The 62673-nt window shown below is 37.6% G+C and overlaps 2 protein-coding genes across 3 annotated transcripts; both read right to left on the reverse strand.

Moving 5' to 3' along the window:
* Positions 1-1822: 1822 nt before the first annotated feature.
* IL18R1 (interleukin 18 receptor 1) lies at positions 1823-20351 on the reverse strand. The gene is made up of 12 exons (XM_065741119.1): positions 20052-20351; positions 19842-19978; positions 17569-17686; positions 16362-16599; positions 9671-9848; positions 8717-8870; positions 8136-8198; positions 7686-7842; positions 7376-7509; positions 6077-6238; positions 4525-4683; positions 1823-3051 (listed from the first exon to the last, which is right to left on the reverse strand). The coding sequence occupies exons 3-12, from the start codon at positions 17615-17617 to the stop codon at positions 2651-2653; spliced, it is 1695 nt and encodes a 564-aa protein (XP_065597191.1). The 5' UTR covers positions 17618-17686; positions 19842-19978; positions 20052-20351; the 3' UTR covers positions 1823-2650.
* Positions 20352-25830: 5479 nt separating this feature from the next.
* IL1RL1 (interleukin 1 receptor like 1) lies at positions 25831-48111 on the reverse strand. 2 transcript variants are annotated; one of them, XM_065741121.1, is made up of 11 exons: positions 48025-48111; positions 45252-45322; positions 43339-43540; positions 42788-42956; positions 42539-42701; positions 40561-40629; positions 38917-39049; positions 38678-38829; positions 31877-32014; positions 31054-31212; positions 25831-27315 (listed from the first exon to the last, which is right to left on the reverse strand). In XM_065741121.1, the coding sequence occupies exons 2-11, from the start codon at positions 45316-45318 to the stop codon at positions 26969-26971; spliced, it is 1599 nt and encodes a 532-aa protein (XP_065597193.1). In that variant the 5' UTR covers positions 45319-45322; positions 48025-48111; the 3' UTR covers positions 25831-26968. The 2 variants fall into 2 exon arrangements, with proteins under 2 accessions (XP_065597193.1, XP_065597192.1); XM_065741120.1 differs by having other exon boundaries at positions 31877-32017.
* Between the last annotated feature and the right edge of the window lie 14562 nt (positions 48112-62673).

Genomic DNA, 62673 nt, shown 5'->3' on the forward strand with positions numbered 1-62673 from the left:
TTGTACGTCCTATACCCCAGCAATAGAGGCCAATAGGAAGATGAAACAATGCAACTTAAGAGATAAATCCCCCTCATGAGTTGATTACATATCTAGCAAAACTCAAAAATGAGACTACTGATATCTATCTGCACCTGTTTTCTCTGAAGTTTGGGAAATTTGGTTTATTGAACCACAGGAAGCTGTCATGAGTTGCTCAAAACTGGAACAGATTCTTGTGGAGTGTTTTTCAGTATTGTATCTTATGTAGGTTGTGGCTGTTCCAAAAAGCTTGGTAAATCCTGTTTCACACAGGCATTTTATCTAATATAGCTACTGAATCAGAAAGCCATTTAAGAAAAATCACAATCACATTTAATTTTTCACAACACTGAATACTCTTCAACTACACCACAAGCATTTCACTAGGAGGAGAACACCTGAAACATTTTATTCAACATACAAAAGATTTAATGAGGTTAAAGTTGACACTTTCATGCAAGGTAGACCACAGTCATTTCTAAGAGGTCTTTTTCAAATTCTCTGAGAGAAAATGTAATTTAAATATGTATTGGTTGTTGAGTAACCTTCTAGGCTAGACTCACACATCACTTGAAGGCTTTCAAAAAATGTGCAGATGTGGCGCTGAGGGACATGGATTAGTGGTCTTGGCGATGATGGGTTGTTGGTTGAACTAGCTGATCTGAGAGATCTTCTCCAATAATTTCAAGATTCTGTGATCTATTTTCATATTTGTCAGTCTTCACTTTCTTCCAGTTGTTATGGTCTTTCATGACATAAGTTTGAATCGACTGATTTCTGGATGTGATACTTAGAATACTGGACCATACTGCAAAAATCAGCTGCATATAAAATAACCTTGTTCTGTGCATGCAATAGGCATGTACCCAAGCATTCCCATTTTTGAGATCTCAATTTTGGGCAGACAGAAAAATTACTATTTAACTTGTTTTGTAAACATGCTACTGACAGTTTGCTTGTGCACACATCTTAAGTCATTCTGGAATATGACCTGCAAATCTTTCCTGTGTCCTCCAGTCCTTCAATCTGACATTGCAGAAGAGATAGTATTTGTCTGGAAGTTTGGATATAGACTGACATATCTGCTCTTTTACCCCTGCTTTGCAAGTTCTACCTCTCCTCCCATCTCTGTAAAGAATGTAGATGACGACAGAAGAACAGAAATTCTTAGAGGAAAAACTTATTTATGGATATGGGATTAAATGTGGTGTCCATTTATGAGGACCTCTTTTCTTTGCAGACTCAAATTTCTACAGATTTGGTGCAGACACTGATCATAGCGATACAGAGTAGAATTTATGGATAACAAACAGTCACAAACCATTTACATTTCCAGGCCCTTACACACTGTAATAATGATACTGTATAGGATAGTCTCAACTCTTCCCAACACTTATGTTCAGTCGACAAGAAGACTTCTTTGGCACCCTTTTCTTCCCTGCATTGTGCGTGGCATAAGTTAGTCAGGTAAAGGAAGGAATGGTAAAAAATGCAGATAGAGACCATGCTTTCACAGTTAGTACTGTTGAGACAAGAATCTTAAGGACTGTTGTCTTAGAACAGCTGTCTCCTTACTGATTCCAACTGCATCTTCCTCTGGAAATTATATATTCTAGAAGCCTGTCTGGATTTGGCTTTGTTTATTTATTTATTTATTTTACAGTACAAAAGAGACAATTACTGTTTGTATAGAGTAGGTCTAAGAACACTTGCTTATTCTTGCATTTTTTTCTTACTCAAAGTTCAATTTTTGCCACTTGCTACCAGATAACTGCAGAAAAAACGGAAGCCAGTGTTGTACAGAGAGGGAAATAAATTTTTATTAAATGAAAAAAATGTACAAAAATGCTAAAGAAAACACTGAAATAACCCATTGTTTCAAAACAGCTATCATGTCAGTTCACTTATGAAATTACATATATGTCATCAGGAAAACCAACTGAACTATAGTTTTTAAAAGCCTTACTAGTAGCCTAATTTCTCTACAAACTGGCAAACAGAAAGCAGGCATTTCTAAGCCTTGGTTAAAGTCAGCAATTTGGAACATAAGAGTAATAAGTACTGCTGTTAGTTTATGTATGCATAGCCTTATTTTCCCTTGTCACCTTTTACCATGGCACACTACTCAGCAGTGAATACAGTCAGTCTGACCAAATCTGTCTGACTCCTTCTGTCCCCGTCTTTCTCCATTTTCACTTGACTTATCTGCTCATTGTTGCTCAAAGGCTGTCTGCCAAACATTCCAGAGCAGGAACCATTTGGTTTTGCTTCCAAGCAAGATCCTTAGGAAATACCAAAAACCAAAACCGAAAGCACATAAATATCAGTAGTATGCAGGTTTAACCAACCTCATTCTACAAGTAGGAAAATATGAAACCTTTTGTTTATGAAATGTGGTTGGAGTAGAATCAGAGTTCAGCCCCTAGTTCAGACTGCTGAGGAAACAGCATTTGGGATATAATTTAGTATAGGAGTTAACATGATCCTAGTCACTCTTATAATTTTTACATTCTTCTCATATCTCAGATTGATTAATACTGTTTCCCAAAAGTAACTGCAGTTTATGTTTTCTATTTGAGTTTATTGAAGCTGGCAGCTTTCTGCAGCGCCTTCCATCTCTCCAGAATTCCTACATGGCTGTATTAAATTCACAGTCTTCAGTCCATGATTGAGTACCTTTTGAGCCTAGATCTAGATTCATACAGTGACTTTTGGTGTTTGACTTTGTAGGTTTTGCTGGCATTAGGTACCGAAGGTTCTTCCAAAACCTGGAATTCACAGGGAGAGATTTATCTTTTTTCCACTTCACAACTCTCTTTGATGGCAAAAGAGACAGTGATTCTGGCAAGAAATTGTAGTCACTTATAGGCATATATTCGATTAATATAATCTTCATTTTCCTTTCTACTAGAGCTTTATGCAGTCCACTCTCAAGTTCATATATGGCTCTGTCAGAAATGTAGTTCTGGCTCAGTATAATGATTAGTCTTCGGCTTTTGTCAATGAGTGAATGGATATCATCAACAACAGCTGCAAAGTAAAAATAAATTTGTTATTAAACTTAATTGAAAGGGCAGGTACTGAATTGACTTTTCCTTTGACAATTGCACGTGTACCAAAAATGTTCTTGTGACGTGGCAGCATGGAAACATCCTGTTCTTAAGAACAGATTAATATGCTTTAATAATGCAGAAAATAATTAATAATACAGTTAATGAGTTTGTGAAAATAAGTTCTCCCATGGTCAGAGCTTATTCTCTGCAGTAGATAAAAATCTACATAAAATCTCCAGTTATCTGTCTATAATCTTATGGACAGAAAATGACAGTAAATTTTTTTCTTCCTGCACAGATGTCATTAGAGTGATTCCACTCAGTCACCAAAAGCCACCTCTCTGATTATTCAATAAACACCCCCAGCTTACTCCTCCTTTTGTGTTACTGAATTCCCAAATCCACTGACAGTAATCCAAGGCTGACAAGGCTAGTGTGAGATGATAGAACAAGTTCCAACATTTTCTCCACAACCATGAGACAACGAGGTCTTCAGAGATTACAAATCTAGAAAACATGTCTCGTAGGGAAACAGAAAGCAAACTGCGGAAGTAACCAAAAGAAGAGAAAACAGAAAGAAGAAGGAGACTGGTAAGGGTACTGCAAATAAAAGGTTCCTGTAAATAGAAGGAAACAATCTGTTTTCTATATTCACAATAGATCACACCAGAGAAAATGAAATAAACTAGAACACTTCCAGAGAAGAATCAGGTTGAGCGCATGAGAAAGCCTTTTTTATAATACTCAAAAATGTCTGGGAAATCTGTGGTATTTCTCTCAGGTTTGAAAAATATGTCAGGAAAGGATACATGGGCAGAAGATCCCACCTTGACAAGAAAGGTGACTGAGCTTACTGTTTTGAGATTTTGACATGAATCTTACTCCCCAAGTAGGCCTACTAAATAGTGGAATTAAATTTTTTGCAAACATCTGTAAAAGGTTGTCTGCTCATAGGTCTTTTAAACAAACAAAATGCCATGTTCTCATGTCTATTTTCTTACCTATTTGCCATCTATTGTTTTTAAAAAAATGTTGTAAACTGACGAAACAAGGATACAAACGTATGGGTTACCTGAGAATACTTAATACCAGAAAAATAAATTTATCTGTAAATATAAGTTAATTCACAGACAACTGCCCTTAGTGAAAGCACAGAAAGAACACTGTTATGAAGCACCTTATATTCTGTGTTTTCATCCTTTGTCCATGGCCGCCTTTTCATCTGTTTATCTTGACTGCGTAATTAAAGGCATATATTTGTGTGTATATGAATTCATGAAACTACATAAAAATCTATAAAACGTCTTTGTATTTTCTTTGTGAGCAAACATAGCCTAGATAAAATGAAAAGGTAGCACTTCAGTGTAAAGAACTTTTGTTAGAATTCGTTCTTTAGCTTTGCATGACAATGATGTGTTCATTTAATGACAAGAATATTCAATTCACTTACCACCTCCAGGAGATACATCTCTCTCAAATATACATAACTTGTACCCAAAGCTTTCCTCTAATATCATTGGTAATATCCTCAAAGCAAATTCTCTCTCTTCTTTACTAGTTGAAACAGAGTCTTTCAGGTAAGATACAAAAGCGTCATATTCTTTTCCATCTGGAAAGAAATCACCAATTTTTATCTTTTTTGCAAAGATTAGAAATAAAATACCTGGCCCACCATTCTAATTTACAGAACTATTGTCTCAGTTGCAAAGCATCTAGAAGCTTCTGCTCTTTATTTATTTATTTACTTATTATTATATATTTTCAACACAAACTTTCAAAATTTTTTATTTTGATTCCATTTAGAAAATATTCAAAAATATTATAACCACTCTCTATTATATTTTTATATCAGATTAATTCAACCACTTCATGTCATACTTATGATGATAGGAAAAAGGAAGGATCTTACTAGAGACTGATATAAAAAGCACATAATGTTCTCATCAAGTTGTAAACTTAAGTTACACTGCATATTTTCACACTTAATTCTTTGTCTAATGCTTTCATATAGGTCTGTACAATGATAAAATAAGTCAGTTTATTGTTTTAATGATTTAAGAGTTATCAGTCTATGCCATTTCTGGCCACTTACCAGGCAGTAATCTATAACCATAAAACCCAAATAAGACCAATTCAGAAACTAGATCTACCACAATGACCAACCCCTGATTGAACCTTGCCACAAACAATTATCTGGATTGATACAGAACAGATAGTTTCACATCATAAATCATGCTTCTTCCTTAGCATTAATGGATAGATAAGTAATTCTCGCAGGAAATAATGATATTCACCCATTACCGAGAAATCTCAAACCACTGTAGTTTATTTAAGCTATAGTCAAGCTGATTTAGAGTCTGAGGAGTGCTAAGGATATCACTGGAATTCTCAGAAACACAATCATAGACTGAAAATTATACCGAGTTGGCTAAGTGTCCTGCTTGTTCCATCAAGTCAAGGTGACAGCAAAGCTGCCTGGTAAAACACTGGTAGTGTGCTCTCTTTATGCACATTTAGTGACAAACATGTACATACAGCTGTGACTGCTATGGACAAACAAGCATTTTAATGTCAAGCAGAAGGGCACCATTGAGGTTATAACAAATTTCTATCAATCTATCACTTTGACAACTGCACAGTGCCCCTTCTCATCATGGATAGATACCTGTATACTTCTCCACCTATGTCAACAGTTCTCCAACTTTTTGTGATGCAGACTAATACAAAATAAAGTACACTTGAATAGTGTTCAGCTATGCCCCTCCCACTGCCTGCTCCAGAGGCTGCCTCTCTGACTATTTACTTTAATACTCCAAGTGGATAACAAATCTGTTTTAGCACCTGACTATCAAACTACCTTTTATGTATTCTTTGCACTTTCTACTCACAGAACTCCTGCATTTATTTTGCCTCTTATTCAAATATGACCATTTTATAGAACCTATCAGAATCTATTTTTTAATCAATGTTCTACTGCAGCATCAACATTAGCCAAGTCATACCTCCAGCAGTGTCATCTCTTTGGCTTATGTACCTGTAGAATAGAACTAGGTCTACTCTGAATATCACACAGACCACTACCACAGCCATAGCAACGCATGGAAAAAGTACAGCAAGGATCATTCCAGTTGTAAATAGGTGCAAAGGCAGATCTCGGGTGTTTCCTGTAAAAGAGGAACCCAGGAAATGACAGCCTTAACAAAGAGTATTATATGACAAAATTACTGTAGAAAATACTCATTACATCTTAAAATCACCAAAACTGAAAAGTTTATGTGAATCCTTTCCTTCTAATATTTCAGGCACACATGCACGCCATTCGAAGAACTATAGAACATGGATTACTCTAAAAACAACAGAATTAATCTTGTGTGCACACATACCCTGGACACACATAAATGAGTTTCATATGAGATCAATACTGAGATAAAACTCCTCAAAGATGTACAATATCCCAAACTGGAGAGCTAAACTCAGTCACTGCTTCTATGATGAGTTCTTTTCAGTATCTTTATTGTTTCCAGTTATTTGCAACCCCTTTCTCAGCACATAAATAGCAGCACTTAATGTCCTCTTTAATCTTTTTTCTTTTTTTCTGTCTCTACTCACTTTCAAACTTTTTTTGTTTATTTATTTCATTTTCATCTTATTTTCAATTCCAAATATGGATTTTCAAGAATTAAATGTTTTTGAAGTACTCTGTGAAAGCACTGTCATCTCATTGTACTCTGTACTCCATTGCTGTATTATATGCTGTATATTTTAGCATTGACTAGTCTATTTGCACAGTTAACATTAAATACTTCCTCCAAATAAAGATTGGAAAGGTCTGAGAGAGATGGAAAAATGGAAGAGAATGCCCATTTGCCAGGAATCTCCAAGTTGTCTAGACAATAAATGTAAAGTATTACCATAAGGTAGAGCTCAGCTTTCCAGTGCTATAGAGTCCCTTACAAGACAGAGATCTTTGACCAGAATGTTTGAGGCATTAGATGGAATATCGAAGATTGTCCTTTCTAACAAACTACTACAAAGAGATCTGTCAACCAGAGCTCAGCTAAGCATCCTTGAGATGTACCCATGGTAGCAGTGGTCTATCCAGGAAGCCTCAGATAGCTGCTGCAATCCCCACTGCCACAGATCAAAGCAAGAGTCACAAAGCAGAACGGGACAAGGCCTTCACAAGCATGCACGTGTATCTAGACTGACGTTCTGAAGTCAGTTCCCTGTCACCATTGCCAAGAAGGCTGACATGAATAATAACTAAAAATGAGAGGCACGATTCATGGATTATACTGTACCTTTCTTCAGTTTCACTACTTTTATGTGCGTTATTTCATCAGCTTGCAGTTTGCAGGTGAAATTGTAATGCAAGTCCTCATCTCTTACTTTTTTTATTCGCAGAAGCCTTGTGATATAAAACTTGTTTCCCAAGCTGCAATAAGGAATGATGTTAGCAACACTATCTGCATAGAAATCTACAATAAGTTGAGAGACAGATTTTGAGGAAAAGGTAGCAGAAGAACCTCAGGCATTTTAATTAACATGCAGTCCACAAGATGTAGAAATGTTTCACATATGACAGAAGATCAGTATTTTCTGGAAACCTACTGTGTTTTTTTTAATTCTTCTTCACATATTGGAGGGTCAGCCTCGGGAATACCTGAACATTTCTTTGGAAACGTATCATTAAACCACCAGTACAGGTTGACATCTTCTTGTATATAATAACCCAAGAAACCTGTGCAGTTGAGTGTCTCTTCATTACCTAAATGAAGCATAACATAAGAAGATCTAATCACAAGTAGCGTTCACATTTACAGTGCAGCAAAATCACTTTTATAGGTCAGATATCCAGGTTGTTGTTCTCCTTTCTGGACTTAGTAGCCATTGCACAATGTTTTATACATATTCCATCTGCACAGGAGCTGCTTTGGCAACCATGTATAAAGTGCTGTTGCACTCCATTGCAGAGTGAGGATATTATGTCTGATTAACTCATAAATATAAAAACTAAAACTATAAATAACTACCATAAAAATACTTGTACCAATTGGATACCTATTTCTGTTTGAATTTCTTCATTGTGTCCAACTATCTCCAAAGTTACAGTCTCTGGTGCATCTAAAAGAAAAACAAATAAGTATTTCTACTGAAGTAACTGCTTTCTTAGATTCTACAACAGTAAAAGTGACACATGTTTCTAGAACTAATTACAAAGATTCCATTTAATTCAAAGAGAAAAAATCTCGACCCATCATTATTGAACAGTTAAAAAACAATATTTTCAATACATATAGAGGAGATAGCTTACAATGGTTGGAAGGGTCCTTTTCCCAAAATTTGTCTTAGTAAATTTATATGACTTACAGCAATTAAAGAATAAAAAAGCCACCTAAAACTGCAGCGAAAACTTACTAAATAAATTTTCCAATAATAATACGTGAGCTTCTGCTTTTTTATTTTTTAATAATTGCAAGATATATCAGATAGCCAGATCTGATCACATCAGAATATTTATCAAATAAGAATTATAACTAAGAGGTGATGAATGACATCCAACCACAAATGCACATAGTAGGGGACATTTTCCACAGTGAGGTGAACAGAAAACATGCTTCAGTTTCAGAATGTTTTCTTACTTTCTTCTACTACCAGCCTAATTGTATTGGTGCTGTGGTATATCTTTCCTTCGTGACTGATGGAAATTTTGCACGTATATATACCAGAGTGCTGAACTGTCAAGGTTTTAAAATCCAGTTCCCGTTCCCTTATATTTTCATAGTTCTTACAGTCCTGCATCAATAAAGCAAGAAAATATTCTGTATGAAACATACATTCAAAACCTTAAAAAAGACAAAAATGATCTTCAGAATAAAGCATCACCATGACTCTTGGACTACCCCAATTGCATTTACCCAACCCAAAGGATTTGGGGGCCCAATTTCCAATTACAGTCATTTAAAAGCAACACCTGAAAATCCAACTCATTTAAAGTTGAGAGCACTGTCTGTATTATCTTTCATTATGAATGGTCAAAGTGGTGAGTAAGGAGAGGGTGGATGAAACCTACTCAGGGTGCTTAATCTAATGGCTGAGTACACCAACACTCATCATTTACATGTGCTTCACCTGTTGTCTATGTACAAGCAAAACTGGTCCGAAGACCAGATTTTCTAAAGTGAACAGAACGAATCTGCTACACATTCTATAGAACATGTTCAGAAACACTAACAATTTTACAGTTTCTCATTAATTTTACAAGCATGTGACAACTGTAAAACAAGTACCTTGGCAATTCCTTTAGCGCCAAGATTGCATCTACATCAGGAAAGTAGATAAATAGGCTAACAGACATGCACATAAAATCTTTTATCCTTCTAAAATACTAGTAATTTCTGATTACTGATATTTTTTTCTAACAAACAGAAGACTAGGGAGAAGCTTTCTCCTGTGTGTCCCTCTAAAGGCTTTGTTCTCCAATAATTGGAAAAATTAAAGCATTATTGGGTTTTTGATAGTTTTAAAAATCTCTGCAATTCATTTTTCCTGCAATTAAATGTTTTCCGTCTGTAGTCAATGATTTGAGTGATTACCTTATACCATGTTATGCTGTCATTTTCATTGACAGACAGATCACTGCATTTCAATGAATGACCAGTTCCAGCATTTTGAATTTCAGTTGTTAAATGATTTTGATTGAAACAGCTGCTTTTATTTCTTTCAAGTACATTCAAGGTCCACTTTTGAATTGTGAAATTTTGTTTTCCATTGCTGAAAAAAAGATTTGCAAAACTGGTTTTAAGAGCTTTTTACAAAGGAATGCAGTTTAGAGAGCTACATAATAATGTTACTCTACTAGGTAAAAAAATCATGTACTATGAACATATTATTTACATTCTGTTTATTACCTTTTGGTACCAAATGTGTTATTTTCCGCAATAAAAGAGGTTACCTAAACTAAATTACTTATCATAAAACATTTGACAATAAAATTATGCCTATAAAAGTAACAAAATTGTGACAAGAATTCAAATATCTGTGGTGTCATACAAAGTTACACATAAAAATAAAATAGTAAAAGTATCTTGAATGAGTTAATGATCTTGCAGGTTTAATTTCCTATGCTTTGACAAGGTTTAAAGCAGCAACTGATAAATCCACGTTATAAAAATATTAAAATAGGTCACTGTTTCTGTTCACAAAGTCACATGTTTCAGTCTTTGATACTGTGCAGATATATTTCCAACATTTTGGCGACTTTCTAAACTACGCAAGTCTCATGAATTACTGAGAAACTTACAGATTTAAGCATGTCTGAAAAAGAAGGCACTCTGGAAAAGATTAATCTCATTTTCACACAGACTTCACAGATCAGAGCTCTACAGTTAGCTGGCCACCAAACGTGGATAGAATAGTCAGCAATGCTCTCTTCTAAAGCAATTAATCATATCTCATATCAACAAGGGAATGTATATTCTGCAAAAATGCTTCTTCCAAATCTCTGGAAGCTGACCATGACCATTCAAATATTTACTATCTTGTACTTGCATATTACTCAAAAGATTATAGCTGGATATGTCTAAATACATGGCAATCAATGGAAAAGAAGCTGGAGGAGTTTGGGCTTAAATATGGCAAAATTAGCTTCACTTTGGCAAAGTCTGGGTCTAAGAGAAAGCTATTGTTCTACTCTAAGTTGATATGTGAGAATTTGCAATTAATGCCAACAGCTAAGATCTCATTTGTATTGAATAAGAAAGACCTGACATAGTAAAAGTATCAGCCACAGAGCACTTCCCTCTGGTGTCAGATCCATCTTTGTAAATTTGTTGAATCTCCCTCCCTCCGAGAAAAGAGAAAGGAATTGCTCTCAGCAGAACTGACACAAGAAAGGAAAGGTTTCACTGAAAATGGATGAGGGACAAAAAGGTTGAAATGGAGGAACCAGCCTGAAAAGTGGATCAGCTTTTACGTTTTACTTGACTGATATGCCCCCTACAATTACAAGTGTCAGAAGAGCTATTAAGACATTTTATGATGAATTCAACTCAAATATTTGGTGTACTTTTTCCCCTATGAGCTCCGTAACAACTGTATTTCACTCTCCCTCTTCACATGTAAGATCTCCCTCTTCACATGTAAGATCTTTTTCAGCATACAGATTCTCATTCCTTCCCTTACTTTCATTATTCATAGATTCAGTCAATCACAACTAAGTGATTTAGTTTCTCAAACAGTTAACTATGATTTCATAAATAGAAAAACCCTATTTCCATTTCCATCATAGATGTATTCACAAAGGGTGGGGTCCTTCTCACCTATTCTTCAACATCTCATCTGCAGATTTAGATCAGAACTCGTTGCAGTCAGTAGTGGGATCACACTCATTACCCTTTCAGAGTGCAGTTTCCATGACCAATTTTACATGTTTATTTTTGGACAAGACAATTTGCATCCCAGAAAGATCTCTTTCCATAAAAATAAAGGTACATAAATAAATGTCTCTACAGTATATAGCTAAACTGTAGAGACAAATATTAGTATCAGTGAATTTAATCAAGCATGTGTGCTTTTTTAGGCATCATGCTAGTATCTGAATACTGCTGGAGAAGAAATTATGGATTTAGTCATAATTACATAATCTAGCCACTTCTGGTTGTAGTACATAGATTCAACAAAGGGAAGAAAAGGATCAACAAAACTACATGTTCTCCTTAGCACTGTTACTCCACAGAGAATTTCTTCTATAATATTCAGTGAAATCACATCAGAAAATATGAGGATTTCACGTTGAGCAGTTCAACATTGCAATTTTGGGTGCCACAACACAAAAAGGATATAAAACTATTAGGGAACATCCAAAGGAGGGCAATGAAAATGATGAAGGGTCTAGAGGGCAAGAAATGAGGAGTGACTGGGGTCCCAGCTAGGGGTTAAGGGAAGGCTCTGAAGCAGAGGGTGGTGAGCATGGAACGGGCTGCACAGGGCACTGGGCACATCCCTAAGTGCTGGAGTTCAAGGAGCATTCAGACAGTGCACTCAGACATAGCGTTCAAATGTTGGGTGGTCCTGTGTAGGGATAGTAGTTGGACTCCATGATCCCTGTGGGTCCCTTCCAACTCCAGATATTCTATGATTCTGTGATATTCTAGCTGATATGCCCAATTCTGACAGGAGGCAACTTCCTGGAAGCTACAAAACCATACCCATGACAAACTAGAAATAAATCATTTTACACAGTTTCTAGTTGTCTGCAACATACATGACTGTCAACAGTAAAAATAAATTAAGTAATACTGTTTAAACTCTTCATGACTGAGCTGTTTTATTTCTATCATTTGTGATTCTTTTGTGATAGTTTTTGGGCTTACAAATTGATTTCTGGCTTAACTTTCTATCTCACCCACCAAACCCACAAAGAAGGAACAAAAACCAGCTTGACTCAGGAGAGCATACAGGGAAGTGAAAGCCCTTAGGGCATATAATCCAAGTTTACCATCAAGACTGCATACATACCCAGATCTAAGCTATTTCAGTAAAACAAGCCAGTGTTATCTCAGTATTTCAATTTACAAAACAAAACTAACACTCAGCCTTCAATACAGTATTATCTCAACATGCATGCATTCCCACTGTTTTGAACAGCTCTAAACACCTTAAAAAATAGCAGTATTAAGAACTTAATACATAATCATGTGTTTGTCGTGAATTTCCACAATCTCATTTTTCAGGAACCCCTCATTTCAATGTCACTACTACAAAGCCACAAGATGACCTGTTTTTTTGTTTGTTTGTTTTTTTTCCTTTCAGGTGATGTACGTTAATTCCTGAAATTACATCCTTAGTCTACTTTACTAACAAATGTGCAAACACATCACAATATACAGCTTTGGCATATACTCTATGTCTCAGCAGAACACTTCTGTTTAACTGGAAAACTTCTGATTACTCTTTAAGTCTCCACTCTTTAAATAAGTGGATAAGGCAATATACATGCAGCGTTACAACACTTTCACCTCTCTCTCCTTGCACATTGTCAGTTGCAACAGAGCAGGAAACAATTAATTGCAAAATATGTAAGCAGTGTTGAAAACCTGCAGTGAATTGGATTGACATTTTGGTCAATAAAACTGTCTACTTATGCAGCTAAAAAACCATTTCCCATGTACCTTATAAATTCTCATATCTAAATTTTTTATTTGAAAGTAAAACAGATAAGCAAAAATATGCTTAGCTTGTTCAAGAAGCGTTTAGATTCTTCTCTGTTCAAGAAGCGTTTAGATGAGGTGCTAAAGGACTTAATTTAGTAGTTGGGTAGAGATAGTGATAGGAGGATGGTTGGACTAGATGATCTTATAGGTCCTTTCCAACCTTATGAACTTATGAACTTATGAACTTATGTTTACTTTTAAATCACAATTTTAGCCTGATATAAATGTTTGGAAACAAATTTCATTCTATCAATCTTACCAAATCTTAATTCAGTATCCCACAGTAATCCACTGTTTTTCTATGTCAATTAATTACTGAAAGTCCTCTTTCACTGTAGAAAACTGATTCTGCAAAGTCTGCTTTAACTGCTTAATATGTTTGTCAATAGTGAGAGCCATCAGAAAAACTAATCTCAGGATACAATGGAAGTCTTATTTAAAAAAAAAACAAAAACAACACCTTATGTCTATTGTTCCAATGCCCTTCATTCTAATCCTAACAAAAACAATGAATATCTGTACAGGTCTAACATGAAGAAATTATAAATAAATAAATTAATTAATTAAAATTGTTTCAGGCTGATCGAAATACTTCCTTTTAATTCAGAAGTCTTTTCATAAATGAAAACGCTTTCTTTCAAAACACATTTTTCAAAAGGTAGTATCATAATATGAGTTCTAGAAAATGAAAAAGGGTTGCACAACAAAATCAAAACTTTCAATTGCAAATGAATACTTCGATAAAATAAAAAACTTTCTTCTGAGTTTCTTGCTTAGATAAATCAGTAAGTCACAACATTCAATCAAGAATCCCTTTTGTGTTTTTGAACAGAATCATGTTAACAAACTCTATCCTAATAATTTTATTTAGGATCTTTTCCCATACCTCCATCCCTTACACCCCTTACATGTATTCATTTTATAAAATTCATGTAATGTTTACTATCATTACTTCAAGTTCTCAAAGCTTTTACAGCTGTGTTATTACAGATTTCCTCTAATGCCCTTATTATGAAAATCTCCTCTGATAACACCGTGGTTCAGGTATGCTGCTCACTCCATGACAAAGTAAGCCAGAGCATGTATTTTATAGCATTATTTAGGTGCTGTCACTAGAGCAAGCTGTTAGATTTAATAACATTTTTAGCCCCACATTTAGTGGATGACTGCTCAAGGCCATTAATATAGTAATTAAATTTTGTGGCAAGTTCAGATTTTATATGAAAAATATAGATTTATCAACAAGCCAGGTATTATATAACCCCTATGTACCACAACTGAGCAGTTTGCTTTTTACCTTGGCTAATTTAGACATATCTATGTACTCAGTAGTATGCTAGATCTGTACTACTTCAAATAACCGAGCCGGATTAGCATTGTCATCACCCCTAAGGCCAATTCTCTTCAGTCTGGGTTCAACATACACTAGGAAAATATTTCTCAAACTTAATTGCAGAAAGAGAAGCCTGCCATTAAAAGGAAATCGTTTAAAAACAAAAGAAACATTCATATGTATCTCTGCTCTACTTACAGACTTTCCATCTACAATATTAAGCATTTCAGATACAGTGACTCAATAAAACAATAGCAATATGTGGAAAAGTATCATAGAATAGAATCACAGAATCACAAAATGGCCTGGGTTGTAAAGGATGTCAAAGATATTCTAGTTTCAACCCCCCAGCCATGTGCAGAACCACCAACCACTAGACCAGGCTGCCCAGAGCCACATCCAGCCTTGCCTTGAATGCCTCCAGGGACGGCGCATCCACAACCTCTCTGGGCAACCTGTTCCAGTGCATCACCACCCTGAGTGAAGAACTTCCTTCCAACACCTAACCTGAATCTTCCATCTTAGTTTCAAACCGTTTCCCCTTGTCCTATCACTATCAACCCATATAAACAGTCACTCCCCTTCCTGTTTATACACTCCCTTCAAGTACTGGAAGTGTAATGTGAATTATTCATCTTTTATGTCAACTTGAACTTTAAATAGGTAACAAGTTAACAATTGAAATCAAATTATATTATGCTGTTAAATTTCTGTCGGCAACACTGCTGGAGAAATGTGGACAGCATTTCACAATATTTGCAGCCCTATAACTAAACAGCAACCTTTATGAACCAGGAAAGAACCTTAAAAATATTACCTCAACAACAGCACAGATCATTACATACAAAATTATTTATTCAAAATGAATTACTACTTCAATTGTAAATCCTAAAGTACAGTTGTGGTGCAGATTTGTCTTAAGGACTCCATACAACCAATCTTTTCCTTCAGTCATTTCTCACAGTCTGATAAGGAATATCACAATCACTTGAGGCCACACCTTATTTCCTCTTTTGAACTGTGATGTTCTATGATGGTAAGAAATTAAATCCAGTTATTTTATTTATTCTGTGAACAGCTCCAGGTATACAAGGCTTTGCACAGAAACCATATTTCAACTATGCCACTGTTACTTTATTCCACTTGTTTTAATCCGTAGACATAGCATGAGCTCCACTCCAGGCCATAAGAACAGGTTTAGTGTAGAAGACAAGCAAATTACAGAACTGAAGAATGGTTTTGGTTAGAATGGACCATAAAGATGATCCAATCATTCTGTTGTGGACAGGCTTGCCATCCACTAGATGAGGTTGCTCAAAGCCCCATGTGACCTGGCCTTAAACAGCTTCAAAGACAGGAAAGCCACCACTTACTTCTCTGAGCAATCTGTTCCATTGTCTTACTACCCTCATAGTGAAGAATTGCTTCCCAAACCATTTCCTTTTTCTTGGCAGTTGACAGGACTCCCTGTCCCTCTTTATGCTTAGGGAATTAGCCATAGAACAGCAAAAAAATACTACCTTCTTTATCCAATATTTGAAAGGTCGTGTCTGTCTACAGCTATTTGTACATATTATGGGTCTTTCTGGGTGGTTATTGAGAAATTGTGACACCACAATTAATGTAGTTCCCTGCACTTCCTTTGTATAGATACCACAAACAAGACAAAGCTAGACAAAGAAATTACCACACATAGATAATGACAAAGGCAGGATGTTTGTCCACTTGCTGTGTACCCACCTTTGAGTGACAAAGTAATTCCCAGAGTCACCAAGTTCAACTGGCCAGAACTCCAGAAAATTCATTTGGGATAAAATTCTGTGTGTTTCCTTTATTTGCTTCTGCCTTCCAGCACTTTCTCTGTACCAGTTTACTGTGTATTCTTTCCAAGAATGTTGTCGCTTTGACTCAGGGAAACAAAGGAAAAAATACTCCCCTTCTAGTACATCAATGGAGGCACGAAGAGGACACAGTTTCTCTTCAGAGAAAAAGGGAAAAAAGTTAAATACTCTTTCAGAAAATGACATCAGTTTGGTTTTAAAGTAATCTGCTGTGTGGCATGTCTTTTATAAAATGACTTTTTTTTATCTGTAGATTGACAGTATTATTTGTTCCAACAAAATCTATTTCTGAGAACTCAGTAGTCCAGCTTTTCCTTCTATCTCCCTGAACCAAATCTAGAAGACATGGAAGGATAAAAAAATGGACATTTCCCTAAAATTTTTTCATGAGGATCGAAAATGGGCACAGACACTGGCCTCACTCTATGATAAAGTAACTGCCAGAAATGGAAAATTTCTTCACATATGTTTTGACTTGACAAAGATGATTAATCCTCAGAACTGATCAACTGCCATAAGAGCAATGAGTCTGTGAATTAAGACATATGTTTTCTTCTTAATTAATACTCAACCTTTACACAATGAAGATTTCTTGAAAAGTTCATATCTTTAGAAAATTTCTCTTGAAGCAAGATTCCCTATGAAAAATTTAGTCTTAAAGTCTGCTTTTCTAATCAAATTTTACAAATGCATCTTTGCATGTGAAAGTCATATGAAATACAGAAAAGGAACCCTGGTCTAGCACAAATAGTCAAAAATAAAATAAGATTTCAGCCCCTATTTGTCCTAGAGATTATCTTTCTCTAGCAGCTTTTCAGACTACACTTCTGAAAAGCACAGAGTCAGGATTATTCTCCTCTTTGCTGTAGCTCTCCATACACCCATGTTCCTGTTCAATCAATCTTTATCTCTAGTGTATTTCTTTCATAACTGTGTTACTTTAGGTGAAATTTCCTAAGTCTGGAGCAGGGCTGAAACTGTAAAAATTTAAGATAACGTTTTTAAATATGAAGTACAAAAACTTCACACTCCGAAAAACTGTCAAGATGTCCTATATTTGCAAATATTTTGAAGATTCTACTGTTGAAATGAGGATTTATACTTACCTGTGGCTGTTTCAGTGATAAAAATTAACAAAATAAACATGACAGTCATTTCCTTGAGTTATTTCTCACTTTTTCTCTGGAAAAATGAAACTGAGTTCTTCTTGGTCACACTGAAAGCCTAAGGAAAATAAACTCTCAGTTCATCACAAGTGCAATGAAACAGACCTCTTTGAGCATAGTGAGCAGCATAATTAATGCCAGTTATTTAAGAGGGTCTTTCAAATGGAAAGTTACTCCTTTTTACCATAACAGGTATTTTCATGTATCAGGTAACATATCTAGGTTTCCTTTGTCAAGTTTTATTTCAAATTCAGAAAGCAATGACGGGCTTCCTTCCTCCATTTTCATGATCATTAAATGTCCTTAGTATTCCTGATTAAACTGACTATCTTAGAAGCATCTAGACTTGGATTCCAATCCAGTACAGAGGGTTGTTTTTCCTTCAAAGAGTAATGGTATTTGCAAGACAGAATATTACAGAAACACAGCTAATAGATTCCCTTATTTTTCAGGAGAATAGCACAATGATAGATCAGGCATCCTGGTGTCTAGCCTGCTAGAAAACAGTGAGGTCTACAATTTTGTCTTACATTTTTATCTATTGAACAGGTACATACCAGCTGAAAGCACTAATGTTTTCATCTAGGGGCAAAGAAGGTCAGAGCCAGTCCTAAGACCATGTTTCAGTTCTGCTAACAAGGCAGAAAGCACAGATGGTGAGTTCAACCTATACAAATGTCCTTAGTTAACAACTGGAACATGCATGTAAAAATATGACATGTACTCAAGGGAGATTTTTCACACACAGCTATCAAAAGCAATCTCTTTGAACATACCATTTATTTGTCTTTTCAACCTAAAACTTCTGCAATTTCAGAAGATACATTATAAGACACCTGCCTGAAATTTACACGAGAAACTTTCTGTGTTACAATCTAGAAGGATGCAGTAGATTATTGCATTTCAAATAATATTCCAGAATGACATCAAGATATGTAGTTGCTCTCCCCACAGCTCATCACAAGGGTGCCATCATTCCATAAATAACTGTAAGAAAATGAACAGATTTCACATCCCTTTTTTTTCAGACTGACTGGTAGGCAGATCCCAATTTGGAAAGCGGCTAAAAGAAGTTGGGTGCTGAATACTGCAACAAGCAACTTTAAGGGGCCATAAACCTGGTTTTGGTTCCCTTCTATACATGGAGATTCAAACTATTATATTTTATTGGGAAAAAAGAAGTGTCTATTTTTATTTCTTGAATTTTCATTTTTCATCCTTTCACATCTAGAACAAATGCGATTGTCACAGACAATGAAACCATGATCCACTACATTAAGACAAAATTACATATCATCAGATTTTAATTCTAAATCCCATCCTTTGTTGGCACAGCACATCAGCACAAAATGGATGTTTTGATGAATGCACAGTATAGCCCTTGATTCTTGGAAATGGGATTAAAGAGCAAAGTCTGATCCAAGCTACTTAGTAATAACCAGGCTTTAGATACTTGACTACAGATAACAAATACACAGTCTTAGTCTTCATCTCATTCTGCTGTTGGACCTGATGAGTTTGCACAGACTAGCAGTATTTATATTTGAGCTATATTGTTGTCAGTACTCTTCAGTGAGACACCAGGGAAGAAAAATAATGAAATAATTTAAGTGAAATTAAAGTACAATAAATATTCTTCAAGGAACAGAATAAGGTCTTAAATTTCCTGAAAAAAAAAAAAGAAAAAAAAAAAAACGGGAAGATAATATAAAGACAATGCTTCTGTCTCTGAAGGAGTACAACAATATTCAGTGGGCAAAATGCTGAGGCAATAGCAGAGAATGAGAGATTCAAAGACAAAAAATAACAAACAAACAAAAAAAAAACCCCACAAAGTAGTCTGTAAGGTGTAAAGCAGCAGCAGCTTCAAGCACGTTTTTCAAATTTCCCACATGCCTAAAGCTACAGTTGGACTTAAATTATAAAAACAGTTCTTAAAATCATTGTGCCATTTTGAATACAATAAAATCTTAAAGCAAACTTGAGCATTTAAAATTCTGCAAACTGCATTAACTCTCTGTAATGAAGTAGATTGGCAGATACATAGAGATGCTTTGATAAACACTCCTGGATATCTGAATTTAGACCCAAAGAATTCCAACTTCTTTAAAACAAAACAAAATAAACAACAGCTACAACAAAACAGATCCTTCTGAACCTCAGACTACTTGAACAAACATTTTGAGGACAAATGAGGAAGTCGCTAACCTTACCTCTTTCAGGATGGCTTTCTGGGGACTGTCAGTCTCTTTCACACATGCCCATACAGTGCCACTATTCACGTAGGATTCATGAAGCAAAAAGGATATAGCACACAGTTGTCTGAACCTTGGTAGTTCTACACACCATTCTGCCAGGAGAAAAAGATACTTGTTAAAAGAAAAGTCCACCTTCTTTTCCAAACAAGATAAGTGTTTACTCACGCTGCAGGTTGATGGTGGATGCAGAAGCAACCTTCCAAGCGGCAGACACTGATGGACTTTACCCAGAAACCTGAATCCAGCACTGAATCAGAGCAGTCTTTCAGTGAGTCAATACAAAAACAGCCCAGACTGAGAAACCTCCCGAAAAACCAAGAGCGGAATTATCACTTTTGTTTTTTTTTTTTTAAACTGCTCAGCACAGGGAGGAGAATGGAAAAGGCAGAAGTGAGATTTTCACTTTCACTTGCATTGCTCGGAAAAGTAACAGCAAATTCTTAACATTAATTTTTCTAAAGGAAGCGTTCAAGAGGCAGAGCCAGTGCGCCAGGAGCCCGCACAGCACCGCCCCTTCCTGCGTGGGGCAGCGGAGCCCAGCAGGGAAGTGGGCACCTCTCGTTGGATTGTAAGGCAGTGGCCTGGGTAGGGGCTGTGGGTTGGGGTTTCCTGGTTTGGAGAGGGTTCTTGGCTACCAGCTGCTGTGAGGTGAAACCTGTGGTGGGCCCCGCCTGCAAATGGTGCAAGATGAGCTGTGTCAGGAGAGAGGGGATTCCCTCTTACAGCCTCTGCAGGAGGGGAGGGCATAAAGTGATGGGTTGTGTTGTTGTTTTGGATGGAAACATGCCTTCTTCTGCTCTTCTGTTGAAGGCTTGTGGCAGGACTCTTCTGAGAACTGTGATGAAAGTAGGATGGAGCTTCAGGAAAGTTCATATTAGGCTAAAAATAGCAGCTTCTATCTCATGCTACAACTTCCGTAGCCCCTCAGTGGGACTCTGAGGATGAGGGTGTGCAAAGAGATAAACAATAAAGATGATATGATGCAGAAAGATATAAAAAACCACGAAGCCTCACAAATTACAATCTGCAGGAAGAAGAGAAATGTGCTCAGATACAAGATTCTCCTAATTTCAGCCCTGTTTTTTCTGTGCCAGTGTCCCCTTTGGGGATGGAATGATGCAAGTTTTCAAGACACAAAACATCTCATAATTCCATTTCTCTGAAAGGAGCGTTCACTCCTAAGCAAGCCTCATGCCAACAGCTGACTGGTTTTAGGCCAAATGCTCATTTATTGGAGCTGTGGTTCCATCAAGGATTTCTGAGAGCCATGATTCCTGTTTAACTTCTGTTCCTGTGTAATAAATGCCTGCCACTGTTTATTCCACACCAATAGTTTGTCTGATAGCTATTGAGTAATGACTCAATCTACTTCTAAATGAAGTCATTTTAGTAACAGCAGAAACTAATTAATCCCATCAGGATTTCCTTTGGTTTTCATATCACACTGTTCATCTTCAGAAATCTGTCGGGTGACAGCCCCCATATTTTTATTTTTATTTCTTTTTAACCTGGACAATATAGAACTTCCCAGTAATGACAGAAGTTGTCACTGTGAAAATGAAAGGAACAAGTTACATCAAACAGGGAGGGATTCCACATAGCTGGTATTTTGCAGGTTTTGCTGCTGAGGTGAAGCTGAGAAACCCTGGAGAGTTTTACTCTCTCATCTCATTTGTTTTCCTCATCAGGGATTAATACAGTGCATATATAAACACAATCAGACTGTTAGACAATGTAAATTGGAACTTTAGGAAAGCCTGACCTACTGTTAACTACTTTTCAATGTGTGCACAATATTTCACAGTGTTTATTCTTAAGACTCAGTGCTTGATTTTAAAACCTAAAATGCATACTGTAACGATTTTATATTTTACAGCATATGCTGATAACGATTTTACACAAGACTGAAAGCAATTTAACATACAACAAACTGGTTAAGCTAAATGTCATCAGCTATTTAGTTTGACAGGATAAGACTTGATACTGACAGTTCAGATACTTCTGCTTTATTCACTTTTTACAATAATATTTTCCATGAGTCGTTCTGTGAGAACATTTCATTTGCTTTCATTTGCCTTTGAAATGCTCTGAAGTTTTAGAACTTTCAGCTGCATTGTGCAAAGCTGTTTCAGCTAATGTCATAGCTAGCTCTGAGATATGTGAATGTACACAGAATCAAGTTTACCGTTTTTCAATACCATTTTTAATGGAGAAGTAATAGGTTTGTAATAGAGAAGTAACTCAGCTGTGAAAATAACAACAACTCAGTGTGGCATGATGAAAATGCCATGATGAAAATGGAAGTTCATGCTGATATTGAAAATAGATCTTTCTGTGAAGCTTCACCAACCAGTCAGCCCTAGCTGATTACCCTTTTCCATCCACCACATATTACAGAGGTGCTAACTTAAGCTGTGAAACCGATTCTTTGATAAAGGGCAGCACATCCAGCTCTTGTAACCACAGACTAAGACAGTTTTCTAACTGGTAGCATTTTAAAATTTACTTCTGCCATCTCTGCATATGAGTTACCTTAATTCCTAGCTGACATTAAGTTATATTTCAACTTCTTTTTTATCATTACCTATCCCTGATGTCAAAATGTAGGTTCCCAACTGCTAGCATGTCTGTAGGAGCCTCAGAAGTTTTTCAGAAGTTTTAGAATATGCTGGTTGTTATATTTTTCAAGCTTCCACAGTTTTCATGGACAGCATTTGACTATCTATCAGCGAAAACTGTCTCCTAATATCTAATTGAAATTTCCCATGTTCTAAGTTATCACTTGGTTTTTGTTTGTTTGTTTGTTTGTTATTTGTTTTTTATCCCATTCCAATGATCCTTTGAGAAGATCTGTCTCAATCCATTTTCTCTACCTTTCAAACAGACTCCTATAAACAGAAATATGAACTCTTGTCCTCTCCCTCAACTCCGCATGCTCTTGGTGGTGTTTCCCTGCCCTTGCTCCAGTGTGTCAGCAGTTGGCCTTCTTTTTCACAAAGCACACTACTGACTCAAACTCACCTCAGTTTCCACCAGGACCTACAGTCTCTACAGCAAAAGCTGCTTTTGAGCTGATCTATAGGTTGGGTTGTTGAAAGGATTTTTCCAACACATGAAGCACTTAGCATGTGCCTAGGGTTGAACCTTGTTGATTTCACTGCCCTGTTGTAATGCAAAATAGCAGCCCTGCTCTCCAGTGGGTCAATAATCAATGTTCCATTTCCAAGGTCATTTATGAGGATACTCAAGAGTATTAGTACTAACATTAGGTCCCAAAGAATGTCACTAGTATTTTAATGTGAGCTGAAGTTTTTGTGCTGATCACAACCTCTTTATCAAGTTTAAACTTTCATCCCACTGTTTTTTTCACTCACTGTCCACTTCTCTGTACATCACAAAATAAGATTGTGTAAAAGACCTTGTTCAATTCAGGACAGGCAGCATCCGCTGTTCTCCCATTGCTCACACTGTGTCCAGAGATGCATGTTATCCCCTTTGTAAATCCATACTTTCATTTCTTTGTTGTCTTCTGCTTTGAATATTTTGAAAAGAATGTTGCTTCAAAAACTTCCGGAGACTGAGATCTGTAAAGATTAGAAATAGTTTTACAGAATAGCTCTATTTCTGACATTCTAAAGGATCAGAGACATGCAGTTCTACATACATAATTTTTCAGCAGAATTTATCAATTTTACATACATGAAGAATCATAGAATGGCTTGGGTTGGAAGAGATCTCAAAGGTAATCTACTTCCAACCTCCTGCTGTGGGCAAGGTTACAAACCACTAACTCAGGCACTAGATTGGGTTGTCCAGGGCCTCATCCATTCTGGTCTTGAATATCTCCAGGGACAGGGCATCCACAACTTCTCTGGGCAGCCTGTTCCAGTGCCTCACTACTCCTTCAGTGAAAAATTTCCCTATTTCACTCCCCGTAAAAAATATTATCATCCAAATATAGTTTTGTCTGCACACTTCCCACAAAGGACGAATGCATATTAAACACATATGTACTACATTCTAATTGCTTTCTGCAGATCACAAAACGGCAGAGTCATAGAATGGCTGAGGCTGGCAGGGACTTCTGGATCCATATGGTCCAACCCCTACTCAAGCAAGGCCAGCCAGAACAGAGTCCCCTTGACTTGTCCAAACTGAATTATCTCCAGAAACAAAATTTCCACATAAACCATAAGAAGGTCACCCTATGCCGGTGCTCAGTCACCACATAGTCATCATAGTGTATATTGACAGGAGCTGGATATCATACCATGGAAGTTACCTGGATCTTCACCTCTGATATCAAGAAGTCAGCTAAGTCAAAGCTCATTCCTGTCTCTTACGTGTCACGTGCCAAGAAGACGCTTCTGTTCCTTTAAAACATAAGAAGGTCAGCATGGAATTCTCAGTGTCAGATTCTGACCTGATGTGGGTATGAGGAGATTATGTATGTACACCCTGAAAGTTTCACTGTGTTTATTTCTTTAACAGTATTTAATTGTCATCTAGTTGGCCACAATCTTTTGGTAGCTGTTTGTCCACTAGATGTCATACTGACTCTTCTCTATTAATAAATGAAAGCAAGTTGTTTTCCTGATTCACTTTTTTTCAGTGATACCAGGAACAGGGGAGCACAGAGCAGAAGTTAAAGGGCATTATATGTCTAGATGAAAGTTCTATTTCTACAACAAATTCATTTTTTGCTCTTTAGTTTAAGCTTTGAGCATCCAAAGTTTTATGAGCTTTTTATAGAGGTATAAGAGATAGGGCACACTTTCTTTTCATCATTCCAGATTGCCTGATGTAGTTTCATTGTATCCAAGGCAAAATGCCAATTTAGATACTTTATAAGTTGCATGTGTTGTAAAAGTATACCACAATACTACAACTGTGATAATAGTTGTAGAAATGTGTTAATTTGAGTGTGTATCTCTGATTTTTCCAATAACCACCAAGGAATATAAAAAGAAGTGACAAAGCCTGCACTTCTCTGCCATTACCAAAGTTGCATTCTCATCCCAAGGCTCAGTAAAAGAACTTCACTACTCTCAGAGTTCACCCCATTTCCTTCTTTGTTTAGTTTAGACTTTATTTAGATTTCTTGGTCACTTCTGGTATTATTTCCTTACATTTTCTCTTTGTTAGCCATAAGGTTTGATGGAAAAGGATTGCTACCACAAGTGCCAACTACTGGGTTTGTTTTTTATACCATCCTACTCACATACCTGGTGTATGGAAGTCAATAAGATATCCCCAGATTTCAGACCAATCCAGTTCTTTGTTGTCACCCTGAGTTTCCCCATTGTACCTTCTCTTCTACACCTTCTCAGCTTCAAAATTCACCAAGGCTTTTTGTTTTCAAAATATCCAGTTACCATTATTCCTTCCTTCTCGCTTATCATCCTTCCTTCCTTGTGCTCAGAACACACATACTATTAAAACTTAATCTTGTCTTAGCCTTGAAAGGGAGTATATTGTCTTCATCAGAAGTTGCTGTGAAAAATTTTCATAGTGAAAAGCAACTGTCCTTCCTGCCTTTATACTTGTCTTAGTACTAGTATTCTTTCTATAGGAACAAGTGGTACTGTAAGAACCATTAAAACCTTGACTGAGTGTAATAAACCAAGTCTCTTTTGTGGGAACAAATCCATTCTCTGGAGCTTCCAAAGAGACAGTGACGTGTATCTAGGGATATTATCTTTTATATATATACTATCCCTTATCTTTAGGGATGGAACCTAGTTCTTGAGTGTGATCTAATGAAAGAGTAATAAAATACATCATTAAATGTTTTACAGTTGTGGTGGAGAGAATAATCAATACATGAACACTTGAAAATATAATAAAACAATGAAAAACTGTTTTGTTTCCCATTGAATTTTTAATGTTATGTTGAAAAAATATCTACACGTATTTAATATATTGTTTTCCCACTTCTCAATAACAATCTACATTGTACAAAAAAAAGGATGTGGTAGCATTAGGCATTCAGCATCTAATTTTCACTTTTCAAGACCATCTCTATAGTTAAGTGAAGCTCAAAACCAGGTCTTCTCTGACTGTAAAAAAATATATCTGCATTTAAGAAGCTAAAAAGATTAAATTTCCCAAGGATATGTACACTAAAACATGCTTTGTTCATACATTTATGAGCTCAGAAGAGATTTCATTCTGACATTTGCATCTCAGTGTATTCTTTGTCAGAACAAAGTATAACAAGAAACAAGACGAAAGCAGGGGAAAAAAGGGGGATACTGGCAACTATAAAATTGCAGTGAGTCTCTCTCTATCTGTAGCTTAAATGAATGCTATCAATGTAAAAAAAAACAATAATCACAGCATGGTTTATGATACTTAATAGATCTAAAATACTACTACTTATAAGAATTTAAATATAATTAGCAGCTTTCAAAACAAAATCACTTTCTAATAGATCTATAAAATAATTTCCCCTTTTGCGAGTTTCACTTTTGTGTATAAATATATTAATTATATATTGGTTGATCAGTATTTATATATTCTCCTTAACAATGCATTTCTAAAAAATGCTGTATTCACATTAGTCTCAAAAGAGCATTTACTGAAGCATCTGTGATAAGGAAAGATTAAATTTCACGATATGAGTAATACTATTGAATCAAAAAGGAGCTCATGGTGGATAAAGTGAAGAAAATTACATTATACTTTCCAGTCAAACAGTGCAGAAGGCACTTATGCTTGAACTGTATTAGAAAGATAAAGTAAATCTGCAGAATATTCAGAATGAAAACATTCAGTAATATGTGTAAGTATATATAAGAAGAGCATAAGCAGATTCTGTTTCCTGTGATGTGCAAAATTTTGTACTCTGCCTGGAATTATTGATTTACAGAATTCTCTTAACCTCAAAAAGCTTCCCTCAGCCCCTAGACCTGCTCCATCCATTTACCTTATCATTACTCAACTGAATGGCTGAAAGAAGTGGGGAAAAAATGCAGACAGATGTCCAGACTGTGAAGTACTGTACCTACTGATAGCAAAAAGAGAATCATACACTGATGGTTCAACTTGATGAAGTACCAGCATTTTCTTGGGCAGACTGTTCACCCAGAATTAGCTGAGTCTGAGGACTTGAATGTCACTGGCATATGATACCTCACATGTTTCCAGAACTTAGAATTGGATGACTGTGGGTGCACAGTGTGCTGCTCTTTCCATTTGACGGTACCTTGCCGCTTGATGATGTACCTAAGAGATTCCTGAAGATTCTCATAAGCCCCCATCTTCTCCATTTCCAGTAGGATCACCTTTGTATTGTTTTGAATGAGAGCATTGTATAAAGCAATATGTTGATCATATGCAAGTTCTGGACAGTTAATCAGCTGCTGTGTGAGAAGGATGATCAGCCGTCTGCTCTTCTGTATCCTCTTCTCAATTGCATTAGCTTTATCTAACAATACACACACACACACACAAAAAAAAAAGCAAAAAACAACAAGACTATGAAAATTCCTTCATAGACTCTTTTTTACAGGCACTTCAATTCTTTTATTTTGTAATTAGAAATAACCTTTGTGTCACTTCAGTCAGGTACGGCTTATTCATTAGAAAGAACGTTTCCTTTCAGGTGTTTTCTTTAGTTGAAATCTTAATATTTGCACTGTGAGGAACTTCTTATTCAACAGTTCCAGTTCAGTAGATATGGCTTGCACTGTATTTGTGCTTGAACAATAATTTCCATGAAAGAAAGTATATTCTTTATGTTTAGTCCTTTACAGTATGATCCTTCAATACTTACCCATGAAAACTAATCTTTTGGAGACATTTGGGTGACTTACATCCAAGAAGCTAATTTTCCTGCAGAGGGAGTGCTAATACACCTGAGCTATAGCATTTATATGCAAGCTTGTACACTGGGCTGACATCCACTCATTCATGCACCAGCATGACTAAAGGTGTTTTTCTTTCCCTCTGTGATGTTAGGGACAACTCATCAATCACAATTAGGACTGTGCTGTGTGGGTGTTGTACTTAAAAACCTCAAGAGCTGGCATGCCATGGGAGAAAGTTCTACATAAGGAAGGGTAAAGAAGATAATTCCATGAATTTCTGTAATCTATTTATTGATGATGAGAGCGTTCTCTGCTAACAATTTGCCTTTCTTTGAGGTTCACTGTTTCTAATTCCTTTCATTTTCTTCTTTTTTTTTTCATTAGATTTCCCTAATGCTAGAACCCTAATAATAGCTTATTTGTAAGGTGAGAAAAACTAAGATCAGCAGCTAATTTATATATTTAGTTTCTATACCTGCAAGGTTTTAAAAAGATATATATCAGTTTTGAGGTGCAGTCCACTGAGCTCAAGACTGAAAGATGATGGAACTTGGGGAGGTATTTAGTTCTGCATTTGGATTTCTTTTGCTTCATTTAAAGCAATGTTGAGAATGGTACTGCATGCTGCAAATATTTTAACTATAGAAATCATTATAACCTATTTTGTGAGTATCAGAAGTTTATGTGAATTCAGAAAGTAGGAAGAAGCAGTGTGAAATTAAAAGAAAAAAGAAAAAAAAGAAAAAAAAAGAAAAAAAAAGAAAAACATCAGCTATTACAAATAGAAAATTCAGCATCTGAAGACCACAGACTGCTGGGACAGTACACTAGTCTAAGTGTCATATAAACCTGCCCTGTTCTTAAGGTCTTTTCCAGTCAATTGCCAGTGGTCACTGCTGATGATAAGACACTTTGCTGCACAAAACATTCATCCAGTGAAGTATGTTCATTCTTATGTTACTTCTCATGTTTCTGTCTATCAATGATACAGCATCTCTGGCAGTATTTAGTAAGATTTTGTGGCAAGGAAAGTGGCTGAAAAGACAATGACACCATGAAAAGAATGGTGCAGAAGGTAAAGTTGGTTAAACCTCTTGATTTTCTGCAGACTTGTGCTTGTACCTCCCTTGGAAACTGTTAAAATGTAGAAAATTCCCTTAATCTGTAAGACTAGGAAACAAAAAGAATGTAAATTAAGGAAAGACCGTGGGACAGCTGCTATACAGCGTTGTTTATCACTTGAATCATTCCTTTGTATTGGTCTTCATTACTGGAATAGCACAAAAATAAAGCTCTTCCCTGGAACCAAGAGTCATAAACAATTATTTAATTCCATTTCATATCCTCACCTTTTTTTTTTCTGGAAATATACATAATTTTACTGGGAAAAAATAATATGATTCACCAAATTGTATGATACATTTTCAGGAAGGATCACAGTAATTCCAAGTGGCATTTCCTTTAAATAATCCTGATTTACTCTGTGGTTAACATATTTTAATTATAAGGTTTGGGATTTGGAAATCTGGTAACAAAAGGCTCATGATCTGAATGTAAACAAGAATGGGAAGTATTTGGTAAAGTACACCCGTCTGAAATCAGAGAACTTCTAAACGTTCTCCGCAACTGACTGATTCTGAACAGCTTTTCCACACAACTGGAAACATTTTGAGGCATGAAAGTGGACACAAAAGGCAACTGCAGAAGGCAGGGAATGTAAGCATGAAAAGGAAAAGGGCAATGGTCAGTGCCATCCAGGGAGGGTTGCTCATGTTTGCTGCTTTGATGGCTGTGAGTGAACTTGGTTTGGCAATTTACTCCTTTAATGCTCTCCCTTAATCAAGTCAAGAAGGACAAGACCTGTCTTGGTCCAGAGCTCACATGTTGATAGTCAGAAGCACCAGGCCCCCTATCCACCTGTACTAGGACTGAAGAGAAGTAAGGGAGATCTCTGTGATGCCAAACAGCAAGACCCCTCGGGCTCATGTTGGGATATCTATGCATTTGTACTTAACAATGTAAAAAAATAAAAATTATTCATCCTTTTCATTGTTGTCAAAATTAGTTTAATTGATGTAATTGAAACTAACTTTATGGTACTTGCAATTCTGTAATTGTTAAGAAATTTTAAATTTCAACATGATAAAATAACTGATAAAATAAAATGGGGGAAAAAAGCTACTTATTGTCCTAGGCTGCCTTGTTGAGTCTTCATAATACTTCAGTTACAAGCATCCATTCATACATTTGCAGAATGAAAATGTCTGGAGCCCACTAGTCCCACAGTTTGTACTTCATTTGCATGCTTTGCTCTATTTTCTCCAGAAAAATTTGAGAGTAGTGTCCCATAAGAAAGTATTGCCCTGTAATCAGCTGAACAGATGGCATATTGTTTTTCCATTGGCATCTTTGTGAGTTTCATTATTCTGGATCATAGTGACTAAGTATAGTCAACAACTCTTGCAGCTGTCTGCATTCTTGTTGCAGTGGCTTTTCTCAAAGCCAGGCAGAACTTCTGTCACTCTCCAGAGAAGAACATCAATGATCAATGATCTTGGCTCAGCTTTGGGCAGATCAGTCACACATGTCCCAGTGTAGATGGTTTTGGAAATGTGTAACTCAAAATGTGCTATCTTTAGCTTCATGCCTCTTTTCTGATAAAAGGAGAACATCTGGTCCATAGGACACCAGAGCATAAGACAGACACATCAGCTCTGGCGGAAGTAGATAGCACCCAGATTACAGCTAATGAGAAAGATAACATACAGTTGTCCACATGAAAACTGACACATTAATTAAACAAGATTCCATTTCAGAAAACAAGGAACTAGAAATAAAGAACACAGAATGTCTCTTGAATTAGCACTGGGAATTGTATGAAGTGAAAGTAGGTCATCTTAGTATACAAAAGCTGAACTTCCTGTAAATTTAGCACCATTGCCACAGGTTGAAAAACCATGAGTGATAACATCAAGGTTAATTGATCAACTTAATGTGTAGTTTTCTTCTCTTCAGTGTCTTGTAGACCATGCATGGTTTGTCCAGATAGTGGCAATGCAGACTTGTGCTATCCAAAGAGCAGTTATACATCTGAAAGTCACTCTGGGTCACATTTCCTGAATCACCCGAGAAGGTGATAAACAACTCTTGCCCCACCCTATAGCTTGCTTTTCTTCGAATTTCAACAAGCACAAACTGCCCTTGTGTCAGCCTGCCTGACACATCAGACACAGCAGTTGCTGAGATGAACAACCCACCCAGGCATGTAACGGGACCTTCTTCCCTCCTCCCACCCAAGGGTCTAGAAACACAACTTGCAATAATTAATGCAGTGGTTTATCTAATTTGAAACTTACCTTCTCCAGGATATGTATCTCTTCCATAAATGCATAATGTATAGCCACATTTATTTTCCAGAATATCTGGCATAATTTGGTAAACAAAATATTCTACAAAATTAGCTTCACTGGCATGGCTTCTAGGGTAAATAACATATGCATCATATATCTTCCCATCTGCAAGGCAGAACAAGAGGAAAGTATAAAGTTAACTTGAATTAGAGCTGTCTATTGCAAAAGCTAGAAAAGAAAGGAGGAGGAGGAGAAAAAGAAGAGAAGAATGTCTTTGAAATAGATCTAAGTAGATCTTCCTGCTAATGATCATGATTACTAAATCATTATGAATTGAATACATGTTTGGAAATTAGTGACCGCACAAGTTTTTCCTTGCTCAACTGTTATGTCCTATGCAGTCACCAATTTGGAGAATCAGACCTTTGCACTGTAGAAGATATATCTCAAAGCATGTAGAGTAAGGATTCAATGAAGTAGAGATGAGTCTCATCATTTGTTATTTCAGTGGTATAATAGTCTCTTTAATTAGATTTTCAACATCATTCAGTGTTTCATGGCAAACAATTCTGTATGTATTTGTTTTTAAAGTGAAAACCATAAAAAATTCCTATAGACCATAAAAAGTTCCTACAGAACTAAGGCAAATGGTGAATGCAAAGCTCTGCCAGAGTTGTTTGTCCCCTCTTATACAATGATTGCAGAAGTCATGAAAAAGGAAAGCACTGGGCTCAATTGGCCATATGAGTTAGTAAATAGCTATCAAATTTATCTGTTTCCATATGATTTGTCTTTTCCTTTTAAACTTCTTTGTCCAATGCTTACTCACCATCCTTGACTGAATAGGCCTGAAACAAGTCTCGATACAGCAGGACAATATCAACTCTGAAGGACTGATACAGTAAAACAGAGACTGCTACTGACACTAGCAGAATTAGAAATCCAGCAATCATGAGGATGTCAGGATCTGCTGGAAAAAAAACAACAACAACAAAAACAAACACTAAAATGAAGGGTTAATTTCCGCTTTAGCTTCCCTTATCTCCTGCAGTGGCTTTAAGGAGCTCACCCTGATAAAACTTCTTCCTTCCCCAAATGGTGTACCCAGTACAGAGGCCTGTTGCATCCCTAAAGTAGAAGCATATTATGCGATATATACTCAATATTGACGAGTTGAACCTAAGCATTCTAAATACCACAGCCGGCAGTAATGTTTTTGTTTTGTAACATGACCAACAACAAAGTTAAAGCATTTTTCAAGGCAACTGAGCCCAAGCCTGACAATAGAAAGTGTCCGCACAAGGTCAAGCAGAGGCTTGAGCATAGTTGCACAGTGTACAAAGAGACATGTGCAAATAATAAAATCTGCAAGACAAGATCAAAGTATGCAAAACAAACAGGAAAATAGAGTGAATCTGGACATAAAATTAAGATAAACTACACCAGAAGAGGAAGAGGCTCCTTTGAGGTACAAGGAGCATAAGGCATCAATTACAAATAAGGAAAACTGGGAAGAAAGGAGTCACCCTCTGCAGTTCCAGCTTCCTTCATGGATGAGCTCTTGAATCTGAACACCTCAGTCTCAGAGATAAAGATTATCAAGGACAGTCATCATCAGCTCTGTGCTATCATATGCTTACAGTTTAGGATAAGATTGTGATTGTCACCCTCTGTGGAAGAGCTGCATTTCTACAGCAGCCCAGAGAGCTATCTTCCTATATTTGCCCATTTCTCCTCTTGTTCTGTGGTATACATAGCAGAAGTCAATCTAGATATGCATAGCCTCCAGATGTCATCTAGTTCTGCTGCAGCAAGAGATGATGTGAGGCAGAGGCAAGGTCATTTTGTACTCTCTCCAGCCTAGAAAACAAAGCTGAAGAAATTTTTGCCCTGTGTTCTGTACATAATGAAATCACCAAGATTTCAGTGTTGAAAACACTATGAATTCCAAATAACCAAGTTTGAAATTAATATACCAAAGAATTTATGTAGCAGTTACACATACAAGATGCATTATTCCTTTGGATGGAAGATTAAATTACTTTACAAAAGAAATCTGCCCCAAAGCAAATGAAAGATACCTGATTAGATTCCTCTTGATTTAAACATGTAAATTCAGAGCTGTTCCATGAACAGTTTTTCTCTGACTGATAAACCAGTTAAGAGAGTTCCACTTGTAGACTACCTTATTTATCTGCTTATATCCAGTCCATCATGATAATTCATCATCCTATGGTGATAGTAAAAAAATTGCTCTGGGGACTTTTCTGTTTATTCAGATCATTTAATTGATTTAGATTAATAAAACATGTAGCCCCAGAAGAGTCAGAGTGGCTGATGGAGTTTAATCCTGAAGAAATGCACACAAAAAAAACCAGGCTGTGCATCACATCTGCATAAAGGTGCCCAGCTGTATATTTATTTTAGTACAGTATAGCTAACATAGCAATTTCCTGATGTGGTATCCTGCTTCTGATTATTATGGGAAACATGTATCCCTTCAGCATAATGATGGAGTTTTATGAATGCTTCACAACATCTCAGCTGATGGAAGGTGATGACTTCAATCAAGAAGCAGTTCTACAGCTTCTCTTGGACTTGTCCTCAGTGAATTAAATAAGATAAAATATTTGACAGTGAAGAGCCTGTTGTATTGAGATTTACAGGTTCCTGAGTTTTGCAAGAGATTGTAAAATCATAAAGGTTGGAAGATCTCTAAGATCATCTAGTCCAACCATCTACCTTCCACTAATATTGTCCACTAAACCACATCCCCAAGTACCACATCTACTCGTTTCTTGAACATCTCCAGGAAAAGTGATGAATAAGTCAGTGCACTGAGGAGGACATAACCTTAAAGCATTAGACCCTGAGAAATGACACTGAAAAGCTAGATAAATAAAAAGCTTACAAGTATATTTACCACTTCACCTGGTAGGAAGGAGACAACTCCAACAGTGTTTTCACACTGTCTATTTCTTTCTTTCCCATTTAAAGGGAGAAAGAAGCATCCTGCCACGGACGAAGAATATGTCACCAGAACTAAGAGATCAGAAAAAAGACATTCCAATACGATCAAAGTAGGCAAAATACCTAATCAGTTCCCTTCATAGCAAAGTTGACTATTCTGTAGCATTGTCTGTGTCACATAATACCCACAAAGAAACTTTGTTCATGTTCAAATGTATGATTTGATCCATAAAATAAAAAAAAAAACTTCCATGACCTTGTGAAAATTATCCAAGGGACAGAGACAGTCATTTTTTTCTGACTGTTTTTGTTGTTGACACTGGGCTTGCCACAACCTTACAAATGCTGTTCTAACATGTCAAGCACAGAAAGCAAACAGAAAAGGAACGGGTTCCAACAAAAACTTCTGCAACTATGAACCTAAAAGGAGCTGTTTACATTTGGTTTTGCACTGATTAGACCAATTCTGAAAAAAAAAAAAAAAAGAAAAAAGAAAAAAGATAAATTTCCTGTGCTTTTAAAACTTGCATTGCTTCAGATGAAAACCTCCACTGGGGTCTTCCTGGAAGAGCAGGTTCAGTTCCCAGTACGGCTGACTCAGCCTCTCATTTCTCTGGAATAGATCAGATCATTTAGCATGACGGGGACAATGGCCAGAAGCAACTTTTGGAGGCCTTGAACAAGGCTGACCAGATCCTGCTGTTCCATTTAACTTCAGTGCAATGTTTAGTGGCAAAGAGTTCCTGAGTTGATTGCCATTTAGTACTGTTTATTTAAATTCAAGTGCAATGAGAACACAGAACTCTCAGCTCACAGGAAACAATATTTGAGAGGCTAGAGAAAACAACCCAGGAAAGAAAATTTGTAAGTTTCTCCTGACAGACAAAGAGAGAACTGCACTTCTCTGTAAGTTTTTTAGCTTCTAAATGGTATACACTTCCAGACAGTAAAGGTATAGATCTGGGTCTGGAATTCCTGCCCGCATCAGTCTACTGAAGATGAGCTATAACGCACAGCAATAGATAACTTTGAGGAAGAAGAGATCTGCTGTGCTGTGCTGAGATGGATTAGAATGGCTGGAATTTGGGGCATACTACAGAGCAGAGTGTTCACTCCAGAGCAGCTCACGGTCCCCCAGGTACTTTTCACTTTCTAGCAAATGAGAACTGAAATAAGACAATGCTTGCTGGTCAGACCTATGAAGTGCAATCATCTAGGCCTGGGTGAAGATGAGTAACTAGAATCTGGTGGTAGTTTAGATATTAATAAAAGGAATGGCACTTGGGAGATATTCTGACAGCCCCTGTATCTCTGAGAAGGCAAATAAAGGTGATGCTGAAGAGAGGTTCCTGTTCCTGTCTGCTCTGCTGGTAGGAGTTAATACTTCCAATATTCTTCCACTTGCCATGGCCTCACTATCAGAAGTCTTTGCTTGTTGTCTGATGTCCAGCAAGACTTGCTACATCCTTACCAGGAAAAGAGGAAGAAAATGAAATGGAAAACAGTCACGAACACCTTATGCTTTCCAGAGACTAATACCATGTAAGACATTATGCAGAAGATCTCTGAGCTCACGAGATGATGCGTCTTGTGGCAGAGAGGGAATGTCAAATATGGGATGATCACCATCTCTGGAATTAAACATGGAAGCATAGTACAGAAAGAGATGGAGGAAATAAACCAGCCTGTATCATAGGCTAATTCTTTAAGTTTGCCTCCAGAAGTATTACAAAACATAAGAAATGTTTTTTGAAAAAATGTTGGTGAAAGAGTCAAAAGATACCAAGCAGCCTCAGGCAAAGAGAAAAGAGAGAAAATAGCAAAGAAGGAAGGGTTTAATACTGACTAGAGATGATCAAAGGTTATGGAGGGACTGGGTGAAAAAAAATAACAGAGAAAGCACCTCCTCAGCAGAAGAAGCAGCAGCCTCTCAACGTAGCAGCAGAAGCTGAAATATACAGGGGTGTCAGCAATGCCTAATGGAAGCAAGGACACAGTTGCATCAAAATCCATAGCCAAATCCTCACTAAAGTTCTGTTGAAACAGAATTTATGTGATTTCCCTGTGCCCAAAAGATACAGTGTCCATAGTCTGAATACCACCAAATCACATCAGGCAAAGCTGACTGCACTGAGTTACTCCTGATAACCGAAGTACTTTTTGGTCATGCTGCTAATTTCCAAAGAATCATAGAAACATAAAACAACTAAGGTTGGAAAAAATCACAAAGATCATCAAGATTTCTCTCAGCAGTATTTATCTCCCATGTAAAAACACATGTGAAAAAAAATGTATTCTTGGAACATACTCTTTTTCACCATATTTCACTTCTCTTCACACATACATATGAACATATACATTAAGTGCATAGCATACATCCTGAACTGGAAAGCACACATTTTTCCCTGTGCTTTGCCAGTGATGTTCTTTCCTGGCAATATTAAGGAATGTTTTTGTTTGCCATAGAGATAAAAGCAAACAGCTCTCACCAACCTTGGCTGTGACAGAAACTCTTCACTCCTCTCTGGCAATTTTTAATTCTTACGTGGATGATGATGGTTAGCAAAGCAAACTGTCAAAAATAGTTATTAAGATACTACTAACAATGAGCTAGTACTTAAAGTGATTGATTATATGACACAGAATATTAGATTTTATTCCTAGCTTCCTTGGAAAATGTCTGTGTGAGCCCAATCATTCATTCAGCATGTTTTTGATGACTGTAAGACCAATGAGACCCAAATAGAGTAGCTCTGATACAGTTGCCTACAGCATCTTTGCATCTTCCTCTAAACATTTATCTAGTTCATAAAATCCCCCCAGATGTGATTAATTTCAGTAGGAAACAGAACAACATCTATGGATCTCTTGCTTCCTATCACAGATTTGTGCTACAGAGAATAACAATGCAACCCATACTAAATGCTTTGGGGAAAAAAATCAGAATACAAAGCAGGAAGGTGTAAAAAGCACACTGATGGGACAGCAGCTAGGTTATGAGTTACACTGTGGGGGAAAAAAGGGAACAACCACAGACGTATATTTAAAACAAAACAAAACAAAACAAAAAATCGGTTGTTCTTTTTTTTTTAATTAAAAGCAAAAAGAAACAAAAAAGAAGAGTACACATTTTTATTACACATTTACAAGATGCGAGACACAAGGAATCCCTGCAGCATTTTTATTTTACTCAGAGGCAAGCTATTGTTGTTTTAGCACAAATATTGCTGATCTGTGAGAGGAGCAAATAAAGACAACTAAAGCAGAGCGCTGCCATTTCTGGATTTAGCCTTGCTCACACCAACAGTGACGAGCAGCACAAGCAGGCATCTTGACAATAGCAGCAACAGGGAGAAGGGGATAGACATCCACACAACACAGGCAGCAACAAAGAGCTTTCCTGACATTTACTGAGGACCTACGGATAAAAACAAAATAAGATTTGTCTGAAGTAGAAGTCAGGTTTAATGAATCACTTCATGAACACAATATATCAAATATATCCTTTCCTTCATACAGACTTCTCTCACCTATATTGCAATATGGGGTCAATAAATGGTTTACATGCCTGCCCTACAGCTAACAGGAAACAGGAAGTGTTACTTAGTTTCCTTCCCTCTCTTTGCAAGAACATTCCCACCCATAATTCATCAGAGTGCTGATGTGCTCTCAGCTTCCTGAGAGGTGCTAAGATCTCACTTGGCAACATGCAACCAAAACATTCCCTCTCACACTTCTCTGGGGAATTTTGGGATGTCTTCTTCAGTGATGCCCCTTCCTCTTCTATAATCCACCTACATCCCTTCTAATCTCGGCTACAGCAAGGAAATATGTCTCTGCTTGAAGACATAATCTTGTAGGCAGTTATGAACAGTGAAAAATACAAGATGTGTGGCTATGCAAATCCTGCAATCACAGTAAACTTTAGTTTACTCTTTCCACCATCCTCTCCTGGAAAACAAATCCCTATTTAAAGGCTTTGTGATTTCCTCTCAAGGCCTTTGATGGCTCGGCACACCTAAAGGGATAACAGAGGAAACCACTGACCACTATTTCTGTCAGAAGAATCAAATTCTGTGGTGCAGCAACAGTGTTTTTTCAGAATCTGACCATCCCCATCAAAGGATTCCTATAACAGACAAGAACCATCTCAGACCCCACCATTTACTGAAATTATTTTTTTTCCTCTGGCAGAAATAATAGAACAATGAATTTAAAAATGAAGCCAAGAGAAAGCCTTCAAAACGTTGCCCACTTGTGTGGGACACAGTGGGCACAGTGATTCTAAAATGGAATGAGCAGGAATATCCTAGAATCAGGACATGCTTGTCACAGTGCACTGTCTTGCTCTTCATATTTATTCTCTTGTAAAAGTTTGCCCTCTCCCAGCAGGATGCCACCCCCAAGGCTGAATTTACCCCAAGGCCTGTCACAGAGGAATGAAGCCACAAGAGTTTTGTCTCTGACTTGAATATGAAGGGAGAAAGCAGTCTGTTTTTCCTTTTTTCTGGAAGAAACTTTCCTACTACTGAAAAATAATAAATAAAATGAAAGAAATAAAAGAAAAGTAGAATGAAATAAATGGGAAAAATAATCACCAAAATATTTCTAAAAGTCTGAAGAATGCAAGAGACAAAATGAAAAATATATATATCCTTACATTTTTCTTTGAGTCGTAATGTCACCGTGGTCCTTGTATTTCCCATTTCATTCATTGCTACACATGAGAAATTTGACTGCAAATCCACATGTTCTATTTCACTAATGTACAAAGTTGCCTCTCCATAGTATTCATGGTGTTGTCCTTCAAAACTAACAGCAAGAGAAAGAGTGGTACTGGTTGCTGTTAAGAATAATTTGCATAGAAATAAAAGATTATTACATATTATATGTACTTACTAATTAATTTCTTGATGAATTTTTCCTTCATCTGCATGTTCTACTGGTTTATCATTCACATCCCATGTGATAACACCTATAGGCTGTTCCTTAATCCCCAGCCGGGCCTGACATTTCAGTGAGAAAGCAGCACCTAAACAAGATAGATGAAAAATAAGAATAAAATTATTTTCCTCTTAACATGTTTTTCTACAAATCTTCATATCCCTTTTGAGTTTTGCCTTAGCAATTTAGGTATTTTCTGACTTCATGAACAGAAAATTATTCACTTGAAATGAAATACTAAAAGGATATTTTAACAAAATATTTAATATATTAAAAAAGACTACAAAATAAATTATTTTGATATAATGTTCTGAAGGGAAAATAGACTTTGCTTGTGATGCTTAACCCATGTAATCAGCTATTGAGGAATATGGAAAAGAAATATTGTCTTAAATATAGACATATATGGAAATAGCATAATATAACTTTCAATATATAGTATTTATCATAAATATTGTTTGCAGATTCTTATCTTGGATTTTATTCAAGCTGGAAAAGCTAGGAAGAAAAAACAGGGTAAAATTAAAACAGGAAATGTCTTCATATGCTTTTGTTATCGGGAAAATATTTATTCCAGAAATAAGAGTCACTGTTGCACTCAATTAAATGGAATTAAAATACTTTAAAGATTTCCACATTCGTCTGTATCAAAACAGGCCTTAGATTAAGGTTAAAAAAGTCTTATGACTTACATCCTGAAATGGTATTAGGGTGTGTGGAGAAATCTCTTCAATTCTGCAAGCAGAAGACAATAGAACTGGTACAGTGTTTTCCAAACACTAAGTACATTTGCACTGTGCATTCTGAGATTAATTACTGTCCCAAAATGGTAGGGCATTAAAGACTAGCTATCTTATTAAGGAGCAAGGCTCCTGGCATACTAATTCTGAGTGACAATGAAACTGAAGGAATGAAGAAAAAGAATGGGAATGTGTTTCCACGTGAAAGGTGTTTGGGCCCAGGGGTCTGGTGCTATAAATTACAAGGAGTCAATCTGAACCACTGAGATCATCCGAAGTCCTAGACGAAAGGAAGCTAGGTGCATGTTCAAGAACAGAAAGGGCTGCCCAGCCCTCTATTTACTGCTTCATTCTCTGTTCATTCATTCCAACCAGTTTCTTGCATGCAGAGCAATCTGCCCAGCGCTAGCCAGCACAGGCAGGACCAGCAACCAGTCCCTTGCTCTCCTTCTTTTATCAACAGAGATACAGCTGCTGCATTCAGATCTGAATCACAAGCAAGAAGTATTTCTAGTCCATGCTTCCCTCTTAAGGTTATTATAAGACAGTTTCTAAGGATTTAGTTTAAAGCCCGCTTTGAAGTAGATGGAAGCTGTCACACTTTCAGCTGATGTGTGATAATTGACCATATTATAAATCCTAGTTTATCCCTGTGAAAGTAGAACAGGTTATTCAAACTTTTAAATTGCTGCTTAATTTATAATTAACCTGTCGTTTAGATATAGCTTCATACTGCTATGCCTGGGATGAATTAAATCTGGTAAAAATTGAATGTAATGAACCTTCACCCTGAAGCTGCAGATGTTTGTCAGGTCACCACAAAATGCTGTTTTAAAAACAATTCAGAGTCTTTACTTACCAAGCTCCACTTCCTTTACTTCTTCATCTTTTGGAAATAAAATTTCAACAGGTAGAGATGAGTATTTTGCTTCAGAGATTAAGGAGAGAAAGGAAGCATGAATTAGAAAATTGTGAAAACACATTTTATGAAGTAATGAAATTACATTATTTTGCTATGACAATGAACATCCCTTGCCATTAGCTTTCAGAAGAAACTTTTCCATCAATATATTTATATTTCATCTCTGGCAATTATTGATATGGGCAGGTTCAAGAAACACTGAAACACTTGGCTTGACTTAAGTGTCCATTCCCTTTGTTGCATCTTTCCTTGCCATTCAGACAATCTCTCATTTCCCACTCAAAACACATTGCTTACTATCCTTCCCATCAACCTTTTCCTTCTCTAGGCACTTCTGTAAATCCTATATTTCCCTGTGAAATATGCAGGAATTTATTTAACTCCCTTTTCCTAGTCTGCTATAAAACCCATTCTCTTTAACTATCCTAACTGTGTCTAATTTTCATTAGCTGGATCTTGAAAGGAAAAGAAAAAAAAAAAACAGAGAAAGACAATAATTTCCTAGCTAGCTGATAGTGCTAAGATTCTAGCTGCCAGCATGCAAGCACAGAGTGTCCTCTGGATCAGTGTGGATTTGCAGACCAACAGGAACACACATAAGCCAATATTAGCAACACCTAAGAGTTTATTCATACAACAAACTTATTTTAAAGGCTAATAAAATCTCAAAGAAGTTGTTGTTAGGTATTCTGAGTGGTAAAAGCTGGAGCAGACTCACAACACCCATCTGAGTTTTCACATGATATGTTGCAATCCTTTATTTCTGACCTGATTAAAAAATAATCAAATTAGCTTTGAAATGAAGTAATCTGCCTGGATGCAAGAAAGAGAACTGTAATTTTTGACAGCTGTGCGCCAAGTAAATAAGAGCTATTTACATCATAACACAGACTGAACAGAATTCTTGTCTGGTTAGAAAAGTTCTGATGAAAGTACATTCAAAGAAAAATGAAATGTGAAGCAGAGATTGCCATGTAGATCAACAGGGTATTTACTAAAATAAAAACAGAGGAGGAAAGGCATGATGCCTCCTAAGCTACCTCTTCCCTCAAATCTCTCTTCTGATCAGCTCAGAATAATGAGAATATACTTTTCTACTGAGGATCAGGGCAAAAATTGTAATTGAGGCTCCACAGAGCTGGGCACTTTCCCACAGAGAAGTATTCTGATGTCAGACTGTGAATGAACTTTTTTTAAAAGAAAGCAAGAAAACAAATGAACAAACTTTTTCTATTGACCTAATTGCACAACTGAAGAACATTCTGAGGACTGGTAAGTCGATACAGTCCAGACCTGATGATTACTGGCACGCTTTTACCCTAACTAACACCAAAAGAAAAGACCACCCTGAGGACATTGAATCCCAGAAGCAGCCCTAAATCCAAATGTCACAGCTATGTTGACCACTTTGACTTAAAAAAAAAGGTTACAGTGATCAATGAGCTCCATTTATTTACTGTCTGTGTTCAACAGCCATCTTGTCTCAGTCAACAGAAATCTAAAAGTTTTTAACCAAGATGAACTAGCGGGTGTTGAGTTGCATGCCATCTGCACATCAGCAATCCAAGTGATTACCAGAAGATCATACAGGCCCTCCCTTCTCCAAAGCAATAGAAAATGAATTTTTGTAGCATGCTGTGAGCCCCTTCACCTATAAAATACATGCTATCAGTCAGCCCTACCAACCACAATATGCAACCAGGGTCATCAGAAACTATTGCTGAAAGCCTGAATGTGATTGATTCTAAATGTTGCTCTATTTGGATCCCCACCCACAAAATTCACGTAAAAACACTGATCTGAAGTTTCATTAAAATACAACTAGCTAACAGAAAAGATTTTTCTCTTTAATGTACAGAAGAAGATTCCTTTTCTTTAAGGAGAAATAAATCTTTGTTATCTTAGCAAGTCTTACCTTCACTTATGAAGATCCTTGTAGCTGATACATTGAACACATTTCCTCTGTGAGTATAAGTAAATTGACAAGTATAATAACCGTCATCCTCCTTTTTCATGTTTTCAATGAAAATATAAGGACCAGTCATAAAATATCTCTTTCCCTGTAGAGGTCTGCAATCCTAGAAAATAAAGCTCTCTTTAGCTGGTTGCAAAGAGCTCCCACAGTAATCTGATCTACAGCTGGTGTCATCATTGTTTTATTTACCTTATACCACTGGATGATAGTAGCATTCTCATAATTCTTAAATGTAGGGCAAGAAATTTTTCCTTTTCTAGTTTCATTTGCATAAAGTATCCGGCTTGGGAAACACATTCCTTTCTTGCGTGGATGTACCTGCACGCTCATTTTGTGCTCCTTTTTACCCCTATCTGGACTTTAAAAATTGAATAAAGATGGTTCAATGACAACTTTATTATATGGACTAAAATAAATACTTGTAGTAGATATATATATGTGAAATATATTATATAAATAAATAAATATATAAAAATATATAAAGTAAATATATATGTGTATATATATATATGTATGCATATACATCAGTTAAATGCTGTTTTAAAGGACTCATATATATATATATGTATGTACATATATATATAAAATATAAAAATAGCAATTGCAGAATGAAAGTTAAATAAATTGGAGTGCACCATGAAAAATGACATCAATGCACAGATAGCAATTAAAATGCATTTTTAAAATACATATGTTTTTTTCTTAGCTCTTAGTTTTTCACTTTTCAGTATGGAACTTACTAATTTATAACACAAGTGTAGTTTCCAGAATCCTGTAAAGAAGTTGGCAGAAACAAAAGAAATATTTCTTTTGAAAATATTTTTGATCCCTCTTCTTCTTCAGGAATTATTTTCTTCGTGTCTGTGCGATACCAGCTGACATTTGCAGATAAACCATTTCGGGGACACTTTACAACTAAAGCCTCACCTTCGATTGCATCATCTGCAAATGACCAAAAGATAAAAATCTCAGGTGAGTTAAGCCTCAGCCACAGAAGACAGAAAAGAACTTGGCATTTCTGGATCAGTACGCCTGTCATGTGCCTCTAACTACCATCCTCAAGCTTTCAGAAATAATGTGAAGCTAATTGATTCCTGGCATGTTTGTTTTGTTTTGTTGTTTTGTGGGGTTTTTTTTCCCAAGGAGATTTTGCTGTTCTCAATGCATAAAAAGGGAATATCAAGACATCATCTTATTTTTTTATTATTATTATTTTTAATGAAAGAAAAGAACTACTGGTAGGAGGAAGGGGGTAGATAAGATTGTTATAAAGGAAATCCAGAACATTTGGGGGTGGGGGGGGTGGGGTGGAGAGGGGGGAACAAAGCAAAGCAAAAAACTGAAAGGAAGGATCTGATGGAAGGTTAAAAAGACATCAGAAGTAATGAGAGAAATAAATGACTTAGAAAATCAAATAAAAACACAAAAGGAAAAGAAAGGATGGAGTTGAGGGTTTTTTTTAGCAAAATAAAATAAAAGTGTGTGTAATAGTGAAACTGATATGAAGAAACTTGAGGCAATTTTGACAGACATTTAAGTGTTGTGGTACCTAAGCAGCAAACTGGCTGCTGGAAATAGAAACTCCAGTCTTGCAGTCAAATCACATTTTGGAGAAGATTAAAAAAGAGAAAACTGATGGAGATGAAAACTGGACTGTTCAGCACAGGAGTTACAAAAGTTAAAGGAATAAGAAAATAAGACCAGGTAACAAAGTAGCCAATTGAAACCAAGAATCTCCATCAAAAATGATATTTGAGGAGGATATTGCCACTGCCTGGCTTTAGATATGTGACACGCAGATCAGGTGGTGAGTCTCTTGGCATGGCTAATACTTGTCTTCTGCTTTTTTATGAAGATCCTTATGATATAGCCTTACAGACCAATCTAAATTACACACATCAGGTAAGAGTATGTATGAACTCATCATTCTAACAGAATTCCACCCATGAGTCCTGCATTGCTCCTCCAAAGGACCAACACAATGGAAATACAGTACTCTTCAAGTAAAAAGAGAGGAGGAAAAGGAACGCAGTCAAGATGAGAGACTTCATCTAAACTCAGCAATGTCAATGAAAATCATCTTGGTGAATTCTTCAGCAGAATTTAGCCTCTTAATGAATCTATTTTGTTTGTAAACCTTAGCATTCATTCTACAAATTTGAGAATACAGGGAAATATTTAGAGATAATATCTTTCTACATTTCTCAGACAACACAGCTCAGTTGGAGACTAGAACTACATGAGTCCTGTAAAATGCAGTGTCACTGGTAGGAAATGATTGCAGGGTCAGCACAGCTGCTGCAACAAAGTGCATATGTGAACCACACTGCTCAGTGCAATTTAAGTGTGCTTTCACTTAGGGATTTTGTGCAGCTGAAGCCATGAACAGAAGCTACTCCCAAATCCTCTCAAAGAGGCTTTTCCTTCTGTTTGCAGAGATGCCAAGAGCAGAAGTAGAACCTGGTATTAATGTCTGAGAAATGGACAGCATTCAATGCATTTTAATACAAGGAAAAACAACAACACGGAGCTAACTTCTAAGCTGTGATTTATGGCTTGAGATAAACTAGAAAATTTTAGTTAAAAAAGAAAAAAATCAGGAATAGGTTACTGAATAAAATTAATCAGAAAGCATATTTTAAATGTAACTTACATATTTCTGATATCATGGAAACTGGGACGAAGATAGATAGGAAGATCAAATGTACATACACCATCATATTTCTAAGTGAAAAACAGAAAAAAAAAGATTATCAGAACTTGCTACTGATGTTCATCTAAGAGCAGATAATAGCATCATGCAGTGATAAGCTGAGTCATGTGGGCTGCTCTGTACAGAATGTGTGCATGGGTACATGGCAGCCCTTCTGCAGTGTTGAGATGAGGCTCTTTGTTCCACAGTCAATGCAAGAACTGATTCACCATTAAAATTAATGCTATGACTTCATTTGATTTAAGGGTGGGGAAATTTCTCTGCCATGGTGTGGCTTAGATAGTAGCCTCTTCTCTCTTGGTTGTTTCTGTCTGTTTTGTTTTTAAGGAAGGTAAATGTATTATGGCATTCTCTTCACTGTCAAGAGTGAAAAATTATACCTTAATCTAGAAAAGAACATGCCCTGCATTTGAAAATACACACCTCAGCTGTGAATTAAGCTTTCATCCATTCTAATGTGTGCTTGCATACCACCTTCTTTATTTTGGAAACTAGAAGAGGAGATCTCGTCAGTGACAGCTCCTCACAGGTAAGCGCTTAGCAGCAAGAATAGAATCAGATGAGCACCATCAACAGTGCAAATCCAAATGAGAAAGTGAAAAAATGGTCTGGAAAGGTAGGTAAAGAAATATACATTGTTCTGATGTTTTTATTTGTGTCTAATTGACATGTACCTGCTGTACCTAGCACCTGAGAGTATGGCTCAGACATAGTCCAGCAAATTCCTGTATCAAAGACACCAGCTATTGATTTACAGACATTAGTTTGGATGTATTCTGTGAATATCTCAGAAGACAGTAGATAAGCAATCCAGATATATTAAGGATTAATAAACACTTTTTTTACCATCAGCAGAGCCTTCTCCTGAATGCTATCTTTACCTGCAGATTACAGGGCATTAACTGTTGCCATCAGAGGAGGAAGGAGTGATCCCACAGAGCTATAGATAGAAGATAAATTGTCAAGAGGAAGCAAGATAGAAGTGAATTATTTGTACAGCAGATAGCAAGCACAGGAGGAGCTGTGAAAAAATAGGCAAAAAATGTGCAGGCAGGATAAGTACTGCCGTCACACTTGCTCCAAGGAATTTTTATTTCCGTGCCAAAGATTTCCAGACTAAACAAACATCGACAGGCCTACATCTGTGTCAAGTATGAAATTCAGAACGAACTCAAATTTGAGCTTTCAGAAATATCATTTGCTTTGCACTGATTCGGAAATCTTCTTTTATAAGGTTTAATAAACATCCTGGTTTTTATTCTTAACTCTAATAAAACTTAGTGGAAAAGCACGAGTGTTTCATTGTACGTGTTTGCAGGTTTCATGGAAAATGTGAAGTTTAGACCTGGAAAATTCAGCACCCCAGCAAGGCTGCTGACATAGGAAGTGAGTGACCACTCAAGATCTCCAAGAAACAATCTGTTTGAGTGTCTGCTCTTTTCCATTAGAGCTGGGAGTAAAACACCGCATACAAACATGTGCAAGCTACCGACTTCTTTAATCTTAAGGAAATATTAGGCCATTTTCAAAGATACTTGGAATTACTTTTCCACATAACAAACATCAGCAGCTTTGTTCTGGAAGGAATTAGTGACTTGGCACAGAAGACAGTTCAGTGTGATCTGGGCCTTTGGACCCAGGATACAGAGAAAATTAGCACACAGGAAAGCTCACAGCAACAGCGAAGCAAAGCATTTAGAGCAGTAGTTTTTGTTTTAAGAATTTATTTCTCACACTAGCAATGAGCAAACTAGACTGAGTTCCATGTATCCTGATTATTATAAGCCAAGATCAGGATTTATTAAGCAAATAAATATATGCCAATAATTCTGTTAATACTGAGAATAACCAAAAAGCTCCTAAGGACCCACTTTTAAAGGAAGATGAAGAACCACCTTGCTGTGTTAGAGGTAGCAATCTGTCAGGCTTAGCTCCTTGCTTCTCCAAGGGAACTGCGCTTGAAACATTTCATGATTTTTTTTCCAAAATTGTGTTTGCCAACAAACTGTTTGTAGTGCTGTTAACCTAAGTCAATGGTCATTACAGAAGTAGCATGTCTTGCATACCAAGAAAAGCTGAAAATGCTTTTGCAATTTCTAATTTAGTAAGTTTGACGTACTTTACAACATAGAAATACCATGAAATAGCGATTGTGTGAGATGATAAATTCAAAGAGACTTCCCTCATTCACTCTTTGAGAGATATTTCATCTCTCATCAAACCAGAGAACATATGCTGACTGAAAATGAGCCACTAGAATAACAACAGTAACTCTGAAAGTATTCCGGAACAGTCACAACAGTCAATACCTACAATAATTACAGGTATGAGTGTAAAATTTGGGAAATTCAGTATTAAAATACAGCAATGTTTGAATCATATATACCATATTTTTACAAAAGATTTTGAAGAAATGAATTACGTAAATATACTAAATTGCATAGCAACTCTTTTCTGTTTTTTAATAGCTAACAAAATTATCTGCCAGAAAACTAAGACAAACCCATTTCTAAATACACTTCATTAAAGATAAGCCTTTTGGTCCAAAAATCCTTTTTCTATTACATCAACATATTCTATATTTGAATCTAATATTTTTTCTTGAGGTAAAGAGGCACATAAGTGAAATGAAATAAAGTTTCTTACAAAATTCTAGACCCAGTTTCCAGCAGCATCTGTTATTGTTGGCTGAATGATGAAATATTTGACCTACCCTCTGGAAATTCACGCAGTAGAGAAGTGCTTTGCTCTAGACTGAATCCTTTGCTTGTACCAGATAACTGGGAATGCTTTTGAACTGGCTTCTGCGAGGCATATCTGGAGGAGCAGAATTTATAGCAGCATTTGAGACACCTCCCACTGAATGGAACAGAACATGTGAATGGCTGTAGTAGCCCTCATTGCATATCAGAGAGGGGATCTCCTAGTGCCTATCGATCAGGTGTCTTTTTACCAAGGGCATAGTTTTTCCAGAATCACAAACTATACCATTTCATCATGACTGTACTGCAATAAGCCTGCTGACTAATTCCCGGCTTTCTCACACGCCTGGGGAGAGCAAAGCAGGAGCCCTCAGCCGGCAGAGGGTGCTTTGGAACAGGTTTTGCCTGAAAACAAGTGGCAGCTTTGCTGGAGCAGCGCTCTTGCAGAACAGCGGGGGCACCGGGAATGGTTTTTAGCGTTAGACACTGCTACACTGAGGTTAAACTGATAAAAGAAGGCTGCTGAGAAACCAGATGTCTACACCAACAGATAGATTTGGTCTCTGAGGGAAAGAAGGTCAAAATTGCAGAGATGTTTGCTTGAAAATTCAGGAGCAGCTCTGGAAAGAGAAACAGGACTGGAAGATGTCTCTACAGGGGTGACAGTGGCCCAGTGCACTGTGCCAGCTATGAACAGGTGTATAGGGGCTGTATGGGCCACCAAATATCAGGAAGACTTTTTAAGAGCTCTGTGAAGGACTGCTCAGCAGCCTTCCAAGCATCAGCACCAAACCTGTGCCAACCACAAAACTATAAGAGTTGGAAGGGACCTCTGGAGATCATTGAGTCCAACCATCAAAAGTCCCCAGCAGTGCCTTTCATGTGTGGCAGTCAGTCCACAGAGGCAATCTCTGCTCTGAAAAAGCAAAATTCCTGAGGATGAATCAGCTTCATACATCTTAGTACTCTTCCTGGAAACACTGAGAATCAACACTTTGTTCTTCCTTGACAGAGCTGCTGATACTGTTAGCTACTTCCAGTGTTTCTGGGAACCTGCTATGAGTTGAAGTCACTGCAATCAGCACACAATAAACTCTCAGCAATATGTGAAGCAGTAGTAATTACATGCCAGAAGGCAAAAAACCTGTGTTTTCCCCAGCTCTTGGTTCATCCCTTCCTTTGAAGTGGTCTGGAGGGGTTGTACTTTCCCTATAACATAGAAAATGCAGTGTCATACGAACACCCTGCCACACGTGATGAAATTTCACATTTCTATGGTCAACCATTCAGCTCAAATAGTACCTTGAAACGCTGGTGACAATTCCCTGCTAAGGTTCATGAAGTTTCTCATTTCCTGAAACTACTCTCTAGAGACAGGCAAGAAGTGTGGGGTACACCATCTACATTCAATTGTAGATTCAAGACTTCACATCTCCTCATGCTGCCCAGCCAGCAAGGAGCATAGAACCATAGAACCGTTAAGAACATCTAGTTCAGCAGTCAGCCCATCCTCACCACACTCACTAACTGTGTCCTTCAGCGCCACATCCACAAGTTCTTGAACATCTCCAGGGACAGTGATTACACCACCTCCCTGGACAGCCTGTGCCACTGCCTCTCCGCTCCTTCTGAGAATAAATGTTTGCTAATACCCAGCCTGAACCTCCCATGGCACAACTTGAGGCCATTACTTCTTGTCCTATCGCTGTTTCCTGGATGGCTGACCCCCATCCCTCCACAACCTTTCACATAATTTTACAGAATGATAAGGTCTCCTGAACAGTCCTCTTCTCCAGGCTGAACAATCCCAATTCCGTCTGCCACTCCTCATAAGACTTGTGGTTGAGACTCTTCACTATCTTCATTGCCAGAACAGCTGACCCAAACTGGGCAAAGGGGGCAGTTGGTCACTTGGGAGGTGACTGTTGCTGATCAGAGACCGGCTGGACATCAGTCAGCTTGTGGTAAGCAACTATGTTGTGCATCACTTGTTTTATTTTGTTTTGTTTTGCTTTCCTTCTTATTAAACTATCTTTATCTCAGTGACGCTTATGGGTTCTTTCAAAGGCTGAGATGTCTGCCAGGTCAAATTACTACATCCAACCTCTTAAAAAATTCCTATTTGATAAGTATATGAAAAAGAGTGCTTACAGAATAATGGCAAGAAGTTTCTTTGACGAGTTAGCTGCATCATACTCCCTTAGTAGGCTGTATGAATAACTGTCCAATGAGTAAGAGAGCAATCAGTCTTCCAAGAAAACAAATCAAGAAGTAATGGGATTAAACTGAAGCAGGAAATAATTAGGCAAGACAGCAGGAAAATAAATAACAAGAAAGGTAGTAAAGCTCTGGAGTAGCTTGCTGAGAATCCAGTGGAGACGTCACCAGTGGAAGATCTTACAAAAAGAAAATTCTGGGACTGGTAACAAGATGTTGTATATAGCCCACAGGTCTCTACCAGCTCTAGTAGTCAATGCCCCAGAAACGCAGATGGCCATGATCCAAAGACTGTTTTTTTGCTGCATGAACTTAACTCAGTTGTGCAGGAAAATTATTCCTGAGCTATGAAAAGTTCACAATCTAAAACCACACCACATAAGAAAAGTAAGAATACAATTGAATGTATGTTCTTGAGACGAGTAGGAACAGTTCGGAGCTCAAGAGTTCAAAAGGAAAAAAACTCTGACATGAGAAAGATAAAATACTGAGATAAAAGCGGAGATAGGTAAACAGCAACTCAGCAACTCATCATTTGCCCTGTGCCAAGGATGAGTGCTTAGCTGAGCAGCTTCTTAGTTGTATTTCTGTCCCTATTTGCCAGGAAATAATAGCGGTTCACTTCATTTGCACCTTGCTAGCAGACCGTCAGTGCACACTGTAGAGGATACCTGGACAGAAGTGACACTAGCAGAGAAAGTTACACTACACGCAGCTCTTGAAACCAATCCAAGAAGCCCCAGTGGAGTCAACAAATGGCTGAACAATGGCTGAGAATGGGTAACGGGGTCTGTGATCAAACCATAACACTTCATCTCTGCTGCTCCTCCATTGCCACTCTCCACCCTGTTCCATGTGGGGTCCCTCCCACAATGATAACCTTCCTGAACTGAACTATGTGGACTTCCCACAGGCTACAGTTCTCCCAGCACTTCCCCAACACAGCTCCATACAGCCCTCCTGCCCCACCATGGACTTATCTCTTCTGGGGCCTAGATTGTGTATTAAAGTTCAAAGGATACAAAATGCAGGTGAGAATATCTTGAAGGAGGCAATTGTCCAAGAATTAAATGTACCCTTTTTAATGTTGACATGTATTTGCTGTTCGCACACTGATAAGTTACTTGAAAAGTCCTTCTATCACCTGTAGTTTTGAGAAGATCTCAACTATGGTAGTTACATTTGTCAGGCCAAGGATGAAATTATTCAAACAAAAATCTTAACAACACCAAAATCTCAGTACCTTAAAAACAGATTCCCTTTCCAACAAAGTTCTCAATTTCTCTGCTGCATGCTTTGCCCTAAAGGGAAAGCAGTTGAGCTGCAATCCTAAGGAGGCTGGGTACAGCAAAGTCAGAATGAAAATAGCATCAGGATTGCTATAGAGAGACCACAAAGGCAACTGAAGAGAGGGCTGTTCTAGTATATCTGTTGCTTTTATGGAAATAAAAATACTTCACTGATCCCCTAGGATCTTTCATTCCCACTGGAGGTCCTGTCAAGCTGCCATGGATGCCAGACAGGACAGAGATAAAAGTGAGACTGAGCAGACAAACATCTTTGGGCAAGAAACCAACCCAAAGCTTATCTACAAAAGAAAATTCAACATTCTGTGTCCAAATAGTTTTAGAAAATATATGCAAAGCAGAGACAATATGTGCACAAGTGAACTATTTCAATTTTAAGTTAATGATCTATAGATGCGAGAGGTCATTGCTGAGTATAACAGCAACAGCTAACCTCTTGTGCAGCGCTCATTCTATTATTTCCCATTATTGAAATCAAACAGTATTCATATATTGTTGTTCATGTCTGACTACTTCCCTGAGAACAAGGAGTTTTTCTACTATTTCTTAGGAAAAAGCTTCTATAAATACCTAACGTTCTTGAAATAATAACTTGGATGGGAAAGACATAATTCTTGCTAATTTACAATACTAAGACAAAATGAGATTCTCTGAAAAGTCGTTCAAGATAATTTGCTGACAAAGGGTATAGTTTATAATGACTTCATACTAAACAGCCTTTTTTGTTCCTCATTGTATATGAATTACTGGAAGTGAATGCGTCACCGATAAAAGAGGGTCACAACATACTGACAGCATTTAGGAGCTGTGGTTTAGTCTTAATAATCATTTTTACTATTTATAATATCACTATTTAATAAAACATTTTGTCTATTGGTTATGAACTGAGTTTAAGAAGAGCATTTTTCATGAGAATTAGTTCACTGGGTTTACCATCAGGTCTGACAGCAACATGGAGTTAGCAATCTCTAAAATTTCTAAGTATTTCTGGAAAGAAAATTTAATTTTTATTATTATTTTTACAAATGAAGCAGCCAGCTATTCACCCAAGGGTCTGGACATCCTCTGCTACAGTTCTGAAATGCAGCTCTACTCTTTAGACCACCTATCAACAAAGAAAGGGCTCCAAGTGGTAAAATCTTCTCTGGCCCTCAACAGCTACATATGTGGAAATTAGTATAGAATATGTCAGTAATTTGGCCAGTTATCGTAGAAGTGGATGTACCTGGTTTGGTCAGTTGCAAGATATTTAGGAAATCTCTTTCACAATGAAAATAGGTGTTCCCTAGCTTTGTTATGCTTGATGTTGTTGGCCACTGATGTACATAAAGCTGTATCATTGCAGAAACACACAGAAACTGAATAGCTTTCAGTAACTGAGAAGGATATCTTGGTGTAATTTTGGATTTATTCTGAGAACAGTGTGATGTTCAGCAGTTGCCAACAGAGCAAACAGATCGCCAGGAGTTATTAGGAAAAAAAAAAAAAAGAGAGAGAGAACAAAACAGGAAATGTTATTATACTGATGCAACATATCCTTATCTCGTGCACTGGATGTAATTTTAGTCACCAATGAATGAAAGGATATAACAGCAAAGAAGTTCCCAAAAAGGGCAGTAAGGACATTAGAGGTACAGAGCACTTGTGCTGCAGGAGTCAAGCAAATTGACTGGCACCTTTCAAATATGAAAAGAGAGGACTTTTTTATGAGGTAAAATTACATGGGGAATGATTTTTCGGTACATCACATGGTAAAATAAATACGAAAAAGATCAGGCACATCACTAAAGCAGTGAACACTCAAATAAAAAAATAAAAAAAAATATAAGAAACTACTTGCCAGGTGAAGTTGTCTAAAAAGATGATGGAATGGGTTCAGAAGGTACAACATGAATTTAAGCAGGAAAGATGCACTGGCCACAACTTAAGATGCTGTTGGAGAAGTTACTTCTAACTGAGAATGTCCCTCCTACCTGACTGACCCTGGTAAGGACCACCAGGATGCATCATCCTCTCCTTAGCCTGTTTTTGACAGACTGTGGTTTTGGGCAGCAGCAGGATACAGACCTAGATATGTTTTGTCTGTGTGAGCTGCTATGACAGTTCTTATTTTCTTATATTAATAGGGAAACATAAGAAACAAAAGGGAGGCAATTTAAATCCCCAGCAGTTTTCCTTCCCTGAGTCCTGGATGTCCTACAGAGCCTTGAGAAATTTTCTTGTAAGATCTCAAGCTGTGCTTTTTGAAAAAGCTCATTTTGTTCCTCTTTGTTCTTGTCTTGAAGCAGAAAACATGCTTGAGTAAGGATCCATTATGAGTATTGAAAATAAATGCAAGGTAACAAGTTTTTGCCTTTCTAAGGAAAATAATCTATTTTTTTTTAGGCAAACAGACAGCGTTCTGTTCCAAATCTCAGTTTCCCTGAAGCGTCAAAGCCTTTTCAGGAAGCAGAATTTCCAGCACAGTCATATTTGGTGTTTCCTGCTGTCACATTAAGTAACACAGCACTGAGTTATGCTGAAGCTTCAAGTGTGCTAGATGTAGAACCATAGAATCAATAAGGTTGAAGAACACCACTAAGATCATCTAGTCCAACCGTCAAACCCACAGGTACTGGAGGCTGTGGGTGTCCTGCTCAGTGGCAGGTAAGCTACCCTTCTGGAGCCACGCTTGCCTGTTACAGGCATTGCCTCATTGACCATCATGACCATCATTCCATTTTTTGCTTTTTTTAAAAAACTGATCCCTCAGCATTATGTGAGTGCAATAGGAAATCAAATTTTCTTTGTGTTCAAATTGCTGTTGAAATGTAGAAAAAATGCTGTTCTGTAGAGGAAACATCTGGACTGTAGACACATTACACAGCTTGTCAGCTGCAGACTCCGTTTGCTTTAAAGCTGGACATTTGGGAAAAAAAAAGATATATGCAAAATCAGATCCTTTGGGTAATTCTGGACCTTTTCATCTTTGAGGAAATGACTCCTTGGTGACCAACATAAACAATATTCCAACATCCTTATCCTTACAGATGAACAATTGAAACAAGCTGGCATAAAATGGGGAAAATTCAAGTCTGTTTTCTAATTTCCTATTGAGCACATGTTGTCTTTTTTAGGGTATACAAACATCACAGAATCACAGAATTGTAGGGGTTGGAAGGGACCTCTAGAGATCATGGAGTCCAACCCCCTGCCAAAGCAGCTCCCTAGCCCAGGTTGCACAGGTAGGCATCCAGGTGGGTCTGGAACGTCTCCAGAGAAGGAGACTCCACCACCTCTCTGTGAAGCCTGTGCCAGTGCACCATCACCCTCACTGTGAAGGAGTTCCCATGCATGTTTGTGTGGAACTTCCTATGCTTCAGTTTGTGACCATTTCCCCTCGTTCTTTTGCCACACACTGCTGAGAAGAGTCCAGCCTCCCGCTCCTCAGATATTTATAGACATTGATCCAATCCCTTCTGAGTCTTCTTTTTCCAAGGCTGAACAGACCCAGGTCTCTTAGCCATTCCTCATAAGGAAGGTGTCCCACGCCCTTTATCATCTGTGTAGCCCTCTGCTGGACTCTTCCAAGGAGATTCCAGTCTTTTTTGTACTGGGGAGCTCAGAACTGGATACAGTACTCCAGGTGAGGCCTCACCAGGGCAGAGTAGAGGGAGAGGATCACCCCTCTCAACCTACTGGCCATGCTCTTTGTAATGCACCCCAGGATCCCACTGGCCTTCGTAGCCACCAGGGCACACTGCTGGCTCATGGCCAGCCTATCATCCACCAGGACACTCAAGTCCCTCTCCTCATAGCTCCTCTCCAGCAGGTGATCCCCAACCTGTACTGGTGCACGTAGTTATTCCTCTCTAGGTTCAAGACTCTACACTTGCTCATTAAATCATATCTGCTTCCTTTCTTCCCAGCTCTCCAGCCTGTATAGGTCTTGATGAATGGCAGCACAGACTTCTGGTGTGTCAGCCATTCCTCCCAGCTTTGCTTCATCAGCAAAGTTGCTGAGGGTGGACTCTATCCCCTCATCAAGGTAATTGATGAAGATGCTGAACAGGACCAGACCCAGCACCAATCCCTGAGCAACACCACCAAACACAGGCCTCCAAATGAACTCTTCACCACTGATCACAGCCCTCTGAGCTCTGCCAGTCAGCCAGTTTTCAACCCACTTCACTGTCCACTCAACTATTCCATACCTCCTCAACTTTGTTGTAAGGACTCTGAGGGAGACAGTGTCAAATGCCTTGCTGAAATCAAGTTAGACTACATCCACTGCTCTCCCCTTATCCACCCAGCCAGTAATGACATCATAGAAGGCCACGAGGTTGGTCGAGCACAATTTCCCCTGATGAGCCCATGCTGACTATTCCTGAAAACTCTCTTTTCTTCCAACTGCCTGGAGACAGCATCCAGAACTGTTCCATCACTTTTCCAGGGATGGAGGTAAAACTGACTGGCCTGTAGGTACCTGGATCCTCCTTCTTGCCCTTTCTGAAGACCGGAGTGGCATCCTAGTGCAGAATCATAAGAAATAAAAATGGAATACACATTAAAAAAAAAAAGGATTAAAAATTCACATAGGTTGTTCAGCAAAAATCTGTCCTGCAAAGATGACAAACCACAGTATGTAAAACCTTCACGTACTTTCACTGAGTCAGTGAAACACATACTGGACTCCCTAGCAACCACCAGCCACCCTGCATGGTTCCTTCTGAAAACTGTGCATGGGCAATGGCTACAGCTGGTCTGTGTATAAAAGATTAGCTCAGTAGTGATCCTAAGACTCTTGTGACTTTCACAAATTGTCTGATGTCCTCAGGTGACATGACGTGTGTCCAGTACATAACACATTAATCAGAGATTTGGACACTGAGTGAGGGTACTTGCTCACCAACTCCTTATTGCCTCAGAAGCCTTGTTGCCTGCACCACTATGGATGTGATAGGACAGATGGGACATATGGAGATAGCTGGGTCAGACACTGCACAAACAGATATTAGTAAGACTTGTTGTTTTCTTATTTTCAGTAACTTGCAAATGAGTAGGAGACATTTCTTTCCAGATATTGTTTCCATTAGCCATGAAAGGGCTTTCTTATATTATTACTATTCTTTCATAGAATCATAGAATAATTAAGGTTGGAAGAGACCATTAAGATCATCTAGTCTAACCAACAGCCCACCATATGTCCACTGACCACATCCAACAGTGCCACACTCACATGGTTCTTCAATGCCTCCAGGGACAGTGACTCCACCACATCCCTGGGCAGCCTGTGCCACTGCCTCACCGCTTTTTCTGAGAAGAAATGTTTCCTAATACTCAGTCTTTTTGGTGCTTTGCAAAGGATTGAGTAATTCTGCTGTCCCCAGATTTCAAGTCCTGTCAATATAGACATGGCCACAACTTGTCAATCATTCAGACTCCATCCATCATGTATTTCTAGGTGAATAGTGCCTGAACTGAGATTTAGAAAATAAGACTGATCTACACCTCAGGCAAAAACCCTGTACATCTAGCATCCAGCATTCAAGATCTTATTCAAGATCTCTTCTGTGTTTAAGACAGGCACCCTACACTCTCAGAATCCCATCCTGTGGTCTGAACAATGATTTCTCTCCAACATAACAACTTAGACTAAGAACAATCCTCAATTCCCAGATAAGTCATTCATTCAAAATACTTATCTAGAAACTAGATCAAAGCTTCCAACTTCTGCAGAGGCTTCTAACTCACTGGTTTAGCTCAGCAACCTAACCACTGAAATGGGGATACTACGTATTGTGGATTATAAATCATGTGGAAATAAGACAGCAGCCAAGAGTGAAATTTATTCCAACCTAGTTCATATAGAACATATTTATATGAAATGTGTCCTTCAAGGTTCTGACTCATCTTAAACAGACTGACATTCCACCATTTGCTTTTAACAAGAAAAACTTCACTACCAGGTAGAAGATGGCCCAGCTACCTTAGTAGAAGTAGAAAGCATACCAAGAGCTTTTGAGAGAGACCATTCTCCTCCAAGGCAAGAGAGTTTTTGCCTTTTTTTTTTTTCAAGCAAGTTCTCTAACCACAGTGCTAGTATGGGAATGAAGAAATGAGTAAGGGTGCACTGCCAGCATCTGTTCTCAGAAATTACAATCAACTAATATATTGACCAGAAGTGGAAGCAGGCATCTCCCATTATGAGGCTGCTCCAAAAGTAATGCTTCCTGTGTTATTATGTTGCCCCAAAATGCCAGAGGTGGAGGTTGGTGGTATGGCAGTAGAGGCCAGACCTTCCAGACAATTATCTATTACATGTTGTTGCTATGCACAGATGGCAGCAGAGGGGTGGTCTAACACAGTGGCACCTGACATGGAAGTGCAGCTGAAGCAAAGGTTTTGAATTCCTCCATGCAGAAAAGATGACACCCACTGATATTCATCAACACTTGCTGAATATTTATGGAAACTAAACAGTGGATGTGAGCACAGTGAGGGGTGGGTGGTGCATTTCAGCAGTAGTGACAATGATAGTGGGTCACCTCCATTGTTGCAGATTTTAACATGCACAGCATACAGGCTGTTGTTCATCACTGTGAAAATGCATAGCTAATTGTGGTGACTATGTTAAAAAATAGTGCTTTTTAGCTAACAATTTTCTTTATCAAATTGTCTTTATGTGTTCTTTGTAACTGCTGTAGTTTCCACTGAGAAAAAAATAGGAGGTATTACTTTCAGAGAACACTATGTATTTCCCTATTCAGTCAGCAGTGGCCCTTTTAGGAAGAAGAGCTCCCTCTGAAGGTCTTAGGGCTCTTCACCTTCTGCTACTGACCAGGTACACATATTAAACCATCCTTTTCCCTTTGGTGTCTACATCTATAAATTCAAGCAAAGATGTTGGCCATAGATATTCGTATGTCTAATTCATATCACAGAAGTAGTCCTACATTCACACAAATTAATTTATCTTAATTAGTTCAGAAAACCCGAAGTCTTCTATGATGAGCTCTCTCCACAGCCTCTTCTCCTGCTACCATCACAAAGCTTATCTACACATTAAAGTCAGCATAAAGTTTCTATCAGGTTGGTTTTCTACTTCAGCAAAACCTCAGCATCAGATCTGACTTCTGGATATCCACAGAGTATGAACTCTTAATAGTTCAGCAGAAATGGCATTTTATCATTCAAGATGTAACCAGAAGATTTGTTTAATCTATCTTCACATCACCAGCAAAGTAGTCTTTTTTTCCTATGAATTCATAAGCTGAAGGATGGAAAAGAAACAGCTTAAAAGTAGTCATAAATAAAACAGTCATATATAGTCATAAATATAAATATTCTGTGGTTGATATATCAATGAAAGCCCATGCAAACATTGTGGAACTCAACATGGCCAAAAACAAGGGCCTGCACATGGATTGCATCCTGCAGGAAGGATGGGACAATTTTTTTATCAGGAATTGTTATAACAGGACAAGGGGGAACAATTTAATACTAAAAGGTGGTAGGTTTAGATTAGGAAGAAGTTCTTTACTCAAATGGCAGTTGAGTCAGTGGCACAGGCTGCCCAGAGAAACTGTGGATGCCCCACCCCTGGAGGCACTCAAGGCCAGGTTGAGTGGGGCCCTGGGCAGCCTGAGCTGCTGGGGGCAACCCTGGCCAAAGCAGGGGTTGGACCTGGGTGTGCTTTGAGGTCCCTTCCAACCCAAACCATTCTGGGACTCAGTGAAGGGAAACTATCTGAAAATCAGTCATGATGTTATATATTCTTTGAAAGAATAGCTCAGAGGTACTGAAGTATTTGAGCAACTATTCTCATTAAAAATATTCTGTTCCATTTGTGATGTCCTTCTGGAGAAGGTGTTTATGAAGCTTCTGAAAATACTATATTACTTACATGATGATGAGAATCACACTATAACTCTGATGAGAAAAATATCTACATCAGAAGAAAATTAGTCTGTTTAATAAATTCTTTCAATCTAGATGGAAACTACATACACTTAGCAACAGAAACAGCACGTAAGAAGGTCATGACAACAGAAGGCTAACACATCAAACCAGCATAGAAGATACTCTGTACACTAATCATACCTAAACCTTGACCTCAAATATACTTTCCAAGAAACAGTCATAAGGAAAGCAAGTCCACGTCTTTTATCTTCAGATTTCAGAAGAAGCTTCCAAATGCATTACTGTTTAATAAATATTCTTTTGCAGCAAGTATGAAGAGGAATTAAAGTAGGCATAATAAAACCTGAGACTGCACACTTCAGGGTGGCCATATCTTTCAGTTGTTTCCTTTCAGTCAGCCAGTTAATCTGCAGCCCATCTGTCACCCCATCTTATTTTCCATTAACTTCACCTCTAATTTCTCAGTGGAAATTCCATTTGTCTTCAAATTAAAACAACTAATTCTGTGGGGGTTTTTTTGTTGGGTTTTTTTTTTTTTGGAAGTGGAGGTGGGAGGGTGAGAAGGAGGAGGAAGGGGCCTTCTTGAATTGGAGAAGAGAAAGCCTAGAATGGAAATCCTACCATTAAATAGCATCTGCATATTTTGTTATAGTCAATTTCACCTACTTTCATAGCTAAAAAGGTGGAATTTAAGGTTAAAAGGTTAAATTTGTCATTACTGTTCAAAGAGAAGTTTAATTCTAAATAAAGTGTTATAATTTCATTTATATCTAGCCCATGCATTTCTCTGCAATATGCCAACAGAAAAGTCTATGAGGTCCCAAATCCATTTTTTCCCCTTTCTTTATATAGGTCAGAGCTAACTGAATTCACTGTAGGTCAGTGTACTCACTTGAATTCAAATATTACTATCTCTTATTTTTCCATTTTGATCATTTGAGACAAAAAAAAAAAATCTGGAAACAGCCAAAATCTTGTAACTGAAATCAAGGAAAATTAATGGGAAGAAACACCTAGAAGAATCAGTCAGAACATAATACCCAATAGAAAGCAGGAAGAGCATCACCTGCAAAAAGAGGAAATATTTATATTCCAGTAACAGAGAATAGAATAGTGGTGACAAAAGAACCTGCTCTAGTCAAATATTTCTGGTTGGTTTTCACCAACAGATTTCCATTTGATGCTCCATTAAAGATTGACAAGAAAAAAATTACTGCTACTAGCACTGGAAAACTCACATTTTGAACCAACAAATAGCTAGTTTGGGTGAATGAAAAGGCAAAAGGACAAATTCTTAGCAGGACTAGAAGCAACTGCAGAGTCTGTTGATGCAGTGTTATGGATAATGACAACAAACTTTGCTGACAGAATGGAAAGCAACAGACCAATTTTGGAGAGTCTACTATTCATACAAAATGAACCCGTAACTGTCATTTATGGAATTAAATCATTAATAAATTACATTTTAAAAGGACGTGAAAGAATGCTCATCAACAGTGGTGTTTGCAAATTCTGATGGAATCACCAAGCAAGTTTCATCGTCATTGTGCTTTTATACTTTCTTTCATAGGAGTATGTGAACAGCTATGCTGGTTTACACCATCTAGCTCATTATTTTTCTGCAGTGATGACTATTAGGAAAAACTAATAGTAAGATAAGGGACAGCATATAGCATAACACCTCCACAGGAATCTCCTAACCTACAGCTGCTTGCAGCACGAGAAATTCCCTGAGCCCATTAATTTTCTTCCGTTTATTTACTTTCTGTTGGATTTCTCTTCTGGCTTCCCAAGAAACTCATAGAACCTTCCTACCACTCCAGCATCCTCTGGCAAGAGAGTGATAGGGCTGTTTTCTTTTTCATGAAATCCATCTTCTCTTTAATGGACTGGTTGACCAGCACTGCACTTGTACTGAAGCTTGGTGTGTAGTAAGACAAGAAAAGATGTGTTTTTTGCAATAAATACTTATCAAAAGCTGGTGTCTTAGAACATCACTATGGGATATGACCTTTTTCATTCAACCTCTTGACTCAGGCAACTAAAAGACTATCAGATTCAACACATGGAAAAATTCCCCAAACCCAAGCATGTGCCTAGATAAGAGATATTTCAGACTATGTGTTCCTGGCTCAGTGTTTTAATGTGCAGAACTCGAGTGCTACAAACAGCACAATCACAGGATCACAAATCACTACCCACCTGTTAAACCCTGACAAACCCATGCACCAGGGCCAATGCTTCTCATGCCAACCTAACCATCCACTCTTGCTTTCCTTGCATTTCATTTTGATAAATAAATTAACAGGATAAATAGATAAATGGATGGACAGATGAATGGCTTTATAGATATATAATTTCAGGACTTCGATGGAGCTGGAGATAAAATCCTTGTAATCTGAATTAAGCTACAAACATGTACACTTCATGTTGACACTTTTGATGAGATGATAGAAAACTGAAGTACAATGAGAACCCAGAATGCATTTCCTTTCTCCTTTCTTTTTGTCCTTTCCCTTCTCCTTTCCTTTCTTCCACTCAACATTCAGAGTCAGCCCAGAAGCCTAGTGAAGGGCTGCTGCAGAGATAACAGATTTTCAGCAGTTCTTTCTACTGTTGAAGAGAGAGTAAGATACTTAGTCAGCTGTTGGCCTGACTCTGCAGAGCATTACTCATGCTCTTCTCCAGCACTTGTTTTCTGTCTTTTCTTCCCAGCAAAAGGAGCCTGCCCTTGTCCTGAAGAATGTCAGCTGGAGCTATTGCAGCAAGCTCCCTTCAGCAGCCACAAGGCCCCAGCCCAAAGAACACACAGTCTTGCACCATCTGGAACCAAACCCCATTACATATCAAAAGTCTGTGTTTTTTTCCCTCCTCAAATCATTTGGGATCATCTGTTGATGGATACATCCCACACTTTTATGGAGCTAAAGATTTTCAGTGTATATCACAAATAAAAGCTTCTGCAGCTTGAACCTGTGCAGCCTATATAATTCCTTGTCCCCTTTCTCTTTCTGCTCACAAGTACTCTATTCTCACTGTTTGAGTGGGTTTTGTCGATGGCAAGCCCATACTGTTTAGGGGAAACAAGAATTTGCACTGCATCTAAGTAAAGGGAATTTCCACAATGCAGGGTCTTGTGAGAGGAACACTGTGAGGCAGAAGGTGGCCTTGCTTGGTAAATCAGAAGATCACCAGACTGATTGGAGTTATATTTAAGTAGAAAAACTAAGATCA

This window comes from Cyrtonyx montezumae, unplaced genomic scaffold (genome assembly GCF_038088225.1).
Source record: "Cyrtonyx montezumae isolate F1298 unplaced genomic scaffold, pur_monq_1.0 scaffold_3, whole genome shotgun sequence".
Lineage (NCBI taxonomy): Eukaryota > Metazoa > Chordata > Aves > Galliformes > Odontophoridae > Cyrtonyx > Cyrtonyx montezumae.

Coding starts and splice junctions, on each gene's coding strand:
- IL18R1 (XM_065741119.1), bottom strand. CDS start 17,617: ATGACTGTCATGTTTATTTTGTTAATTTTTATCACTGAAACAGCCACA. Junction 4,684..6,076: donor AAGAGATGACACTGCTGGAG/GTATGACTTGGC, acceptor ATTTCTTTCCAG/ATGGAAAAGAATATGACGCT. Junction 3,052..4,524: donor AGATGTATCTCCTGGAGGTG/GTAAGTGAATTG, acceptor TTTACTTTGCAG/CTGTTGTTGATGATATCCAT.
- IL1RL1 (XM_065741120.1), bottom strand. CDS start 45,318: ATGATGGTGTATGTACATTTGATCTTCCTATCTATCTTCGTCCCAGTT. Junction 40,630..42,538: donor AAGGATCTTCATAAGTGAAG/GTAAGACTTGCT, acceptor TAATCTCTGAAG/CAAAATACTCATCTCTACCT. Junction 39,050..40,560: donor AGTAAAGGAAGTGGAGCTTG/GTAAGTAAAGAC, acceptor TATCTTGTTTAG/GTGCTGCTTTCTCACTGAAA.